Below are 72,089 nucleotides of genomic sequence, written 5' to 3'. Positions count from 1 at the left end.
CGAGAAAATAGTCGCAGATGCGGCCCTTGGGTCTTTGGTTGAAACCGTAGAAGCGGTAGGAAATCCGCATAAGCGGAATCCGCAGGTGCGGTATAAGACCGTAGAAGTGGAGCCTGGCAACTTAAGGAAAAGCCGCAGAAGCGGCGCTTGGTCCGTAGAAGCGGAAATGCCTGTGCAAATATAGATATTTCGAGGGTTAGATTTCATAAGTTAGAAAAATCAATTTGAGCTCGGGGAAGGGCGATTTTCAGAGGGTTTTTAAAAGAAGATTATTGGGTAACGTTTCTTTGATCCCTTCTAGTTATATTTCATCATTTTGTAGTTAAATCCGTCATTAAAATTCGAATTTGGGATCAAAAATTGGAAGAAATTGGGTAAAACTTCATAGGCTAAACCATTGAGTTTTGAGTGAGCATTTGACCTCCGATTTGGGAGATTTTTATATGGTTAGACTCGCGAGAGTACGAGGGTTCTGAAATGTGAAAATTATTCGATTTCGAGGCGTTGGCTTAGAGGGCATTTTGGTCATTTCACCTAATTTCACGCCGTAGCTTGAAATTAAATAGCAAAACCAGTTGTCTGCGATGTTATTTACAATGTGTAATTGAATTGAATAGATTTGGGCCATTTGGAGTCGGATACTCGTGGCAAGGGCGTCGTTTCTAGTTGATATTGAGCCGGTTCGAGGTAAGTGGCTTGTCTAACCTTGTCTGAGGGACCTCTTCCCCTTGGGACACGATATTTGATATTTGAAAACCTCGTACGTGAGGTGACGAGCGCGTACTTGAGCTAATTGTTGGAAATCCATTTTTACTTGAAGTATTAAATTGAGTTTTTCTTGCTTACCTGTTTATTTTGAATTGTAAGTTTGTCCTATGCTAGTTTAGAGAAGCATGTTTAGTTGACTTACTTGCTTAAGTTCTTAAACTGTCTTGTTGTATTCCGTGGAGCATTTTACGCTATGATTTCTATTACTTGTTTTGAGTTAGCATTTATCCAAATGTGGTGGGCTGTTATTGTGTGTTTTAAATTGGGACTACGGGACGGCCTCCCGGGAGATCCCCCTGTACTTGTTATGTTCTGGATTGAGCTGCGGGATACCAAGATATCCCCGGCACATGTAAATGTAAGATTTGAGGATACCAAGAGATCCTCGGGATACTAAGAGATCTCTCGTATGGATGATGAGGATACCAAGAGATCCTCGGGATACCAAGAGATTCCTCGTGTGAATGATGAGGATACCAAGAGATCCTCGGGATACCAAGAGATCCCTAGTGTATATGATGAGGATACCAAGAGATCCTCAGGATACCAAGAGATCCCGGCTATTACTTCCTGTTGTAAGCATTATTCCTTATATTGTTTTGTTTTCTGCTTCCTATTACTGTTTCCCTTATTTATCCTGTTTAGATTCTTGTTGTAGACTTTATCTATACTGTTTCCCTTAACCTATTATATATTGTGTTTTACCTCAGTAGGGTCCTGACCTTTCCTCGTCACTACCCAACCGAGGTTAGGCTTGGCACATACTGAGTACCGTTGTGGTGTACTCATGCCCTTCCTGCGCATGTTTTTCATGTGTAGATCCAGGTACCTCCACTCAGGCGCACTATCCTTGAGGCGAGGAGATACACGGAGACTTCGAGGTATATCTGCTGCGTCCGCAGACCAGGATTATCTATTCTGTTCCCGCTCTAGTACTTAGTTTATTCCTTTTCTCTCAGTTGTTTAGATATTCTGGAGTTAGAGCAGCGTACTATGTTTTTGTTAGCCTGTGGTTCCCGTGAGTTTCCGGGTTTTGGGTTGAGATTTTAGACTTCCGCATTTATTTTTGAGTTGTATATGCCAGGTGGCACTTATATACCATTTTCTTCTAGTTTTGCTTAATTTAATTAAATGTTTCCGCAAGTTATATGAATTTCCGCACTGTTAGGCTTACCTAGTTATAGGAACTAGGTGCCATCACGACATGTTCATGGAGGGTGAAGTGGGGTCGTGACATCCACTCACTATAGTTAGCATGGCTAAGTGGATCAAATTTTACTCCTACTAGCTCTGCTGAAATTGCTAATTTGTTGTATCTGCTCAAAACTTAATCACTATCCTTTTACTAACACCTGCTAGCATCATATTTTCTTTTCCTGCTTTGCATAACTAAAGTGAAACAGAAGATTATTCCTAAAATCCCTCACCATCCGGGGTAATCACTTAGTCACATAACCTAAGGGGGAACTGTCATATCTTTTATCTTACATCAATAGCTGCTTCTTATAGTAGCTTGCTAACATGGTACTTCTAGTTCTTATTTGAATAAATCTAAACAACTTAAAATCATTCTTGAAATTCAATATTGGCTGCTCTTGGTTCTCATTGCATACATCATATTTCCTAGTCATTTGCATGAGTTCTACGAAAAATACATCTTTAATAATAACAATCATTTTTGACTCCTAGGTATTTTACCCTTAGGCTCTTTTCTGTCCAAACTATAGTGAATAGGGCGTGACATCTGAACTATCATCATCCAACTTGTGGCTCCATTCCCAAGAATTACATAAAGTTGTTCTAGGAGGTAAAATACATACAAATACACTACAATACACAAACATATCCTTCAAAGTATACCATCATCTGATAATTCACTTCATGTGCCATCCGGTGAGTCTTGGTCTTAACCCGGTCCTAAAACATGCGAAGATTTCGCTATGATCACTGTTACTTACATTTTCTTTGAGAACCCATATGCATCACTGTATACTCACAAGTTACCAGAAATCTTGATACACTGAAAATTGGATATTTGGTAAACATATAACTGAATACTGGAGTACTGAATAACAACAAACTTTCTAACTGAAAGACTGTATAACTGGTAACTGAGGTAAACCGATAACCATAAGACATCACAATGCTTTTGTACTTTCTGATAAGGTGATGCTTTAATCTGTACTACTATAAATTGCATCCCACTTTTAACGTCCTCTCAAGTCTCATATTTACCAACATGTACTCCATAATTATACCTCAATGGGCAATTATCCTCTCTAGGACTTTAGGTTTCTCCTGCGCGTTGCTTGGGCATCCAATACGTTTGGAATCCGATAGGAAGAGAAGGTTAACTATTGCTCTAGGCTTCATGGCACGATCTAGAGTAGAAAGAAATGAGACAATTCTAGATGACTTGGTAGTTAACCGTTTATATGAGTGGCCGGCACACACATATAAAGGAAACTCCACTAGACACGGCTTCATTGACTCCCTATGACTCCTGAACCTAGTGCTCTGATACCAAGCTTTTTCACGCCCCGAACCTGGGCCTGGGCGTAACACGGCACTCGGTGCCTGACTACATGTGACCGAGCGAACCAATTGGATGGCCAAATCAACATGTGGTATCATAACATACTGAATGCGGAAGATAAATTAACACATGCTGATATACTGAAAGCCTGGATGATATAAATCAAAGTGCGGAAATATTAATACAATTTTGAAACGTATTTGTAGCCAACATAGCTTAATATGAAAAGCCTGCGACTCTATCTAACTGTTACTCTAGTATATGAAGCCTCTAATGAAGTACTAAAAGCACTGACTGCCTGTAAATACTGAAAAACCATAATGTAATGATAATACCCCAAAAAAACTGGGGATCACCAAACAGCTGGTACGAGAATCCTAGCGCTCTGAATCATCAACCTGTAAATCATTACCTGCATTGTGAGATGCAGGCGACGTTAGTACATTTGAATTGTACTGGTATGTAAAGCAACTGAAAGAAAGAATTATAAATACTGAAACTGAAACTAAGCTGATAACTGAAATGATAACTATTGAAACTGAAACTGAAGTGAGAACTGGTAACTGAACTGATAACTACAAAGATAAGTGATAACTGAACTGATAACTAAAAAGATGACTAATAACTAATAACTGAACTGATAACTGAAAAGATAACTGATAACTGATAACTGATAACTGATAACTGATAACTGAACTGAATAAAGGAAGTGAGGATATGAATACTCCCTCTTCTGAATGATGAACAACCTGGTTATCTGAATATTAAACTGCAGCCTCAGGCCCAATATATATATGTTCACAACTGCGGCCTCGGGCCCAAGTATACGTATACATAACTGCGACCTCAGGTCCAAAATGCATAAAGCATAAATTGCGGCCTCAGGCCCAAAGATGCATAAAGCATAAACTGCGGCCTCAGGCCCAAAGATGCATAAAGCATAAATTGCGCCCTCAGGCCCAAAGATGCAAAAAGCATAAACTGCGGCCTCAGGCCCAAATAAAGGTGATCAACATCCAGGAACTGAGAATCATACTGCAATACATGATAGTGAAATACTGAATTACACTGAGTTACATGATACTGGAAAACTGAAAGGGACTAGAGTGAGACATGTATTCTGAACTGATTATGAACACTGAAACTTCAACTGTTTATGGCATACTGAGTAATCTATACTAAGACTCAGGGGCATCAAACCCAAGTCTATATTGAATACGCACTGAGATCACAACATTCAGAACGAAAGTCATGAACGAGTTATGCAGCTAGAGAATAGAAGTTCTACAACTATTCAAGGAACTAGGCTTAACTATATTTCTGAGGCAATTAGTAACGTCATAAAAGAGACGTAGTGTAGGGAGAATCATTAACATTCCCAAACATAGAGAGTTAGCCTCACATACCTTAACTTCCTACTCTTGAGCGTAATACAATGTTTTTCAATCCTTTCACTTTTAATCTATAGCAATACAAGTCAAAGGGATTCCATATTAGCTATAATGCTCATGTTTTGGTCACTTAAACATTTTATCAAACACTTGGTGAAAATAACGCCTCATAGTCCTTATTAATGGTGTCTCTACACCCAACAACCCATTCTCTTGTTCCTAGATAAATTCTAAGGTCTCAAATGATTACACCAACATTATTCTTCATCACCCATTAGGCAAACAACACCCTTAACCAATAATCAACACTCAACACCCCAACCCTTTAATCGTTCATGCTTTTCTATCAAACCAACAACTCATATCTCATGAACTAGGTTTTATAATCATTGAACCAATGCTAGAATCAATTAGAGGGTGAAGACATTACCTTTTTGAAGTTCAAACCCTTTGAATTCGAGTTCTAGGCTTCCGTCTCTCAACAATGATGTTCCAATCGAATATCTAATGATATGGAGGGTTTACCCATGTTAATAAGATGTTGGGAAAATGAAATTAACTTAGAATCACCATTAGAACTTACCTTGGGCGGTGGAAGGACCCTTAAGGAGTTAGGTTTTTGAGGGTTCCCCTTTCTAGAGCAAGTTTTTATGTTTTGGGGCTGTGGTGGACAAAATATAGCTTTAAAACGACTCCCCACAAGCGCGCCCGCGCACCTGGAGACCTGCCCGCGCTACTGACCACGCTAAATGGCAGTAACACTGCCTCAAAATTAGCGCGGTCCCGCTATGTGCACGCTACCGGGTGCGCATATCGCATACTGTTCTGTATAACGCACATAACTTTTTGCAAAGAGATCCGTTCAGGCTCCATAATATTTTGTTGGAAAGCTATTTCAAAGGCCTACAACTTTCTTTCTTTGCATTTTCCCAAATTCCTAATAGATTTTCACTAAATCCTGCTGGAAGACAGACCTTCTGCAAACTTAGTTGATTTTATCAAATCTTATGCACCTCACTTTCCATCTTGATTTTGAAACAACTATTTTCACCCATAATCATCCCGATGAGACTTCACATGTCCAAAATATAACCTTAATACTCCTTTAACTCATTCATACCTAATCCGAATATGCGGGGTGTTACATAGTAAATGTGAGGTCTTCAGCAGATCATGCGTGTACTAAAAGGTGTAAGGATCTTGATAAGGAGCTTTAAGGCAAGAATACATATCCACTCTTACGATAAAAATGAATAACAGAATTGGAAGTTAGACACAAGTTTCAGCAAGTAAAAGAAGCAAGGTGAAGAAGGGTACGAGGTACCAGTTAATAAACATTATCATTATTTACCATTCGGGAAGGGAGATATAAGCATTTTATGTTACCTTCAATAGTATGTCACGACCCTAGTTCACCGACTGTGAACATGTCATGACGGCACCTAGTCCCCACGACCAGGTAAGCCTAATATTGCGGAAATATAATAATTGCGAAAAAATAGAGGAAACAAAATTAAATACTAAAAGAAACTGTACTGAATGCCCCTCGGCATGTACAACTCAATATCACAAGTTCAAAACAATCCCCAAAACCCGGAAACTCACGGGCAACACAGGCTACAGAAGAGAAAAGTAAAGGCTCCAAACTCCAGATTATCTAACAACCGGAAGAAGAAAAACTAAGCACTAGAGATAGAGTAAGAGGGAGACTCGTCGGTCTGCGGACGCAGCAGATCTACCTCGAAGTCTCCGTAGTCCTCCTGCCTCACTAATAGTGCGCTTGAGTAGATGTACCTGGATGATCTGCACATGAAAAACATGCGCAGGAAGGGCATGAGTACACCACAACGGTACTCAGTAAGTGCCAAGCCTAACCTCGGTTGGGCAGTGACGAGGAAGGTCAGGGCCCTACTGAGGCTAAAATATAATAATAAATTAACTGTATGAAAAATAAGCAGTAATAGTGAGTACAACAGTGAGATAAGACAGGTTAAACAAGGCAATAGCAAATACACAAAGAACGGAACAACCACAGAATAAGTACAACTCAATACCAATGGTAACAATGAGGATCTCCCAGGATACCGTCCTGTATTCCTTTTCTCAACTGTCCAGTGGATCTCCAGGGATACCGTCCCGTAGTCCATCATATGTGTATATCCGAAGGATCTCCCGGGATACCGTCCCGTAGTCCAGCTATCAATGTGCAGGGGGATCTATCGGGAATCTAACCCGCAGTCCCAAAGTAAAAGTGTAGGGGGATCTACCGGGAATCGAACCCATAGTCCCAAAGTAAACAAACAAGGGGGGGGGGGGGAAGCTACCGGAATCCCACATCCGTAGTCCCAATGTAAATGCGCAATCACAACCAGAAGATACACAGAAATGAAGTACAAAGACAAGCAACGGGTAGTACTGGCCTAACATGCTTCATGTAGTACAGTCAAGGCAACTTAAGCAAGTAGGCAAGTTAAATCAACTAAACATGCTTTCCTAATCTAGCACAGGTTGTAGTTGCAAGCAGAATAAAGCAAATATGAAAGAAACTCTATCGCAATATCTTAAGTAAAACCGGATTTTCAACAATTGGCTCCAGTACGCGCTCGTCACCTCGCGTGCAAGGCACTCAAAATACCAAATAACAATGTCCTAAGGGGAAAGGTCCCCCACACAAAGTTAGATAAGCCACTTACCTCGAACCGGCTCAATATCAATAGAAACCACGCCTTTGCCACGAGTATCCGACTCCAAATGGCCCAAATCTATTCAATTCAATTACATATCGTAAATAATATTGCAAACAACTGATTCCGCTATTAAAATTAAAGCTAGGGCGCGAAAATAGATAAAATGACCAAAACGCCCCTCAAGCCAACGTCTCGGAATCGGATAATTTTTTTACATTTTTAGAACCCTCGTACTCTCACGAGTCTAACCATATAAAAATCCCCCAAATCGGAGGTCAAATGCCCACTCAAAACTCAATAGTCTAGCCAATGAAGTTTTACCCCAAATTATCCAGTTTTTGGTCCAAAATTCGAACTCCAATGATGTATCTAGCTATATAATGATGAAATATAATGAAAAGGGATCAAGGAAACGTTACCCAATGATTTTCTCTTCAAAACGCACTCAAAATCGCCTTCTCCCGAGCTCTCAATCGATTTTCAAACTTATGAAATTAAAAGGGGCAGGACCGCATCTGCGATAGCTGGGCCGCTTCTGCGGCTTCGCTTCTGCGGAAGTGGCACCGCTTCTGCGGCTCCTGAGGAAGGGGGCACAAGCCGCTTTAGCGAAGTCCAAGGCCGTTTCTACGGCTCCGCTTTTGCGGTTCCCAAGCCGCAGAAGCGAAAATACCAGAAAGAAAAATACCAGCTGCAGCAATTACTTAGAAATTTCTCCGTTAACCACCTGCAATTATCCCGAGGCCCCCGGGACCTCAACCAAAAGCACCAATACCACCTAATACCTTATTCAAACCTGTGCCAATCCTTAAAACACCTATAACAACACCGGAAACCCGATTAAATCAAAGATTCAAGCCTAAGAACTACAAGTTTCTTCCAAATACGTTTTCGATAAAAAACCTAACCAAAACACGCCCGAATGACCTGAAATTTTGCACACACATCCCAAGTGACATGACGGAGCTACTGCAACTTCCGGAATTCCAATCCGACCCTCGGATCAAAAACTCACTATCGAACCGGAAACTTCAAAAATTCAAACTTCGGCATTTCAAGCCTAAATGAGCTACGAGCTCCCAAAATACATTCCGAACACGCTCCCAACCCCGAAATCACCTAACGGAGCTAACGTAACCATCAGATTTCCATTCCGATGTCGTCTTCATACTGTTCCGACTACGGACCACTTTTTAACACTTAAGCTCTCATTTAGGGACTAAGTGTCCCAAAACTCTCCAAAACTTAACACCGAACGTTCCGGCATATGAAAATAGCAGAAATGAACTTTGGGGAAGCAGTTAATGGGGGATCGGGGCGTAAATTCCAAAAACAACCGGCCGGGTCATTACATCCTCCTACACTTAAACATTCGTTCGTCCTCGAACGAGCATAGAGAACATACCTGAGGTAGAGAAAAGATGAGGGTACTGGCTGCGCATATCCTACTCGGTCTCCCAAGTCGCCTCCACGGCCGGCTGACCCCGCCACTGAACCTTCACTGAAGCGATGTTCTTTGACCTCAACTTCCTGATCTGACTGTCCAAAATAGCCACTGGCTCCTCAACATAAGATAGATCCTTGTCCAGCTGGACTGAACTGAAATCCAACACATGCGACGGATCCCCGTGATATCTCCGGAGCATCGAAACATGAAATACCGGATGAACTCCAGCCAAACTGGGAGGTAAGGCAAGCTCATACGCAACCTCCCCTACTCGCCTCAAGATCTCAAAGGGGCCAATAAACCTCGGAATCAACTTTCCTTTCTTCCCAAACCGCATGACGCCTTTCATAGGCGAGACCCGAAGCAGAACCCGCTCACCAACCATATATGAAACATCACGAACCTTCCTGTCCGGGTAACTCTTCTGCCTGGACTGGGCTGTACGGAGTCTATCCTGAATCACCTTAACCTTCTCCAATGCATCGTGAACCATCTCTGTGCCCAATAGCCTGGCCTCACCCGGCTCAAACCAACCCACTGGAGATCTACACCTCCTTCCATATAAGGCCTCATATGGTGCCATCTGAATGCTGGACTGATAACTGTTGTTATAAGCAAACTCCGCCAATGGCAGGAAATGATCCCAAGACCCTCCAAACTCAATCACGCACGCACGGAGCATGTCCTCAAGAATCTGAATAGTGCGCTCGGACTGTCCGTCCGTCTGGGGGTGAAATGCTGTGCTCAACTCCACCCGAGTGCCTAACTCCTGCTGCACGGCTCTCCAGAACCGCGATGTAAACTGAGTACCTCTGTCTGAAATGATAGAAACTGGAATATCATGCAAACGGATGATCTACCTGATATAAATCTCCGCCAACCGCTCCGATGAATAAGTGGTACACACAGGAATGAAATGAGCGGACTTGGTCAGCCGGTCCACAATAATCCAAATGGAATCAAACTTCTTCAGGGTCCGTGGAAGTCCAGATACAAAATCCATGGTGATGCGCTCCCATTTCCACTCTGGAATTTCTATCTGCTGGAGCAACCCACCCGGGTGCTGGTGCTCATACTTCACCTGCTGGCAGTTGAGGCATCTAGACACATAACCAACTATATCCTTCTTCATTCGCCTCCACCAATAGTGCTGCCTCGGGTCCTGATACATCTTCGCGGCACCCGGATGGATGGAATACCGCAAACTATGGGCCTCTGGTAGAATTATCTCTCGAAGACCATCAACATTGGGCACACAAATCCGGCCCTGCATCCTCATTACTCCATCATCTCCAATGGTCACATATCTGGCATCCCCACGCTGGACCCTGTCCTGAAGGACAAGCAAATGAGGGTCATCATACTGCCGCTCCCTGATACAATCAAATAGGGAAGACCGGGAAACCACATAGGCTAGAACCCGACCGGGCTCCGAAAGATCCAATCTCACGAACTGGCTGGCTAAGACTTGAACATCCATCGCCATAGGCCTCTCTGAAGCTGGTAAATATGCCAAACTCCCCAAACTCTCCGCCCGGTGACTCAAGGCATCCGCCACCACATTGGCCTTGCCCGGGTGATATAGGATAGTGATGTCATAATCCTTCAGCAGCTCTAACCACCTCCTCTGACGCATATTGAGATCCTTTTGCTTGAGCAAGTGCTGCAAACTCCGATGATCAATATAGATCTTGCAAGGCACTCCATATAAATAATGACGCCAGATCTTCAAGGCATGATCAATGGCAGCTAACTCAAGGTCGTGGACAGGGTAATTCTTTTCATGTATCTTCAACTGTCTGGACGCGTAGGCAATCACCCTACCGTCCTGTATCAACACTGCTCTGAGGCCAACTCTCGAGGCGTCATAATAGACAGTATAAGACCCCGAACCGGTAGGCAACATCAAAATAGAGGCTGTAGTCAAAGCTGTCTTGAGCTTCTGAAAGCTCGCCTCACACTCCTCTGTCCACTGAAATGGGGCACCCTTCTGGGTCAATCTAGTCATAGCGGCAGCAATCGATGAAAATCCCTCCACAAAACGACGATAGTAACCCGCCAGGCTAAGGAAACTGCGAATCTCTGTAGCTGAGGACGGCCTGGGCCAACTCTGCACGGCCTCTACCTTCCTCGGATCCACCTGAATACCCTCGCTAGAAATCACACGGCCTAGGAATGCCACAGAACTCAGCCAAAACTCACATTTTGAGAACTTTGCATATAATTTCTTCTCCCTCAAGGTCTGAAGCACGGTCCTCAGGTGCTGCTCATGATCTTCCCGACTCCGGGAATACACCAGAATATCATCAATAAAAACAATCACGAACGAGTCAAGATATGGCATGGATACACTGTGCATCAAATGCATGAAAGCTGCAGGGGCATTGGTCAGCCCAAATGACATGACAAGGAACTCGTAATGGCCATATCGAGTCCTGAAGGCAGTCTTCGGGATGTCTGGCTCCCGAATCTTCAACTGATGGTAACCTGAGCGCAAGTCAATCTTAGAAAACACATGTGCGCCCTGAAGCTTGGTCAAATCATCAATACGAGGCAAAGGATAACGGTTCTTCACTGTGACCTTGTTCAACTGACGATAATCAATACACATACGCATAGAACCATCCTTCTTCTTCACAAACAAGATAGGAGCACCCCACGGTGAAACACTAGGTCTAATAAAACCCTTACCAAGCAATTCCTGCAACTGATCCTTCAACTCCTTCAACTCAGGAGGAGCCATACGATACGGAGGAATGGAAATGGACTGAGTGCCCGGCAACAGGTCAATGCCAAAATCAATGTCTCTATTGGGCGACATGCCCGAAAGATCAGCTGGAAACACATCAGGATAATCCCGTACCACTGGAACTGAATCAACAGAAGGGGTATCAACACTGACATCTCTCACATAAGCTAAATACGCGGAACGCCCCTTCTCAACCATACGCTGAGCCTTAAGGAAAGAGATAACTCTACTGGGAGTGTGATCTAAAGTACCACTCCACTCAATACGCGGAATACCTGGCATAGCCAGCGTCACGGTCTTGGCGTGACAATCAAGAATAGTAAAATGGGGCGACAACCAGTCCATGCCCAAAATAATGTCAAAATCCACCATAACGAGTAATAATAAGTCTGCTCTGGTCTCAAAACCAGGAATAGTAACCAAACATGACCGATAAATGCGGTCCACAACAAGAGAATCTCCCACAGGAGTAGAAACATAAACGGGGGCACTCAAAGAATCCCAAGGCACACCCAAATGATGAGCAAAGTAAGAAGACACATAAGAGTAAGTAGAGCCCGGATGGAATAGAACAGATGCCTCTCTGTGACAAACCAGAATAATACATGTAATGACGGAGTCGGAGGCAACAGCCTCAGTACGAGCAGGAATAGCATAATATCTGGCCCGACTCCTCTCTCGAGGGCGACCTCTATCTCCCCGACCTCCGCCCCTAGCCGGCTGGGCAGGTGGGGTAGCTGCTAGAGCTGTGATCATGGCCTGAGAACTCTGAGGAGCACGCTGCGGCTGAGCAGTCTGTGAAGATGCACCCCTACCAAGTCCGGGGCAGTCCCTAACCATGTGGCGTGTATCACCATACTCAAAACAAGCTCTGGGAGGACGCGGTGGCTGTGACTGGCTGGGACTAGGCCTGCTGGACTGACCTCTAGAAGCACCCCGCGCAGGAGGCGCGCTAGAAACTGGAGGTGCATAGTAAGGCTCCTGAGGTGCAGGTGGAGCTGGAGTACTGCCGGCTGCTGGAAGAGCTGAATGAACAGGGCGACCCGCATAACCCCTACCATAACGACCTGCTGATGGGGTACGGGCACCAGAGTAGTGACCCGACTCTCGAGACCTCTTGGCCTCCCTCTCCCCTCGCTCCCTGGCGAGCATACCCTCAATCCTCCTAGCAATGCTCACTACCTGCTGATAAGGAACGTCCGTCTTCAACTCTCGAGCCATGCTAAATCTGATGGGTGGGATAAGACCCTCAATGAACCTACAAACTCTCTCTTGAACTGTAGCAACCAAAGCCGGTGCATGCCTGGCCAACCTAGTATAACGGATAGCATACTCTGAAACGGTCATAGCACCCTGGCGCAAATGCTCAAACTCTGCGCGCAATGCATCTCTGAGACTCTGGGGGACAAACTCTCTCATGAACATATCTGAGAACTGGGTCCAAGTCAGTGAAGCAGCCTCGACTAGACTGTCTATCTCATAAGTGCGCCACCAATCATAGGCAGCTCCCCAAAGCTGAAAAGCAGTGAAAGAAACCCCGCTGGACTCCACTATGCCCATAGTGCGAAGAATACGATGACACTCCTCTAGAAATCCCAAGGCATCGTCTGATGCTAATCCACTGAACACTGGGGGATTATACTTCTTGAACCTCTCAAGTCTGCGCTGCTCGTCCTCTGAAGCAGCTGACCCATCCTCGGGCCGAACTGGCGCTGCAGGCGGTGCCGGAATAATCTCGGGAGCCTGCTCAACCTGCACTCGCTTCTCAGGAGTGCGGACGGCGGGAGTCTGTGCTCCTCCCCTGGCCTGGGATGTGGCTGCAGCAAGGGGAAGCAACCCTGCCCGAGCCAAGGTGGTGTACGTGCTCATGAACTGAGCCAAAGTCTACTGGAGCGCTGGAGTAGTAGTGGCAGTAGTAGGTGTGCCAGGTGCCTGGCTCCGGCTGGATCCGCTGGAGGTACCTCGGCGGCAGCTCGCGCAGGTGCTTTGGCTGCACCACGTGCGCGTCCTCGACCTCTCCCCCGGCCCTGGCCTCTGACGGCTGCAGTAGGGGGCGCGGGTGCCTGATCATCTCGAGTGACACGTGTCCTCACCATCTGTGAGAGAATAGAAGTCAGAAGTTTAGAATTGATGTCAAAATATCGCACAACAAGGAATTCAAATGAAACGAAGATTTTTCCTAAACAGTTACATAGCCCCTCGTAGATAAGTACAAACGTCTCCGTACCGATCAGCGAGACTCTAATAAACCGGCCTGTGTTCCGTGACTCCTATGAACCTAGAATCTGATACCAACTTGTCACGACCCTAGTTCACCGACTGTGAACATGTCATGACGGCACCTAGTCCCCATGACCAGGTAAGCCTAATATTGTGGAAATATAATAATTGCGGAAAATAGAGGAAACCAAATTAAATACTAAAAGAAACTATACTGAATGCCGCTCGGCATGTACAACTCAATATCACAAGTTCAAAACAATCCCCAAAACCCGGAAACTCACGGGCAACACAGGCTACAGAAGCGAAAAGTAAAGGCTCCAAACTCCAGATTATCTAAAAATCGGAAGAAGAAAAACTAAGCACTAGAGATAGAGTAAGAGGGAGACTCGTCGGTCTGCGGACGCAGCAGATCTACCTCGAAGTCTCCGTAGTCCTCCTGCCTCACTGATAGTGCGCCTGAGTAGATGTACCTGGATGATCTGCACATGAAAAACATGCGCAGGAAGGGCATGAGTACACCACAATGGTACTCAGTAAGTGCCAAGCCTAACCTCGGTTGGGTAGTGACGAGGAAGGTCAGGGCCCTACTGAGGCTAAAATATAATAATAAATTAACAGTATGAAAAATAAGCAGTAATAGTGAGTACAGCAGTGAGATAAGATAGGTTAAACAAGGCAATAGCAAATACACATAGAACGGAACAACCACAAAATAAGTACAGCTCAATACCAATGGTAAAAATGAGGATCTCCCAGGATACCGTCCTGTAGTCCTTTTCTCATTTGTCCAGTGGAGCTCCAGGGATACCGTCCCGTAGTCCATCATATGTGTATATCCGAAGGATCTCCCGGGATACCGTCCCGTAGTCCAACTATCAATGTGCAGGGGGATCTATCGGGAATCTAACCCGCAGTCCCAAAGTAAAAGTGCAGGGGGATCTACCGGGAATCGAACCCATAGTCCCAAAGTAACAAACAGGGGGGGGGGGGGTAGCTACCGGAATCCCACATCCGTAGTCCCAATGTAAATGCGCAATCACAACCAGAAGATACACAGAAATGAAGTACAAAGACAAGCAACGGGTAGTACTGGCCTAACATGCTTCATGTAGTACAGTCAAGGAAACTTAAGCAAGTAGGCAAGTTAAATCAACTAAATATGCATTCCTAATCTATCACAGGTTGTAGTTGCAAGCAGAATAAAGCAAATATGAAAGAAACTCAATCGCAATATGAAGGAAAAGATGAGAGGTGACAAGCCTTGAGACAAAAAAAGAATATAGGCCATAAATTCATATCCTCACTTTGAGAAATAAGTTCGTGACTCCAATGCAACTACCGGAAGGAAAAGTTAGACCCCAGAATAATAGAAATCAGTATGGGCTGGTGAACAAGATAAACAAAACGTGAATTAGGGACTGGGTGATTGGATAATAGTCGGCATCATGAGAGTTTAAGATTTTGTTCCGACGATAATAGAATGGATAACAGAAGAAGATTCATGAGAAATTCAGAGAACGGTCATTCAGGAAGACACTTCCCTAAAGCAAGCAATGTGAGCAAAGTTAAGCTTAAGGGACTATGTGTGCCAGTTACACTAAGTGTCACCCTTGTAAGTAAGGAATTTTTTTATCCTTGGTACAGAAATATTACTGCAAGGCGAGTAAGGGTCATCGATGATGCAAAAAGACGCTAAAGAAGAAGAGGTAAAACATCTATATGTAGATCATCGTAGCTCTAAACCTTAGTACTCCCCTAAAGGGGGGAATATGGAGTGATACAGCATTAAGTCAGAATTAAGTGGTTCTAGTATCTAAGGAATGGTAAAGGAAGAATGCGATAAAAATGCGAAAGAAATGAGATTGCACTTATTCAAATCCTACTGAGATGCTATGACTCCAAAACATTATGCAAGCACGACGTCAAGAAAAGGAAATAAGGGTTCCTGCCCGGGATGTTATTGATAAATAAGGAACCAGTGCGAGAGGTAAGTTATGACAAAGGAAATAACTCAAGAAAGATTACACGGAATATTGATATGAGAATGGGCCAACGAGTAGTTAGTAGTTGATTCAGAAAGAGCCTAGTTATGGCTAGATAAGAGGTTACAGACAAAGCAACAGATCGTGCAAGATAAACATAGTAAAACCCAATATAGTGAATTCAGCCTCGTAATTATGACATTGTAATACTTGGGATATATTCAGATAGGAGTTGGGGTAGTTAAAGGTACCGTATGAGTATTACCGAAATAAAAGGGAATGCCACTAGGAAGACAGTCAAAATATCAGTTCAGAAGGAACCCTACAAGCACAAGGGCATGGAGGTAAGTAACTACAGATAATTATAGGCGAGGAAGGACATCAAAAATTTCATTGAGTATACAATGTAATAAGCTCACAGCTTTACAAGAGTCAGAGGGTCCTCCCTAGTTACTAGAATGAAAGACTAGTTAAGGTAATAAGGAAGGAGGCTTCAACCTAAGCACAGTGACCTAAAGAGGAAATGGTTTGCAACACCCCGTAAATTCGGCTTACGTATGAATGAGTTAAAGGAGTAGTAAGGTTATATTTTGGACATGTGAAGTCCCATCGTGATAATTATGGGTAAAATAGTTGTTTCAAAATCAAGATGGAAAGTGAGGTGCATAAGATTTGACAAAATCGACTAAGTTTCTAGAAGGTCTGCCCTTAAGCAGGTCTTAGTGAAACTCTGTACGGTATTTGGGAAAACTCAAAGCATGAAAGTTGTAGTCCTTTGAAATATCTTTCCAACGATATATTATGGAGCCCATACGGAGCTCTGTACAAAATGTTATCCCCGTTTTACAAAACAATGCGTAACCACCACGTTTCGGCCGCGTTTGACCGCAACAGCGGTCGTGAGGCAGTGCTCCAGCTATTTACCGCGGTCGGGACCATGGTCAGGCCTACTGGGATGCGGTGGCCGACTTGTGAAGTTGTTTTTTTAGCCCTATTTTGTCCCCCACAGCCCCAAAACATAAAAACTTGCTCTAGAAAGAAAAGCTCTCAAAAACCTAACTCCTTAAGGGACCCTCCATCACCCAAGGTAAGTTCTAATGGTGATTCTAAGTAATTTTAATTTCCCAACATCTTATTAACATGGGTAAACCCTCCATATCATTAGATATTCGATTGGGACATCATTGTTGAGAGAAGGAACCCTAGAACTCGAACTCAAGGGGATTGAACTTCAAAGAGGTAATGTCTTCACCCTTTAATTGATTCTAGCATTGGTTTAATGATTATAAACCGTAGTTCATGAGATATGAGTTTATGGGTTTGATAGAAAAGCATGAACTATTATAGGTTTGGGGTGTTGATTGTTGATTATTGGTTAAGGGTGTTGTTTAACTTATGGGTGATAAAGAATAATGTTGATTATAACCATTTGAGACTTTAGAATTTATCTAGGAACAAGAGAATGGGTTATTGGGTGTAGAGACACCATTAATAAGGACTATGAAGCTTTATGTCACCAAGTGTTTGAGAAGATGCTTAAGTGACAAAAACATGAGAATTATTGCTAATATGGAATCCCTTTGACTTGTATTGATATAGATTAAAGTTGAAAGGGTTGGCGAATATTGTATTATGCTCAAGAGCAGGAAGTTAAGGTATGTGAGGCTCTCTCTCTATGTTTTGGGAATGTTCATGATTCTTCCTACACTACGTTTCCTTTACGACGTTACTAATTTCCTCAGAAGTATAGTTTAGCCTAGTTCCTTGAATAGTTGTAGAACTTCTATTCTTTAGCTTCATAACTCGTTCATGACTTTCATTTTGAACGTTGTGAGCTCAGTGCGTATTCAATATAGACTTGGGTTTGATGCCCCCGAGTCTTAGTATAGATTACTCAGTATGTCATAAACAGTTGAAGTTTCAGTATTCATAATCAGTTCAAGAATACATGTCTCAGTCTAGTCCTATTCAGTATTCCAATATTATATAACTTAGTGTGATCCAGTATTCCAGTATTATGCAACTCAGTGTGATTCAGTATTTCACTATCATGTATTGTAGTTTAATTCTCAGTTCCTGAATGTTAAACACCTGTATTTGGGCCTGAGGCCGTAGTTTATGCTTTATGCATGTTTGGGCTTGAGGCCGTAGTTTATGCTTTATGCATTTTTAGGCCTGAGGTCGTAGTTTATGCTTTATGCATTTTTTGGGCCTGAGGCCGTAGTTATGTATACGTATACTTGGGCCTGAGGCCGTTGCCTGTGCACATATATATTGAGCTCGAGGCCGTAGCTTATTCAGATAAACAGGTTGATCATCATTCAGAAGAGAGAGTATTCATATCCTTACTTCCTTTGTTCAGTTCAGTTATCACTTATCATTTCAATTATTATTCCAGATATCATTTCAGTTATCAGTTATCAGTTATCAGTTATCATTTCAGTTATCAGTTGTTAGTTATCATTTTAGTTCAGTTTCAATAGTTACCATTTTAGTTATCAATTATCAATTATCAATTCTCAATTATCAGCTCAGTTTCAGTTTCAGCATTTATTATTCTTTCTTTCAGTTGCTTTACATACCAGTGCAATTCAAATGTACTGACGTCCCTTTTGCCCGGGGCCTGCATCTCACGATGCAGGTAATAATTTACAGGTTGATGATTCAGAGCGTTAGGATTCTCGTACCAGCTATTTGGTGATCCCCAGTTCTTTCGGAGCATTATCATTACTTTACAGTATTCAGTATTTTCAGACAGTCAGTGTTTTCAGTACTTCATTAGAGGCTTCATAGACTAGAGTAACACTTACACAGAGTCTCGGGCTTTTCATGTTAAGCTATGTTGGCAGCAAATATGTTTCAGAATTGTATTAGTATTTCCGCACTTTGACTTTTTATCATTCAGACTTTTAGTATAGCAGCATGTGTTAGTTTATCTTCCGCATTTAGTATGTTATGAAATCACATGTTGATTCAGCCAGCCAGTTGGTTCGCTTGGTCACATGTAGTCAGGCACCGAGTGTCGTGTTACGTCCAGGCACAGGTTCGGGGCGTGACATGGTTGTGTACCAACAATCTCACTACAAAATTGTATGCACTCCAAAAGAAAGTGGCACCTCCCATGGCTAATGAGTGGGGAGTAAAATCAAAAGTAATATTCGAGACCATATGAGCTGCTCAAAAATTTCGGCATGCGTGAGAACTTAGATAAACTAAGTATGCACGCAACAAGGGGGCAAAAAGACAAGGAAAAGCAATTGCTTACGTTTTAATAAAGATCAAATGGAGCAAAAGGAATTATTCGATTAATGATCAGCCGTAGAAGACTCTAGTATAAGTTAAAAGAAGGAATTGGGTCCAGGTCATAGATAAAGGATTGATTCATTAGAAGATTGTATTATCGTTTTCCACAGCGTCCATGAAAGGCTAAAGTAATAACTAAATGCCATGAGCCGGAGATCGGAAGATAGCTTAAGCCTACATAAAGGCTGATCAGAAGGAAGTGGAAACTAAGGAGTTACATCTACCATATAAGTTATGAATCTGATTATTAGACAGAGAAAATTATAGAAGTCATGATTGAGAACATAGCAGAATCACTCCTAATATCATAGGTGTATGAGAGATAGTACAACAACCACATTCTATAACGACTCTACATGAAAGCCAGTTAGGAGAATACCAGCCTCATAGAAAGTCAGTATGGAGCTACCACCAGATTGTGTATGCACCAGAGGTGCAAGTATTATAAGAAAGCTTCAAGTTGTGGATGTGAACTATACCTATATGGAAGGGAGTTATGAAAGAGATAGAAGATATGATGTGAGACTTTAAGATGAGTAAGGTAAAGGTGGACAACATACAAGACACTCAAATGCAGAAGGTTGTGAATAGTCCTTACTTCGGATAGAAGGCTAGAAGTGCGGGGATTCAGTATCCAGGAACAATAGCAACATCGTTATTGGCATGTCTTCCAGCCTATGGTTTCTAGGTATCGAGAAGCCTGATTAAGAGAGTAAAGAAGAGTTAGAGACAATGTGATATCTCGCGTGATGTTCCAGAATGGCATAAGGAAATCTATGATGCAAGCAAGTTGAAAGGTTGCGAGTAATATAAATAGATATGTGTAGGTCACAAGCTATTGTATGGTGAAGCGACAAGGTTCTAAAAGATAGGAGTAAGGATAAGAAAGGGCGAATGAGAAGGTGACAAGAATGGATAAGTCCTCAGGATTAAGCCCATGAAAATAAGAGAACTAATGACTTCTCTAAGTTATAGAAAGTTTAGTATAGCCTGAATGAACTCAAAGTAGTCTAAGACTAATAGCATCTAGAAGAAATAGAATGCTACCCCGGTAGAGGAATGAGGGTGTGATTGTGATAGATAAAGGATGACGTTTGGGCCTTCCATTGAGTAATGACTTAAAGAGGATCTCATGAATTGTACAAGATTAAAATACCCATATAAGGTGAGTCATATTGGGATGCTATAAAATATGATTATGGAAGTATAGTATCGCCCCTAAGTGGATCAATCTAATTACTCCAGATATCCCCGATGAGACGTAAGCCCTAGTGGCAAGGTATTACGTAAGAAGTTTTAGGTTATCAATAGAAGATTGTAAATCAACTTTGAGGTGAATCAACGATGGATGGATAGAAGTTACAAAGTTCTAGATGAGATTAGGCCATCAGTCTTAAGATGAACAACAATGAAGAAGCGTTAAAGGACTTAGCTTTATGCATATAGGATAAGCATTGAGAGTAACTTGGAGTTTGGTAGCAGACCATAGTAAGGATAAATCGAAGTAAGAGCGATGGTATACTGACCTACTTAGATGCAATAAAGTTACGAATGGATAAAGGAGTGTATGAAATAAGATATAGCAATATCCGTAATTTCAACAAAGTACCAAGCAAAGAACTTCTATATACCTATAGATGCCCAAAGAGACATCTTATCAAGTTCTGTATAAGTTTACAAAGTAAGGCCTAGAGATTGGCTAAAAGCTAGAGGAAAAAGGCGAAAAGAGTCACATAGGTGTACTTACAAGGTCAGAATCGTACAGGCTGCATGATAGAAGGTAGCACCAGTCATGAGATTTGAAGGATTCCGACCACAAGTCGTGGTGTGAGAAGAGGCCTAAAAGGGGGAATGCCCTAGCCTTTGGATATTCACAGAACAGTTGCCTAGATGGCAAGAAGAGTACTAAAGTATTCGGAAGACATAAGTTATGAAAATGATAAGTGCATCAGTCAACATTTGAGGATGAATGTTCCAAAGGTGGGAATGACGTTACGCCCCATGTTTTCATACGTGGAAGTACGCCATACGTAAATTGATATAAGCTCAGAAATGAGATTTTACATTCCGTATTTTCGTACGTTAAAGTTTCGTCGTAAGTTAATCAACGTAAGTTCTAGAATGAGATTTGCTTTTGGATTATAAGTATTACGCTATTTCAAACAAGTGATAAGTTAATTCGCGAAGGTGAGAGGGTAAGAGAATCGAAGAAAATGAGTTCCGTCGAAGATTGGCAATTCGGGAATAAAAACAATCCAAGCTACAATATCCCGTATTTATGGACTAGTACCATACAAGGTATCACATGACGATGATAGTGAGGTTTATAAGGTATGCTAAAAATGAGCAATATTTTAAGTAATTTGAGATAATTCTTAATTATGCAGATAATTGGTAATTATTAATTGTTAGTGGGAGATTAATTAATAAATTAGAATCTTTGGATAAAGTTTCATGAAACCCCAACGTGGCAGCAAAATGGAGTCTTAATCAAAGCCAAGTTATTACTCTTATGTCATGTAATTAGGTGGCTCAATTAGGGGATATTTGGGCAAAAACTAAGCCCCCAAAGTGGGGCCCACAATCTCCAATTTAAAGAGATCTTCTTATCTAATTAAAGGGTGATGCTAGGCTTGCCTACTACGGATGGAGTTCAACCAATTCATTTGAAACTTCATAGTACGATAAAGCGTGAGTTTGCGATTCTAAGGGAGTACAGTGCAATCTTTCTCAAGAATATCATACGGATTTTCCCCCTACTTCGATTTGCCATTACATGTTTTGTCGAAATTAACGTGTGTTAGAGAGATTGTCAAAAGAATCGGCTTAGGTATGTTCAGGCTATCCCTTCTTTCTTTTTGGCATGATCCATACGATACAAACAAAACGAGCAAATGCACAATTTCCATTAATGACTCTATTCATAGAAATACTAGAGATGCTTATGTTCTTGATTCCCCATGTGTCATATTATTCTATCATCTTTTTATGGGTCTTAGAAAATATGTAAGTTGATAAGGGTTATTTCATGATATTAATAAAAAGCATAATGGTCTTATGACACTCCGAAAGATTTTATTGATATTCTTCTCATGCATTGCATTCATTTACATTGACCCATGACCAGATGGCATTATATACGCGTATATATGTATATTATATGTATATGGGATATGGGAAAAGGTTACAGCATTATATACGTACCACCACCTGATCAGCTGGTATACGTTGATGATTTATCCACAGTGGTCGAGATGATATGATGGGATGCCCTTGGAGGCTTGATTATGTTATGAACGCATATACCCATGCATGGTATGACAATTATACACATATGCATGACATTATAATATTAAATGATTCACATAGCTATTCACATATACACGTTGAGTCTTGTACTCCATGTTTCTCTCATGTCTATTGTTTACTGATTGTTATTCCTTACATACTCGGTACATTGTTTGTACTGATGTCCCTTTTGCCTGGGGATACTGTGTTTCATGCCCGCAGGTCTCGATAGACAGGTTGAGAGTCCTCCAAGTAGGCTATCAGCTGAGCGAAAGATGTTGGTGCGCTCCATTTGCTCCGGAGTTGCTTATTTGGTTAGTATTATTTAGACATGTATTGATTGGTATGTCGGGGCCCTGTCCCAGCCTTATGAAGTTTATGTACTCTTAGAGGGTTGTAGACATATGTCATGTATATGAAAGATTGTATGGCCTTGTCGGCTTATGTTCAGTGTACGAGTGATTATTTTGGCCTTATAGGCCTGTACGTCATATGAATGAGTCGGTATATCAGTTTGGGTCGTTTTATGTTGAGTGTTCTCTCATGTTTAATTCTTGTTACCTGATACGGCCCTTCTGGCCCATTTACCCAAGTTGATGTAATGTGAAAGATACGTTATATTGGTAGTCGGATGGGTAAGGGCACCGGGTGCCCGTCGCAGCCCATCGGTTTGGGTCGTGACATGATTCAACCCAAAGATACATCAGATACATACCCTAACCCTGACAGAGAATTCTTTTGGAATATACAAAGCATCATGGAAGAACATGACTGGTGCCAACACTTTGACAAACATGGTAACCAAGTTTTGTGGTTCAAATGCCCCTTCACAGGACACTGCCCATGGGATCTTGGTTGCGATCGCCAAGACTGTTTTGAAGACCAATTGGAGAATATGATGAACACCACCTGCAGAATTGGGAAAGATTTGGCCTCAACGAGACCAAACCAAAATCCTAGAAAAAAAAAATGGTAAACCCACTGAAAAGCAATTTTGAGCCAAATATGAAAACAAAGATCCTTCAATTGGCTCATTAAGGCGTCCAGGTAAATATGAATTTCTTGTCAGTTATAAACCCCAAGAATGGCAAAAATTACAAGAAAAGTTCACTCCAAGTTGGGGAGATAGTGAAATAACACCCAAATCCAAACCACCATCAATTCATACCCCGAAGTTCATACCCCGAAGTCCAAATATTCATGTTAAGCCCTTCAAGTTCCAGTCATACCCAAAATTTTCCTTCACTTCAACCTTTTGAAAAAGAGGGTATCAGCCATTTTCCAAAAATCCCCAAGAAAAACATAGTACTACCTACTGGAGAAAACTCGCAACAAGTGTTATTCCATGATGAGCAAAGTGGAAACAATTGAGAAAAAGATGGAGCAGATATCGTCTCACCATGCAGGACTAATCAAAGCCTTGGAGCTAAGATTGGCAAATTTACAATATGAGATTTGTCCGCCAGGAACTTCACTTTTCTATTTCTTTCAACAACAGCAAAAGGAGACGATTTCCATCAAGGAACAAATTCAAGTAGAAATGACCGCTTTGAGTCACAAAAAACCCCCCACTTTTCCCTTCAATATCTACCTTCTACCCTATGTCTCCACAAGCATATTCCCTACAAAAATTGGACTACACCTTTTCTACTTTTCCTATAACCTCACAAAATCCTATCTTTTTCACCCAACCCTTGAAAGAAGAACCTGAATTTGATATCGCGAAAATGGTTTGGGAAAGGAAAGATACTCTTGCATCCCAAAAACAAACCAAGAAAAGGCAAGATCATGGAGAAAGTTCAAAAGGATCCAACCCCAAAAATCTGTTGATTTCTGATCAGAAAGCTCCAAACCTCTATGTCTCCCAGCCAAGAGACATATGAGAAAAAGATAACACATGGTCGAAATCTCTAAATTCATCAGACGATGATACAATGGAAGATAGCTCTCAATCAAACAATGAATCCACAGCAAACTCTTCCGAAGAAGACGATCGCCCAATATTTGTGAGCCACCAAAGGGACCCAGAAATATCTGAAGTAGATAAGCATCAAGAAGGCATGACCGGATGAACCAATCCTAGAAAGAAGACATGAACCCATGGCGTCAAAACTAGTTGGAATTGACTTCTACACTTTCACTTAGATGACGTCAAGGTTTCAAAATGGCCTCAAAGGATCCAAGACTTCTATAATTGGATGGTGACCAAAAATTTGGTGGAACAAGAAAAGTATATAATCCTGTCAGAACTAACTTTGCAGTTCTCAGCAATCCTCAAAGATTGGTGGAACACACTTGGAATTCAAGACAAAAAATACTTTTCTTACTTCCCAGGATTTTGCTTTCTACATCAGAATCCTACATGAAGTTTTCTGCGGATGTACTGGCTAAAGAAAAGAGAAAATACAAAGACAACTCTTTGAGATGAAGTGTGTGTCATGCGACAGAAATGACATGACAGGAATTTTTAAAAAATGGAAAAGACATACTTTGAAATCGGCGGAGACATCAACCTGAAGCAAGCCTTTGTCTCTTCCCTTCCAAAGTTGTTGGAGAGCCGAAACATGAATATCATTGAAGAAAAGTTTCAGTCAATAATAATCCTAGAAGTCGGCTACATTAGGCAACCTACTTTCATCATATTGGAGGACATTTGTACAAAGCGCTCTTTCCTAAAACAAATTATCCAACACAGTCCAGCGTTTGAGAAAACATTCGCAGATCCGATCTGATCATTGGATCAGGATGTTCCTGCCACACATCTAGGCGACGGAAAGGATTCAGGAAGTTCAGATGGCCAAAAATTCCAGATGGGAGATCGAGGTCCAGGAGACGCACGAAATATTTCAGACGAAGGAGGCCAGGAAATTTTTATAAAAAGAACAGATGCTTTATTTCCCACAAAATCGGACATTTTGCAAGAAACTGTCCCCAATCGAGGAAATCTGTCAAACTCCTACAATACATTGAAGATCACACTGGCATACATCTGGGAAAAGAAGAAGACCTCGAGTCCATATTCTCTATGGGATGAACCTACTGAAGAAACTTTATTCTCTCTTGATATACACGAAGATCAAGATGATGACCACAACAAAATTACAGAACCGGTGGCCAAGCCCGAGAGAAGATCAATGCTCTCGTAGTCATCCCTCAAGTAGAACTCAAGGTTTATTCATCAAAATGGGATAATCCAACTCGGGTTATTGCTTTCATTGACACTGGAGCTTCTTGTTCACTCATGAATCTTTCTGTTCTCCCTAAAGATCAATAGGTGCCGCACTTTAAGGATTTTAACACTGCATCAAGTGGAATCCTGACAACCACCGTCATCACAAATCACCCAGGCACAATTGAGTTCTTTCCAGCATTTAAGTATAGAACCATGCTGATAGGGTCTGGTGTACCAGGAAAAGATCTTATTGTTGGATTCAACATTTTCAGACAACTAAAAGATCAACTCCAGATCAGGGCTAATGGGATAACCATTAAGAAGCAGTTCACACATTATTTTGAAATTCCAAGGCTATTCCGAATCACCAACGTCGAACAAGTCAAAGAGATTGAACAAAATCTCATTGAGCATTCATGTGCTAAATCCCACAAGGATTTTATGAAGAAAGGTAAAAGCCCGTTATGGAAGAACGAAGAGTTTTTTATCAAGCTCCCTTTCAAGAAGAATGAAAACATCCATCCATCAAAAGCCAGTCATTCAGGCATGAATCTAGATCATCTTCAGGTTGCAAAGAAAGAATGCGAAGAACTCTTGGAATTTGATCTGATAGAGCCGTCAGATTCATAATAGGCATGCGAAGCATTTTATGTCAAAAAAAGAGCTGAGAAGAGAAGAGGAAAACTCAAGAAACAAGCTGAAGCAGGTAGGGAAATAAAAGAGATATCTAAAAATGTCAAGTCCCTCTATATCCCTTCAGAAGGTAAGAAGATACTACAAACTGATGCCAGCAACGAATATTGGTGTGCCGTTCTATTTGAAGAAAAAGATGGCTAGAGGAAAATATGCGGATATGATGGCGGAATGTTCAAAGATGCCGAGCAACATTATCGCTCCACTTTCAAAGAAATTCTTGCAGTAAAGAATGGAATCAAGAAATTCAATTTTTTCCTGATTCATACAGAATTTCTGATAGAAAGATATGAAGGCCTTCCCAAGATGATCTAGATATATGCAAAAATTATTCCCAATCCTCATATTCTCAGATGGGCCCAATTGCAACGACCCGACCGGTCGTTTTTAGAATTCACACCCCGATCCCCTATTAACTGCTTCCTCTAAGTTCATTTCTTCTATTTTGGTTTCCCGGGACATTCGGTGTTGAGTTCAGAGAGTTTTGGGGCACTTAGTCCCTAAATGAGAGCTTAAGTGTTGAAAAGTGGTCCGTAGTCAGAACTGTGTGAAGACGGCCTCGGAATGGAAATCCGACGGTTCTGTTAGCTCCGTTAGGTGATTTCGGGGTTGGGCGAATGTTCGGAATGTATTTTGGAGGTTCCAAGCTAATTTAGGCTTGAAATGTCGAAGTTTGAATTTTTGAAGTTTTCAGTCCGATAGTGAGTTTTTGATCCGAGGGCCGGAATGGAATTTCGGAAGTTGCAGTAGCTCCGTCATGCCATTTGGGACGTGTGTGCAAAATTTCAGGTCATTCGGACTTGTTTTGGTTAGGTTTTTTATCGAAAGCGTGTTTTGATGAAATTTGAAGTTCTTAGGCTCAAATCCTTGTTGAATTCGAGTTTCCGGCGTCGTTTTAGGTGGTTTAAGGATTGGTACAAGTTTGAATAGTGTTATACGATATGTCCGTACGTTTGGTTGAGGTCCTGGGGGCCTCGGGTGTGTTTCGGATGGGCTACGGGTCATTTCCACTTGCTTTTGAACTGCTGTTGCTGCTTCTGGTACTCCTTCTTCGCGTTCGCGATATGGCCTTCGCGTTCGCGAGACTTATCTTGGCCACCTGGAAAATCCTTCTTCGCGTTCGCGTTTAGATCCTCGCGTTCACGAAGCTCTGCCTCTCCCTTCATCGCGTTCGCGTCTACCATCCCGCGTTCGCGTAGTTATGCTGTCTCACCCTTCGCGTTCGCGTACAGATTCACGCGTTCGCGAAGGGCAGTCCTAGGGCCTTCAAATTCTTCTTCTTCGCGTTCGCGGACGCGTTGTCGCGTTCGCGATGAGTAACTGAACACCTTCAATTTTCCTTCTTCGCGAACGCGATGCTTCTTCCGCGTTCGCGATGACCAATTTTCTGGGCAGACAGATTAAATTCCAATTTCGAGGGTTTCACCATTGTTATCACATTTTTGACTTCTAGAGCTCGGTTCTTGGCGATTTTTGAAGGGATTTTCACCTGGGTGACTTGGGTAAGTGCTTCTCACTCGATTTAGACCAATTTCCATGAATCTCCTCTTAATTTTCTCCTTTAATTTCAGATTTTTAATGAAAAATGGGTACAACTTCATAGACCGAATTATTGAGTTTTGAGGGGGTGTTTGACCTCCAATTTGGGAGATTTTTATATGGTTAGACTCGTGAGAGCACGAGGGTTCTGAAAATGTAAAAATTATCCGATTCCGCGACGTTGGCCTGAGGGGCGTTTTGGTCATTTTGCCTAATTTCACGCTTTAGCTTTGAATTAAATAGTATAATCAGTTGCTTGAGATGTTATATACAATGTGTGATTTGATTGAATAGATTTGGGCCATTTGGAGTCGAGTACTCGTGGCAAGAACGTGGTTGCTAGTTGATTTTAGCCGGTTCGAGGTAAGTATCTTGCCTAATCTTGTGTGGGGGACTTCCCCTTAGGATTTGAGTCTTCCTTGTTGATTGTATTCCTTGTATGCGAGGTGACAAGTGCGTGCTCAGATTTATTTGTGGAAAATTGCCGTTTTTAGGCTCTTAGACCCTTGTAATCACCGAGTATGAAGTTGTTCTTGATATGATTGGGTGTCCTGTTATTAGTTTCACCTCTACATGACTTAGTTGGAATTTATCTGCCCTTTTTGGTTATTCTTGTTGCCTAATTGACTGTTACTTGTTTAATTGTAGACAATTACCCTTCTGTAGTCATATTAGCATTCCTAACTGCTTGTCTTTATCTGAAAATCATTATTCTACCTCTCGCGTGATTAATTTTAATAGGAAAGAAGTTAGATATCCCATGTTTAGTTGAAATTTCCTTAATTTTAATTATTTGATTCATGTTAACTTCCTTGTTGTTGAACTTAGTGTTATGGAATCGTTGTTTTATATTATTTCTCCCTTGTTAAGTTGTTCTTATTACGCGTAGTATTTCTCTGTCACGGTTATTCCTTGTGAGTTAGTTGTACCGTCTTTTGGTGAACGGACGCCTTGGGGTTTCTTGATGAGTGTTACTGTATTCTCCGTACTATGGGTATCTCTGGATCGAGTGGGGTTTCTTTCACTACTTTTCAACTTCGAGGAGCCGCCTATGATTGGTGGCCCACCTATGAGTTAGACAGCCCAGACGAGGCAGCTTCACTGACTTGGACCCAGTTTTCAGATATGTTCCTGAGAGAGTTTGTTCCTCAGAGCCTCAGGGATGCATGGCGCGTGGAGTTTGAGCATTTGCGTCAGGGTGCTATGACCGTCTCGGAGTATGCTGTCTGTTATACCAGTTTGGCTAGACATGCCTCAGCCTTGGTTTCTACTGTTCGCGAGAAGGTTCGCCGGTTCATTGAGGGGCTTATTCCTAGCATCAGGTCCAACATGGCCCGTGTGTTGGAGATGGATATTTTGTATCAGCAGGTGGTGAACATTGCTAGGAGGATAGAGGGTATGCATGCTAGAGAGAGAGAGGGCAGGCAGGGTCATGAGAGAGAGAGCAGACGAGATCAGGAGAGAGAGTTTGAGGAGGCGAGGAGTCCTCGTAGACCGAGGAGATATACTAGTCCTTATTTTGGAGGCGGGGTGCGTCATGGTAGAGGTTTTGCGAGTCAGCCAGTTCAGTTCGCGTTTCAGGCTTTGCATGGTGACTCAGGTGTTCATGGGTCTCAAAGTACCCGTATCGCACAGTTTCCACCGCCTCGTCAGTAGAGAGGGTGCTTTGAGTGTGGAGATTCTAGCCACATGGTGAGAGATTGTCCCAGACTTCGGACCGATGTGTCACAGCGAGGTATTCAGGACGGTAGAGAGCGCCCAAGAGGGGGAGGCCCGGCTCGTTGATGGGTATCATATAGTAGGTTTGAGGCCGGTGCGCCAGCTAATGTCACTCAGGTACGAATTCAGTTTATTATAGAGGGGCACTATCTGTAGTTCTTCACAGTTCTGCTTATTGGAGCGAGTCTCCTTGTTTGTTGTTCCATTTATGGGAGCGTTTCATGATTTGTACTCTGTTACGTGATTATTCTGTTGGGAGGTTCTATGAGTTATAGTCGCGTCTATCGTCCGTTTCTAGCTGTTGTCGAGAGTTATGAGGCTAGCTGGTAGGTTTGATGTGGTCTCTAAGTATTCTTTGTTACGAGCTATGATTTCTATGCTCCACTGGTGTGGGAGCCAGCCTGTGTTGTAATTTGTAGATGGAATTGATCTAGTGAAAGTCTTTGGATGGGGGTCGATGGGTGCCCTACTTGTGATTCAGTAATGAGGGCGGGACCCTCGTGATTTCAGGTGTTTTGATATGTTGATACCGGGCTGTGTACTGCGGTGAGAGTTATATCAGTATAAGATCCTTGTGAGTCTTTTATATGCTTTCATTCTTTCTTGTTAGATGTTTTTGTCGATTTGTGTTTTAGAAGAATTTGTGCTAGTTTGATTTGCTTGTTAGTTCCCATATGTGTTTCCTCTCTCATATTCAGTCATTTCCATTCTATGCTTCTTGAGTTTTAGCTTGTGGGGTGTGTACCCGTTGGTGTTGGCTGAGATTTGATTATTCGGGTGTTTTGTTATGCGGTTTTCGTGGTTATTGTATCATCGCCAGTGTTGTGGAGGTTTGAAAAGAGTTCCTATTGAATATGAGGCTTATGGCCGGTACGGATTTGATCTCAGGCAAGTATTGTTATCAGAAATGTTATTGTGGGCCTATGTGTGATGTGGCATGTTGTGTTTGTACCCTGTGTGTGTTGGCTGGTATTGAAGTAGCTGGTTGAGACAGATACCGGATATGAATGTAGGATTGGGTCTTTTGGAAATGGATGGAAGGTAAGAATTCTGGCTTGTAAGCTTAGTGGTGTTGCTAGGAAGGCTAAATTTCAGTTGAGATGGTGTCGTCATGCTTAAGTGGATTGGGGTGACGTGGGATCACCCGCGGGTGTATGTTGGAAGTGTGCACTCAGTGACTTGAAGACTTCAGGTGTGTTCTCTATGCTCGTTCGAGGACGAACGAATGTTTAAGTGTGGGAGGATGTAACGACCCGACCGGTCGTTTTTAGAATTCACGCCCTAATCCCCTATTAACTGCTTCCTCTAAGTTCATTTCTGCTATTTTAGTTTGCTGGGACGTTCGGTGTTGAGTTTCGTAGAGTTTTGGGGCACTTAGTCCCTAAATGAGAGCTTAAGTGTTGAAAAGTGGTCCGTAGTCAGAACTGTGTGAAGACGGCCTCGAAATGGAAATCCGACGGTTCTGTTAGCTCTGTTAGGTTATTTCGGGGTTGGGTGTGTGTTCGGAATGTATTTTGGAGGTTCCTAGCTAATTTAGGCTTGAAATGCCGAAGTTTGAATTTTTGAAGTTTTCGATCCGATAGTGAGTTTTTGATCCGAGGGCCGGAATGGAATTCCGGAAGTTGCAGTAGCTCCGTCATGCCATTTGGGACGTGTGTGCAAAATTTCAGGTCATTCGGACGTGTTTTGGTTAGATTTTTTATCGAAAGCGTGTTTTGATGAAATTTGAAGTTCTTAGGCTCAAATCCTTATTGAATTCGAGTTTCCGGCGTCGTTTTAGGTGGTTTAAGGATTGGTACAAGTTTGAATGCTGTTATAGGATATGTCCGTAGGTTTGGTTGAGGTCCCGGGGGCCTCGGGTGTGTTTCGGATGGGCTACGGGTCATTTCCCCTTGCTTTTGAACTGCTGTTGCTGCTTCTGGTACTCCTTCTTCGACGCGAAGGCTTATCTTGGCCACCTAGAAAATCCTTCTTCGCGTTCGCGTTTAGAGCCTCATGTTCGTGAAGCTCTGCCTCTCCCTTCACCGCGTTCGCGTCTACCATCCCGCGTTCGCGTAGTTATGCTGTCTCACCCTTCGCGTTCGCGTACAGATTCACGCGTTCGCGAAGGGCAGTCCTAGGGCCTTCAAATTCTTCTTCTTCGCGTTCACGGACGCGTTGTCGCGTTCGCGATGAGTAACTGAACACCTTCACTTTTCCTTCTTCGCGAACGCGATGCTTCTTCCGCGTTCGCGATGACCAGTTTTCTCGGCAGACAGATTAAATTCCAATTTCGAGGGTTTCACCATTGTTATCACATTTTTGACCTCTAGAGCTCGGTTTTGGCAATTTTTGAAGGGATTTTCACCTGGGCGACTTGGGCAAGTGCTTCTCACTCGATTTAGACCAATTTCCATGAATCTCCTCTTAATTTCTCCTTTAATTTAAAATTTTTAATGAAAAATGGGTAAAACTTCATAAACCGAATTATTGAGTTTTGAGGGGGTGTTTGACCTCCAATTTGGGAGATTTTTATATGGTTAGACTCGTGAGAGGACGAGGGTTCTGAGAATGTAAAAATTATCCGATTCCGAGACGTTGGCCTGAGGGGCATTTTGGTCATTTTGCCTAATTTCACGCTTTAGCTTTGAATTAAATAGTATAATCAGTTGCTTGAGATGTTATTTACAATGTGTGATTTAATTGTATAGATTTGGGTCATTGGAGTCGAGTACTCGTGGCAAGAACGTGGTTGCTAGTTGATTTTAGCCGGTTCGAGGTAAGTATCTTGCCTAACCTTGTGTGGGGGACATCCCCTTAGGATTTGAGTCTTCCTTGTTGATTGTATTCCTTGTAGGCGAGGTGACGAGTGCATGCTCGGATTTATTTGTGGAAAATTGCCCCTTTTAGGCTCTTAGACCCTTGTAATCACCGAATATGAAGTTGTTCTTGATATGATTGAGTTTCCTGTTATTAGTTTCACCTCTACATGACTTACTTGGAATTTATCTGCCCTTTTTGGTTATTCTTATTGCCTAATTGACTGTTACTTGTTTAATTGTAGACAATTACCCTTCTGTAGTCACATTAGCATTCCTAACTGCTTGTCTTTATCTGGAAAGCATTATTCTACCTCTCGCGTGATTAATTGGTCTTAATAGGAAAGAAGTTAGATATGCCATGTTTAGTTGAAATTTCCTTAACTGTAATTATTTGATTCATGTTAACTTCCTTGTTGTTGAACTTAGTGTTATGGAATCGTTGTTTCATAATATTTCTCCCTTGTTGAGTTGTTCTTATTGCGCTAGTATTTCTCTGTCACGGTTATTCCTTGCGAGTTAGTTGTACCGTCTTTTGGTGAACGGAGTTGATCCTCTTGCTTTGTTCCTGCATATATTGTCATTTGTTGTGTTGCATTGATATCATGATGCACGAGGTTTCTGCCGTGCGATTGTTGATATTGTGATGCACGAGGTTTCTGCCGTGCGGTTGTTGATATTGTGATACACGAGGTTTCTGCCATGCGATTGTTGATACTGTGATGCACGAGGTTTCTGCCGTGCGATTGTTGATACTGTGATGCACGAGGTTTCTGCCGTGCGACTGTTGGTACTGTGATGCACGAGGTCTCTGCCGTGCAGTTGTTGTTGAAGGGTTGCACGAGGTCTTTGCCGTGCTATTGTTGCTATTGATGTGTTGCACAAGCGGCGTAATAAGGCGGGATATGTTATATGCTTATGTGTGGGTTGCGCGTGTGGAGAAATAAGGTGGGAACATTGTGATGCACGTGTGGCGAAATAAGGCGGTGCTTATTATGTTATTAATTGCACACGTGGCGTAATAAGGTGGGCTATGTCAGGGGTTGATTGTAAAGAATTGTGACGGCCTGTGGATGCATTCCTATTTGTTTTATATTGTGATTCTGGGTTGCTTACCTGTATGAGCGTTACCACTTGGAAGTTGTGAGGAAACATTCGTACGTGCGGTCCGTTCCCCTTTTTATGTTTTCTAATTGGTAGAATTCTTGTTAAAAACACTTGCACAAGCATACACGTAGCCGAACACTCCTAATAGAGATGAATTCCTCCTGATTTTTGCTAAGGGTGGAGGTACGCCCTCGTTATCCACTATATTTGGGAGAGTGGCCCTAGTTAGCCAGTTAGTTGTCAGCATGACCATGAGATTGATGGGGCACAGGATGCCAATTGTTAGATTTTCCGATACCGGGTCTTCGCGAGTTGTGGTTTGTCCGAGACTTGATGAAATTGTGGAAAGAGTTGAGTAAGACCTTTGTGAACATCATTGTAGGATATGAGTTATTGACTTGTTTTCCCCCTTGCTGTGTTTTGACTTTAGGATTTGGATTTGTGATTCTGCCGTCATTTCGTATCATCATTTACTATATTCTCGTTGTTACTTGTTGTATTTTTCCTTATTGTGAATTGTAGCATTTTTGGTCAGTCATGCAGTCTTTACATAGTTATATGTCGTTTCCATTATTCCTATGATTATACTGTTTATTGACCGGTAGGTGCCTCGTCTATTCCTCGTCACTACTCCACAGAGGTTAGTCTTGATACTTACCGGGCACCGCCGTGGTGTGCTCATGCTACTCTTCTGCACATTTTTGTTGTGCAGATACAGGTACTTCCACTCAGTTCTGTCAGCCTTGGAAGGAGGCGAACCGGTAGAGACTTCAAGGTATATCTGCTACGTCCGCAGACCGAGGAGTCCCTTTCCAGCTTTCTGTAATAAGTATAGCTTTTCCAGTATTTCTCATTTGTATAGATATTCCTGAGTCAGAACCTCTTATGTATCCTCTTAGCTTCTGTTTGTGAGTTTCCGGGTTTTGGGAATGTTGTTAGCTTCGAGAATTGTTGTGGTATGTGCCGAGCGGCACCTTAAACACCATTTTATTTTTTTCCTAGTTCGGTTTTATTTACTTTCTTCCGCAATTATGGTTTATCTTCCGCATTGTTAGGCTTACCTAGTGTAGGGACTAGGTGCCGTCACGACATATCACGGAGGGCGAACTGGGGTCGTGACACCAATGGTTCTCCCCATACAATTTTTAAGTCAAGCACCTGAAAGGAAAGGATAATATCCTCGCAGATTTTCTGTCTCAGCCGGAAGAATTCTCAAAGAGATTTTCCCCGGCGAAGATGATGTCAAAGCAAAAGTTAATCAGCCATATCTTCATATTTTCAAATATACCAGGAACAAGTTCATTGAAGCCAACGGATCATCCGCCAGAGTTGTTCAACCTTATGGATCCCTTTGATCCATCAATTATAATGGAAAGAAGAACTTATTATGAGATCCATATTTTCTGGCAACATGGAGGATCCATTCTTAAGCCTTATGGGGTCAATCCAGAATATCCATTCTGTCGTATATTCATAGCACAAGCCAAGGATTTTCCACAAGAAGTATTATGGTTTTTCTTGTACCTATGCCATCAGTATTACATTTTCATGGAATTCAAGTGCAACGGCTTTAAAGATTTTGATAACATTAAACATGATCTCAAAGTATTTTTATTATGGTTCAAGCCTAGAAAATATTGGATAAAATATTTCAACGATTCCTACAAAGCAAAAGTATTTATGTTCCATAGGCCAATGAAGATTATTAATGGAAAAGTCTAGGAGCAAGCAGAGGCATCATTCAGGTGGAAATTTCCCGTGTCCATTTTATCCATGGAAGAAGAATATAGTGAAGCACAAAGAATTATCTTCCAGCAAAATAGGTGCATCCCAAGAGAGATATGGCCAAAACATTGGGTGAGCTGGAATTATACTAGCACTCATCCTCACTGGGAAAAGGTCTCAGAAGCAGCAAAGTAATATCAAACTCCATACAAATTTTGAAGGTCGTTTCTGCGGTCCGTTATGCGATTGCATATCCATTTTGCGGTCCACACTTCCGTTGCAGATTTTGTATGAAGAATTTTGTTGGGTGATTCTATTGTCCATTCTACGGTCGAATAACCGGTCTGCAGACTGCAGACCTGGCTGCATACTGGTACAGGCATCCGAGTTTTTAAAATAACTTTCGCGGTCCATTTTGCGGGGCGCATATCTATTCTACAGTCAATTTTGCAACCGCAGAGTTGAGTTCGGAGGGTCCATTTTCTGTTTTTTATAACTCGACCCCATTTCTTATGTGACGACTTTGGGGTTATTTTGGCCTAGTTAAACACATATTTTAGAGATAAGGGAGTGCTTTAAATATAGAGGAAGGATCCCTAAGTTAATTGTTCATCGATCTCTGCCCCAATCTTGAAGATTCAAGGGAATCATTTACTAGATCATCATCTACCCGGTTATGGGTTTAGTTAGGTTATGGAGTTGGAGATAGGCTATGCATGTGACATTAGGTGGTAGTATGTTGGATTGTTGAACTATTTTGGGTAGTTTCTTGTTGAAATTGGTTGAGGGAAGAAAGGATGACCATTGTAGAGATTCATGGTAAATTTTTCATAATAGGTGTTTGACAAAATTCCCCAAGAGTGTTATATCATGTGAATCCATCTAATTATTATCCAAATCTTGCTATCTTCCTATATATTGATATTGCTAGAAGTGTTGGGATGTTGTAGTAATCTAAGGAAAGCTCAAGAAATGTATGTCGACTAAACTTCTCTCTTAGAATTAAATTCCATGATGTTCCCATGAGTTTCAGGTATGGTTGGCCTAGGTTCCTAATTCCCATGTTCCGAGTGGTTCCTAATAAATTCAAATATCCAAAGTAAGTGTTGTTTTGAAAGGTTTACAAACTCAAAACGTGTTTCAATTGCTCCTAAATCACCATGATATCCTTCATGAATGTGTTTGGGTATAGTTTACGTATTAAAATGTTATGACTTCGATTCATGTTTCATATGAAAGTTTATTCAGCTTAACTGGGAAAGAAAACTCAATGTTCTTAAGACTCATATTGCTCATATATATATTTGAGGTCTTGATTCCAAATGCCCTTAGTTGTTGGTAACCTACGATGATGTTTGGAAGTGAAAGAAATGAGAGTGAGATGTAAAACATGGCCATGGTCGTTGTAACTAGTGCATTTGATTTTTATTCGTGTTTCAATCGTAAATAACCATGCTCTCCTTTTTGAATAAGTGGTGTATCACTCATTTATGATTTTAACTCGTGCTTCAATTCCTAGTCATTTTGCTTCATTCTTTGGTAAAGAATCTTTTGTGTTTAAAGCCTTCATTACTAATTAACCTAAAGTTGTGATTTTTGGAATATTCTATATGTTGATGTTTATTATGATGATCCTTGAAAGTAAAGAAATAAAAGTGTGTAATATGAAATACAGCCAACGTGCCATGTATGAAAAATTATATGTATGGCCAAGAAAGCCAAGAAAATAATGATGTTGTGAATGTTTGAAAGTACTAATGAAGCTATATATATATATATATATATATATATATATATATATATATAGGTTATGAGGTGAATGTATTTTCATTTCTATTTCCTTTGCGTGCAAAATAAAAATATTTTTTGGAGTATCATTAGCGAACCGAGGAAGGGTGGGTTGTAACGGCTCACACCCGAAACTACACGTGCCGGTGTAGGAGTGGATTGTGATTATTCCCCTTATTTGGGATGATATTGAAATATTGATGTGATGAGATTATTCCCCTTAATTGGGATGAGATTGATGATAGCTGTGAATTGGAAGTGATGATGTTGACCCACACAGCATATGTGGGAAGGCGGCCTAGCCGAGAGATCGGACACTATGTCGCATGAATGGTGGTTCCTACTTTGGTAACACCTTTTATTTCGTATCACCATGTCAATCCACATTGTTCGTGGAGAGATGGCCTAGCCGATCGGGCATGATAGAACTCCATGCTAAAAACACGGTGGTATATCGATGCTAATGATCTCCAACCAAAAATAATATTATCTTTGTATTTTTAAAATTGTTATGTTTTGACTTGGCATTTGGATATCATCGATTGTTACTTGCTGCTTCTATGGGTTTACCTTCTTATATTGGCATTATATATCGAAAGAGGACATTTGGCTTTAAATACTATTACTATTCCACATGTGCAACGTCCCTTTTGCCGGACGTGCTGCATCTTCAATGGATGCAGGTGGTTCGTTAGTAGGCAGCCTTAATCCTTATTAGCAGCTTCTCTCTATTCAGTAGGTTTTGGTGAGCCCTACCTGCTCTAGGCCTTATGTCATTGACGTTGTATTTTGTATTTTGAGGGATAGCCAGGGCCTTGTAACTGGCACTTCCATACTAATCTTATGTTGTACTTAGAAGCTCCGTAGACAATTTGTGGGTGGTGTTCGATGTCGGGTATTGAACTAGAAGTGTTGGTATTTTTGGAAAATATTACTTTCTTCGTATCTATGAACTTGTGCTATTTTGGAAATCATAAATGAATATCCTTTGAGTAATGAAAAAAGAATGTGGAACATTTTACTCTTCTCATGCTTATCACTTGTTATTGGTTCTTATATTATTATTGGATAAGGTTGGGTAGAAGGCATCAAGGAGACTTTCTTGATCGGGGTATCTCGATTGAGCGCCGATTGCTTTCCGCGAGGTCGGGGCATGACAAACTTGGTATCAGAGCCTAAGGTTTTAAAGTGTCCTAGGATGTCTTTGGGTCGTGTCTAGTAGAGTCCTTCCTATCGGTGTGTTGTCGACAACATCCATAATTAGGAGCCTACTTGAACATTTAGGAATGTCACCCTTATTTGATACTCTAGATCGTGCGATAGAGCTCAAGATACGAAGCTAATTTCCTTGTCATGTCTCATTTTCTAGATGAGTAATCAACGAGTTCGAAGTAGCGAAGAGGGATTGACCCTACCGCTGAATATGGGGCAGATTGCACGAGAGTTCATTGCGAGATTGGATCAAGCTGTAGAGGGATTGGAGGAACTAGTTACTAGGGGAGGTGTTCCTATTAATGTTACCGCGCTAACGGATCATGTGGTGAGAGCACCTAAGAAATGAAAGAGGATTGTTGGAACCAATAAGTCGGAATGTTTGGTTTGTAAGAAGCGCCACTTGGGTTTATGTTGGATGACCCTCGAAATATATTATGGTTTTGGAAAGTGGGGCACAAGAAGAAAAAATGCCCTAGGTTAGGTAAACCCATCCCGATCTGCCCGATATGCGGAAAGGAGCATTTGACGTAGTGTTGTGAGTATGATCAGGAGCGTGTTAGGGGTGGTAGGCTTGGGAAATTCCAAAGGCCCATACAATAAACCGGTACAGAGATTGTTAATCCCATCATGGGGGCCTGGAGGAAGGATAGGGGAATGCTTATGATGTATGCAAAAAGGGTAGATATCAGGTCAATGGGGCGAGTCAGTTCAGTGGACCTCATCCCCTTCATGAAGTGTAGGAGATTTCATTCGGGGGTACGTCACTATAGTACCAAGGTTTGTTATGTATGCAGAGTCGAGGGGCATTAGTTAAGGTACTACCCTGTCAACCTAAAATCACCAAGTAAGTCACTCCTTGCTATATCATTATGAACACCGCATGATTTTCCTTGTTTTATATGTACAGAAAGCCTGCATAAATATGGTCTTAACAAGAAACGGAATCACAAAACATTGCATGTATCTATTCCTTGAACGAGACGCATTATTCGTGAAGCCTCTTTACCACAATTATCTTACTTACAACCTCTTGAGGAATTGAGTTCTATAATGATTTGCTTGAAATGAGTTATAACCCTAGGTTAATACTTCCCACTTGCTTCCCCAAATTCTCAACAAAGGACTATACCTGATGAATTTCATATAAGACCTTCTGATTCAAATAGTTAACACCTGCTCACTTGTGATTGTGCATGCACTATCATAATATTTACCTACATGGCATCAGATCTAATGTAAGACAATCTAGTGTTGAGATCCTTCTTGAGCCTCTCTCTCTCTCTCTCTCTCTCTCTCTCTCTCTCTCTCTCTCTCTCTCTGGTGTATTTGGCTCCTATGGTTTGTACAGGCACTTTACTCCCTTTGTGAACATTATCATGAACTATTTTCTAGTAACATAAGAGCATGTCTCAGCACCTACCATATATATATATATATATATATATATATATATATATATATATGTGTGTGTGTGTGTGTGTGTGTGTGTGTGTGTGTGTGTGTCAATTGAAATGGTCACTTCTCTGCACAAAGTCTCTCTGAAATTTAAAATCCTCACACATCCGTCATAGGAAGATCTTTTGTTTGCCTATCTTAGTATATCTTTCATGTCCACTTAGATCATTTCGCGGTAAGTAGCTCACTTTTTTCCTGGTATTGTAGTTTCCCATGACGTGGCCTAGTATTGCAGCTTGAGAGTTATTATAGCAGAAACATGTCCAACTCATAACAAGTGTTCATTTTATCATTACGCCTCTACAACTTGTTCTGACTGTGTTCCTCAGTAAATTCATTGTGCTAGTTTCGCGACACTTGTTAGATAACCATGAGAGATCGCATCCTTCCATATGTTATTTTAACATTTATATTCTCATAAGGATCCTTAATAAGCTCTCCGTCGAGACCGAATGCACTTTTGGGGGTTATCATAACATCATGTCTGCTTCTCATGTTTTCCCATTCTTCATTAGCATCTGAGTACTTTTCAAGTCATAAAATGCATGGTGAGCTCATTATTAACATCCGCAAACCTTATTCTATAGAGCCTCCTTGGGTTCCGTTATCTTTAAACACTCGGCTTCTAGAATCATTTACTATGCCATTGTGCAAGAATCTTCTCATTTCGAGTTAAAACTATTTTTCCTACACATAAGTAGGCTACTGGTGTCACGTACTTGGCTATTTTTCCTTAGGTCTTAATATTGCCGAACAAGGCACATATGGAATAAAACAATTCATATTGTCCCTTCCATAACTCATAGTCTTCCAAGAATAACTTATGCTAACATATTTATCCTCCCGATCATGCCTCCCATATATCACATGTCCAAAATGACTCACTTCTTTCACATCTCAGGATCATGTACATGGTTCCCATATTATCAACGTGAATAGTTAAATTTATGCCTAATTTGTCGAGTCAAGGATGTCATCATGTCAAACTCGAACCTTGTTGTCCCTATTTGTTGTAGGTCTCTAGAGAGTTGAAGGTTCAAACATGTCAAAGAAGAAGCATAATTCCATTATTGGGTAGGAAACTCTATCGCGCCCCATTTTCTTGCAAAAGCGGGTTTCGATGTGTGACAACTTTTTAAAGGAAGGTATTAAAAGAGAAGAGTCGCCACCTAACGATTTTAAGGTGCATTAGGGAACCTATTTGCAAATAACTCTATTTGACTAGTCAACGCCACCAAAGATCAGGCAAGGGCTTAGATTACCTCAAAGAGAAGGTGTTAGGCACTCTTCGAGGTCCACAACTGTGGGTCTTAGCCGAACTTTAGACTATGTGGATTATGTAATTAGGCTAGGTGATCAAATAAATAAAAGGGAAATTTAGAAGTCGTAGAGTCTTATTATAACACATGAGAATCAGTACAAATCTTAATGACTACAAGGATACAACTACATTGGTCTATGTTAAATGACTAAGTGTAAATAATAAGTATATAAAGAAAAGGGGGATCCTAAGTTTTTTAGCCTAAAGATCATCACGTGCAACATAAATAATATTTTGCAACACTCTTAAGGTAGGGGTTACTCATATTATTCAGCGGGCACAAACTATCATCTCATGCTACCCAATTACTATATTAAATTGTTTACCTAAAGCACTCTAATTAGGTTATAAATCTTACCCAATGCGTGCACTACCCATGCCATGCTTATGGTCTAAGAGGCTTTGGACCTACTACTTTGGTAGTTCCAGACTTGCCTTAAGCTGCTCAAAATGCGAAAACTAGGTGTGCATTCAAAACAAATAGGACTACACATAATCAACACTAAAGGCTTAAAATCACCTCCTCATATAGACACGAATGCAGGCTGTCAATTAGGCAGACAATTATAGCTTATACTAGAGATGTTCTGATTATGTAAACGGACAGCTATAGATAGGCAGGTTTGGAGTAAGGCATATTAAATTATTTAAAACCTATAGGCATAGTTTCGATGTGATTTGAACCACTCAGCAGTTAGTGCGAATTCTTATAGGAAGGATTTCTAAATGACTAGTTTTGACAAAGAGGCTATTTTTAATACATAGCTCTATTGAGGTATCCTATAGTCATGCTTTTTAGGCGAGTAGTAGCGTCCTATAGGCATGATCTCTAAATGAGTTGTGTGTGGGCAGTGAAGTAGTTGAGAATGCAGAATTATTCATTTATCCCTATAGACATACTTTCTAGGCGAGTTGTGTAATAAGAAGAGAGTAACAACGATAACAACTTTAGTTACTTAAGCAGAGAGCCTATTATCATGGCATCTAGATGAGTATTAGCGAAGGCGCGTATTATTGTAATCATATAGGCATGCTATCTAATAATCATATAGAAGTAAACATGGGAGCAAATAAAGTGTTTACTCCAACAAACATGGGCATCATGAAAATTAAGTGACGTGCGTGGTTCCTTATAGACATGATTTCTATTAGTGTGTAGAAATAAAGCATGCCAAACGACAAGCAAAGCAAATAAGCCCTATAGATAGGTTTTCTACCCATTTAGGAAAATTATAGTATACCCGCTTCCCCATTTTACTAACTCCCTAGCTGTTTGTTTATAATTTGTTACAAGCCAAGATAATAAATATAAGTGTAAGTATTAAAAAAGGCCCAACAGCAGGCCCAAATGAAAATAACCCAGTACTGTTTGGGCCTTGAACATGCTCACTTTCTTCTCACCAACAGAAGACTGAAATTCTAGGCTCACCCAAGGCATCAAACAACTATAAGGTGTAATTCCAACAACGCGCATGGATGAAGATATTCCCCAAGTGGATAGATACATGCCAGACTTAACAATACAAATAACAAACTACACACACGATTAATTAAACCACATTTTGAAATGCACATACTGAACTCTCAGAGCTGTATCAAATAGCAATTTTGACAAGTTTATAGTGCATACATAAGGCAGTTCTTGCTTGCTTTCACAGGTTTAGGGGGACATGTTGGATCATCATAATATAATAGACTACTTCTAAAGGAGTTTCAAATATTAGCATGGTCAAAAAACAACTTATGGAAACTTCAAGTGGGGGATCCAATTATGAAAGCTGAAGGATCGAACAACGAACAACCTCAATAGAGTAGTTTTAGCATAAAGGATGATAATATAGGTTCATAACAAGTGAAAGAGTATAGCATGTTCAATATTAGCAGAGCTGAGGAGGCCTATCACTTAGATCAACATGGTAAGCACACATGCTTAGTTTTAACAATAACAAGATTGTAGTAAGCATGAGTTAGCCTAAAAGAGACTCAAAACTAGGAATTTAAGGCATGAAGGTCTAAAAAAGTCATAATCAAAGAATGACATGTAATCAAGCAAGTAGGCATGGTTTATAACAGTCGAGAAGAATCCTAACCCAAATATTTCTAAGTCCAAAGATCATGGTAGGAAGATATGTCAATCTTAAGGTCAAAGAATAGACAAACTTCAGCACTTAAGCCAGTTATAATGATAAACCAAGTGTGTTGGGGTGTAACTAGAAACCTGGGCAACACTGAAGAATGCATAATTGACAAAATACCAAATTAGAAATATGTTAGGCTAGAGCATAGGGAGTGCAATGGGCGCATGAGGTTCATGTAATCAGAAGAGCACTAGGACATGCATAAAGGATTCATTAGAAAGAAATTCACTCAAATAATTCTAGGCAGGAGATAACATCCTTAAAAATGCAAGAATCCAAAGCAAGACATGAGGAAAGGCTTTTGGAGAGTAGCTAGTAACAAGAATAGCATAACAGGCTGAGAATAATCATAAATCATTCAATTGCACACATACAACATGCATGAAACTCATAATCCAAGTAGGTTCAGACACTAAAAGGAAAAAACAGGGGTGCAGGATAATGGTAAGGCAAACATAAATATGAACAGAGACAAGCTATATTATACAAAATATTGGTTAACATGGATTCAAGCAACAACAACAAGAACATCAGCCCAGTAATAATCCCTCTAGTGACATGGATTCAAGCAGAAAAGAATAAATTAACAAGCGTCTCATTACTCACCAGTTTGCAAAATTAACGAGCTAGTAAGGTAGAGATTCAAAACTAATGGCTTGCTTATCAGTAACACGAAAAGAACAGCAAAAACCCATATGATTCTCAGTGCGTCATAGTTCCCAAGGGCTTCAGGTGGACCCCGGACAGTGCTCGCATTGAGAGAGGTCGAATAATTGAATTTTGATGGCCTTGGCTTCCAACCGGCCAAGAGTTCGAATTTCAGAATGGTATAAGACTTAGTAAGAGTAAGAGTATATTTATTAAGGTCTCTCTAAAGGGGAAATTGGGGAGGGGTTATATAGTGGTGGAAATCGAAGAAGCAAACATTGAAAACAATTAATCAATCACAAAATAAGGAAAGGATATCACATGCAATCAGTAATAGAATCGGTAAAGGGAAAATCGAAATTTCAAACCCTAGTTGAGTCCAATGACCATGAATCTGGTCGGAAATGCGAGAATCGTTCATAGTAGAGTATATATAAATGAAATATCGCCAGATCATCAAAAAATTAGAGTCAATCAGGCCTGCTCTTGAAAGGAGTTCTTTTCCAAAAATAGAGCAAGAACTAAGTAACACCACAAATGCATATACAATTGCGAAGTACCACAAAACAGATAAGTAAATCACAGATTGATCTCATCTTTAGGTTGGAATCGGAGAGAAATCAGGAGGCGGCCGCTAGGGTTTCTCAGAAGAGGAAAGGGGTTGGGAGGTTTTGAGGGCGGCTGATAGGGAAAATTAGATTAGGGTTTGGGTAAGGGGATATATGGAAAGGGGTTAGTTTATTAGGGGCCGTTGATCATTTGAGATCAACGGCCAAGATAAAAAGGGGAGCGGGGCGGGTCTTTAAGGCGGGTCACAACCGGGTTGGTCACAGGGGTCGTTGGTATTGGGTTGGGGTGTTGGGCTAATGACTTGGGCCAAATTTGATCCGAAATTAGCCCTATGTTGGGGCTATAAATTAAATATGCGAAATTGTTTTAAAAAATAATTTATAAAGGAAATTAATAAATAATAAAAATATCACTTATTCATTAAAATGACTTAGAATACTAGATTGACATTATAAAAATATAAAAATATTATTTTAGCACAAATGATTCAATAAAATATAATTATGCATAGAGTACAGGCTATTATTGCAAAAAATATGTAAATAGCTTAAAAATACAAACATAATTATATGAAATGAAGTAAAATATTATGAAACATATATGTGGATGCAAATAACAAATTTGAACGATCATGTCATCATAAAATAATTTAAATGGGTAATTAATAAATATTTGAACAATTTAAATACAAGAAATCAATTTTAAAGCTTTAAAAATTATGAAAACTTATATAAAATACTTGTATGAATCTTGTAAGTTGGTGATGATAAAGGAAAGATATTTCAAAAGCATTTATGACATGTATAAAAATATGAGGGAAAAATTGGGTATTAACAGCTGCCACTCTTTATCCGGGAATGATGAAAAAGTTGTGGGATAAAGAAAATAATGACCAATTTTGTCCGAAGTGAGGAATGATGTGTTTCGGAAAAAATGGGGCCGAACCCTGGTTCTTGAGTTGCCTACATATCCTTGGTGTTACGGGAATCAGGCCGTATGTAGCTATGGATCTAACGGCGAACGAAACCGATGGAGTTGTTGTAAGAGTGGTCGTACGTTTCAAAAAAGATCTATTGGGTAAGATAGTGTCGTAAGAAACGGATAATTTTAGGTGGAGCCATGAATGCAAAATGAACGTTACAAATGTACGAGGCAGATATTCGAATGGTTATAGAATAAACGGTAATCGATTGCTGATCATCGGTTACGTTTGACGTGATTGAAGGATGTGAATGTTGTGAACGGAAACCGGAGCGAGAATTTCTCCTGTTTGTAGAATGGTTTCCTCCCGAGTTAACTGCAAAACTTAAAACACGGTGCATGCGAATATATATGGGTTATTGCAAAAATTTAAACATGATGCAAATTCCCTTTGGACCATGAGAGTTGTCCTCGGACGATGAGGATGATGTCCTTAGACTATGATGTCCTGGGCCATGAAGTGTATGATAAGGGATTTGCTGGCCAAGGAATAGTGTCCTAGGGCCATGAGGATGGTTCCTCCGGACTATGACGCCTTTGAATAATGATATGCAAATTCGAGAGATCCTCAGGCCATGGTATGGTGTCTTCAGGCTATGAGGATGGTGCCTTTGGATTATGACGCCTTCGGACAATGTGGCGATGTTTCAGCCTATGAAATGCAAGTATGTGGTAATATCGATCTCTTGATAAAGAAAACATGTAATACTTAGTCATATGTGAGGACGAGACGAGATAAGGATTAGTCTCGTATAAGATGAGGGCAATGCTTAGCCCAACGTAGAGAGTGGAGACAATGCTTAGTCTCATGCAAGGAAAGGAAGTGCTTAGCCTTATACAATGGTGAGGCAGTGCTTAGCCTTATGCAAGGAATCGAGATAGTGCATAGTGTCATGCAGGGAAAGGCAATGCTTATCCTTATGCAATAGTGGAGGCAGTGCTTAGCCTCATGCAAGGGATGGAGACAGTTCTTAGTCTCATGCAAGAAAAGGCAATGCTTAGCCTTATGCAATCATGGAGGAAGTGCTTAGCCTCATGCAAGGAATAGAGACAATGCTTAGTCTCATGCAGGGAAAGGTAATGCTTAGCCTTATGCAATAACGGAGGCAGTGCTTAGACTCATGCAAGGGATGGAGACAATGCTTAGTCTCATGCAAGAAAAGGTAATGCTTAGCCTTATGCAATAATGGAGGAAGTGCTTAGCCTCATGCAAGGAATGGAGACAATGCTTAGTCTAATGCAAGGAAAGACAGTTTTTATCCTTATGCAATGACGAGGGTAGTGTTTAGCACTATGCAAGGAGTGGAGACAATGCTTAGTCTCATGCAAGGAAAGGCAATGTTTAGCCTTATGCAATATGGAGGAAATGCTTAGCCTCATGCAAGGAATGGAGACAATGCTTAGTCTCATGCAAGGAAAAGAAGTGTTTAGCCTTATGCAATGATGAGGGTAGCTCTTAGCCATGTGCAAGTGGAGCGAAGATTGCGAGAGGGCAAAGCATTTCTTAGCTTGGCGTGTTTGCGTTTGGCGACTTCTGTCATTGTGAAGATAGCGATCTTGTTGTATGTATACATTTGCGGACATTATTGTTATGTCCATCACTCCTGCATCCGAAGAAAGATTGTGAATTTTGGAGAGGGGGAAGGTTGGTTCGTGCTCTCGATTCCTTGGTTTTGCCTTTGCTCTTGTCTCGAGGTCCTGTTTGAGTCACCCCGAGTAACGTTTAGCTACTATAAGAAAAATGGCATTTCCAAAAACATGCATATGTGGTAAATTGTTTATATAAAATGTAGTCGTTTGAAATATGTGATAATGCATGAGAGCAAATAATTTTGTCGAATTGGCGACTGTGATACGCTTTTGAGACATTACAACCTCCTTAACTCAGAATTTTCAGGATCCTCCTGCCCCAGTTTAAATGCATACTTCTAGCAATACATTCCTTGGCGGTTCCAAACATGATGAGATCACGCAAACTCGAGATCTTGCCCCAGTTTCTGACCATAGGGAGAATGAAGATTATGATGTGACCGAACCCACAGGGCTGCCTACATATCCCCTCTTAAATGGGAATCGTGTCAAGCGTAGTTCAGTTACATCAAATAGAAAGTGCAAACGTAATCTTAAACGTATTATCTCTTGACTACGCCCAAATTGATGGGTTTTGGCCAAATCTCTCCATCCATTTTTGCAAGTATAAGTGATTCTCCTGTTAATACCCGGTGAACCATATAAGGGCCTTGCCAGTTGGCTGAGAATTTCCCCTTTACTTCATCCTGATGTGGGAAGATCCATTTTAGTACAAATTTCCCCTGTGTGAATTGCCTTGACCTAACCTTTTTGTTGAAAGCTCTTGCCATTCTATTCCTGTAGAGTTGGCCATGACACACTGCGTTCATTCCTTTTCCATCAATGAGAGCTAGTTGTTCATACCGGCTCCGTACTCATTCTGTGTCGCTGATCTCAGCTTCTTGTATGATTCTTAAGGAAGGGATTTCTCCTTCGGCGGGAATAACGGCTTCAATACCGTAAACCAGTAGATCGGGAGTTGCACCAGTGGATCTACGAACTGTGGTGCGATACCCGAGTAAAGCAAATGGTAGCTTCTCGTGCCATTGTTTGTAATTGTCTATCATTTTCCTCAATATCTTCTTGATCTTCTTGTTGGCGGCTTCTACAGCTCCATTCATCTGTGACGTGTATGCTGTAGAATTTCGATGCTTGATCTTGAATGTTTCACACGCAGCTTTCATCGTCACTGTTGAGATTGGCGGCATTGTCAGTAATGATTGGGTCAGGTACTCCAAATAAACAAACAATGCAGTCCCAAACAAAATCTACTACGACCTTCTTAGTTACAGCCTCATAGGATGCGGCTTCAACCCATTTTGTGAAGTAGTCTATAGCCACCAAAATGAACCTATGTCCGTTTGAAGTAGCAGGTTCGATTAGTTCGATGACATCCATACCCCAATCGGAGAAAGGCTAGCGCAAACTCATTGCATTGAGTTCGCTGGCCGACACTCGTATCATATCAGCTTGTATCTGGCATTTGTGACACTTTTGAACATATTTGATGTAATCTGTTTCCATAGTCATCCAGAAATACCTGCTCTTAATATCTTCTTGGCCAAAATGAAACCATTCATGTGACGTCTGCAAGTTCCGGCATATATTTCCTTGAGCAATCTAGATGCCTCCTTGGAATCGACGCATTGCAACAATCCCAAATCAGGAGTCCTTCTTTACAAAATTCCTCCACTTTGAAAGAAATGATTGCCAATCTTCGAAGCGTGCGCTTTTGAGTATGGGTAGCATTCTCTGGATATTCTCCCTTTTCGAAATATTTTTTAACATCATGGAACCATGGATTTTCGTCAAACTCTACTTAAACATGAGCACAATAAATTGGCTGCTTATGAATTCCTATTGGGATAGGATCAATGAAATTCTTGTTTGGGTGTTGTATCATGGAAGACAAAGTGGCTAATGCATCTACAAACTCATTCTGAATCGTTGGAACATGTTTGAACTCTATCTTCGTGAACCTCTTGATCAGCTCTTGTACACAATGCAAGCATGGCAATATTTTGGTGTTCATCATAGCCCATTATCCTAGAAGTTGGTGAACCAATAGATTTGAATCTTCGATTACAAGCAACTACTGAATGTTCATGTCAATGGCCAACCTGAGTCCCAGGATGCAAGCCTCATATTCCGCCATATTGTTGGTGCACGAAAACCTGAGTTTTGCGGATACCGGATAGTGTTGACCAGTTTCTGATACTAAGACAGCTCCGATGCCCACTCATTTGAAGTTTGCTGCTCCGCCGAAGAACATCATCCAACCATCATACGCCTCGATAATAACTTTTCCTACAAACGACACCTCCTCGTCGGGAATATATGTTTTCAATGATTCGTATTCTCCATCTAGGGAATTTTCTGCCAAGTGATCCGCTAATGCTTGCCCTTTGACTGCCTTCTAAGCTACAAAGATGATGTCGAACTCACTCAGCAATATCTGCAACTCTGCTAACTTACCCGTAGGCATGGGTTTCTGAAAGATGTATTTTAGCGGATCCATTCTTGATATGAGATATGTAGTATATGCAAAGAAATACTGTCTCAACTTCTGGGCTATCCATGACAAAGAATAGCATGTGTGTTCCAAAAAATAGTACCGGGCTTCGTAAGGCGTCAACTTTTTTCTCAGATAATATATTGCCTGCTCCTTCCTTCCTGTTTCATCATGTTGTCCTAGAACGCAACCAAAAGCCCCATCTAACACAGACATATAAAGCATCAAGGTCTTCCCGATTTTGGTGGGACCAACACGGGTAATTTAGATCAATACTCCTTGATATTGTCGAAGGCTAGCTGACATTCTTCAACCCAGCTTGTTGCAACATCTTTCCTCAACATTCTGAAGATTGGCTTGCATATCACAGTTGATTGTGCTATAACGCGGCTGATGTAATTGAGGCGCCCTAGGAAACTCATCACATCTTTCTTATTCTTTGGAGGCGGAAAGTCCTAGATAGCTTTGATTTTTGACGGGTCTAGCTCAATACCTTGGCGGGTGACGATGAAACCTAACAATTTTTTGGCGGGAACTCCGAAGGCACACTTTTCAGGGTTCAACTTATAGTTGTATTTTTGAAGCCGATCGAAAAATTTCTCCAGGCCTGCTATGTGATCCGAACTCTTTTTGGATTTTACGATAGCATCATCCACGTACACCTCTTTTTCCTTGTGTATCATGTCGTGTAGATAGTCTTCGTGGCCCTCATGTAGGTGGCCCCAACATTATTCAAACCAAACGACATCATTTTGTAACAATATATTCCCCATGGTGTGATAAAGGCAGTTTTTCTGACATCCTCTTCATACATCCAAATCTGATAGTATCTTGCGAAGCAATCCACAAAAGATTGGAGTTCATGCTTGGCACAGTTGTCAATCAATATGTTTATCTTGGCAACGTGAAATCATCCTTAGGACTTGCTTTGTTCAGATCTCGGTAATCGACACATACCCTAACTTTCCCATCTTTCTTTTGAACTAGCACAATGTTGGCTAACCAGGTTGGGTATTCGACCACTCGGAGAACCTTGGCTTTGATTTGCTAGGTGACTTCCTCTTTTATCTTCAAACTCATATCTAGCTTGAATATTTTGAGCTTTTGCTTTACCGGTGGACACATGTGATTGATGGGTAGCTTGTGAGCTACTATGGATGTGCTTAACCCAGTCGTATTGTCGTAGGACCATGCAAAGACGTCCTCATACTCCTTTAGGAATCTGATATACTCTTCTTTCTCTAACGGTGATATATGAATGCTTATACGAGTTTCCTTGACTGTCTCAAATCTCCTAAGTTGACGGCCTCAATTTCCTCCAAATTAGACTTCGGTTTGTTTTCAAAATTCTCTACTTCTTTGACAATTTCCTCAAGGTATTATATCATCTTCCAGATCTTCCAAATAACTATCCTTATGTTGTGTTGTCTCATTACACGTCACAGTAGTATATTCATCAGGATATGTAATAATTATGCTGAAAAAAGTGTAGCAAAACAGTAATAAATGTGGAAAGCAGTAATGCATTAATAAAACTTTTAAAATGTCAACAAGTACGACACGATGAGTAGAGTAATTATTTCAAAAAAAAATAATGAAAAACGTCTTACATGCTCAAAACTATTTTGAAAATAATTCATGCTAATTTGCCAGGCTACCCAAGAACTTGGCGATCCCGAGATGGTGCAGCGCTCCAGTTCTTGAGAACAACTCCTTTTTCCATTGTTTGAATGGTAAGGTCTTCATCCTCCTCCTCCTCAACAAATTGCACTGCAGTCCATGTCTTCTTCATCTAGAAACAGCTTCCCCATGCCGGCCAAAATCTCATCTTCCTCAGATCCCCACATCATGTCAACCTGATAGAATGTCTGGTGCAGAGGTGGTATGGGCTGTTCTAGCGGATAATAAGGGGCACGCCCTGGCTGTGTCCAATCCTGATATTCTTGCCATGTATATTCACATCCGAGTCCAAAGGTCGTGCCATGATACTGTGGTTGTATGGGTTTAGTGATCCCCTAAAGCTTTTTGCAGAGACCCTTGCTTGGTTAATATCCCATCCACAGCAATATGCTTTCTATCTTGATGCTCCACCATCGGTCCTTTTCAATTGCGTTAACCCGTTCAATGCCATGATATATCTCTCCATCTAACTTCCTCTTGTTTTCGATGACTGGAACGGTATGAGTGGTGTAAATGGGGTTGCTTCCATCTCCATGAATGATCACCTCCCGATGATTCCACTCGAACTTCACATCCCAGTGCAGAGTTGAAGCCACTGCCCCGGCTGCATGTATCCATGGTCGTCCTAACAATAAATTGTAATTTGCAGATATATCTAGCACTTGGAACTCAACATCAAATCGAGTCAGACCCATCTATAGATCGAGGTTGATTTCTCCAATAATGGCTCTCTGAGATCCATCGAACGCCTTCATATTCATGCTTCCTAGTCGTATCTTGTGTAGGCCTTTACCCAATCTCTTTAGAGTGGTTAGTGGCATATGTTTAAACTCGAACCTCCATCTATCAAGACCCTGGCATTGAATTTATCCTCGAATTGTACTGTGATGGAAAGTGACTCAATCTTTCTGGCAACGACCTGTTGTGACTCAATCCTTCTGGTGGTAACTCATCTTCATGGAAAGTGATTTTGTGGCTCTCCAATACCTGTCCGACCATGTTAGCCATCTCTCCACTAGTGATGTCAGCGGGTACGTAAGCTTCTTCTTATTTTCACAATATAATCCCACGTGACAGCATTAGACTTGTAAGATGGTGTGCGAGCTACCATTACAGAGAAGGGTGTAATTACCTCAACTTTAGATAGCGCATGGGTATGTACCACCCTTCTTGATCCCATTCTTTGTCAGTTTCTATCATGTTCACTCCCTCACCTCTGTGATCCGGGAGAGGGTTGTTGCGAACATTTGGTGCAGCTTCCTTTGCTTGTATAACCTTTGTGTCTGAATCTTATCTTTCAACATGTGACATTCCTCGGTGGTATGACCCGTTATGCCTGAATGATAAGCACATGTTTTGTTGGGGTTGATCCATTGGGAGGGATTTTCCACAACAACAGCAGGAATAGGGGTGACATAACCAGCAGCCTTCAGTCTCTCATATAGTTGGGCTATGGGTTCTGTAATTGGGGTGTATTGTCTAGGAGGTCTGCAGTCAAAATTAAGACGTGGCTTTCTGTTGTTTTGGCGGACGGGTGGAGGTGAATGGTAATATGTTGGTTGAGTGTTGTAGGTGTGGTAGGTGGTGGCAGGGTATTGGTATTTTGGGGATGAGGGTTGATATGTGGGTGGAGGTGTTTGGTATGTGAGGGGATAGTTAGGGCCCTAGGCTACCATCACGGCACCTACTTCTTTCTTCCTTGAGATACCTCCTGATTGCAAGGCTTTATTCGTGTCTTGCAGCGCCTCAAAATTAGTCACCATCCCTCTCTTGATTCCTTCTTCTATCCTCTCTCCTAACTTGATGATGTCCGAGAACTTGTGATTCTCAATGACCATCAACCTTTCATAATACTGCGGATCTTGAGCTCTAACAAAGAACTTTTTCATTTGTTCTTCTTCAAGTGCTGGATTACCTTTGAGGCCTCTGATCTCGAACGAGTAGCATACTCACGGAAGGTTTCTATCGACTTCTTCTTAAGGTTTTGAATGTAGAAAATCTCTAGTGCGTTCTCTGTATTGAATCAAATCTGTCCATGAAGTCTGCTGCCATACTCACTCAATTTGCCCGCTTATTTGGGTTTTGACTGATATACCAAGACAAAGCGTCTCCTCTAAGGCTTCGCATGAACACTTTCATGCGGATTTGTTCATTCTTATCCACTCCTACAAGCTTGTCGTAGTATGTTCTCCGATGCACCTTCGGATCACCAGTACCATCAAATATTTCAAACTTGGGAGGTTTGTAACCTTTGTAGTTCCACATCCGGCTGAATACATAGGTCCTCGTAATTTAGATCTTCAATACTATGGACTCTCTCTGTGAGCTTCTTGAGTTCCTCTTCCATGTTTCTAATGAGCATGCCCTTCTTTGTTGGTTCGGGTATCCATAGGGTTTGCTTCGGGGTGTGGGGTAAGTTTTCCACATATATCGGATTGCTTTGATGACTTCCTAAAACTTGGGTTTACGGGTGGTTGTTGGTCGAGTTTTGGGGATTGGGATTTGGTTGTGGTGCATTTTGGAGGGTGTGATAAGTAGCAGTTTGCGGGTATTGAGTAGGAATGGTGGTGTTGTTGAGGGGTCGACACTGGTGGCGGGTTAAGGTTCTGGGGAGGTGCGGGATTATGATACCGGTGTGGTGCGGGAGGATTTTGAACTATGGGTGGTGGATTCTGGTTTTGTGTGTTTTCTGGCGGTGTTTGGTTCTAGGTATTCGAGTTTTGCTGGTTGATGTCGGGAACATTGAGAGTAAGGGAGAGGGTTGCCAGATTTTGGACCTGCTCGAGTTCGCTCTATAGTTCCAGGATTTTCTGCTCCAAACGTAAGACCAACTCAATCTTCCCTGGAGTTCTTCTTTCATCTGAAGTTTCAACGTTTTCCGCCATAGTAGCATTGTCTTTCCTAATACCACGTAAATCATCCATCTTCCCTTTTCCCTTGTTTTTGTCTTTTGAGTCGCTACGTGGAGGAGGAGGTGGAGGACCTCTGGATCTGGTATGGTATGCTGATGATGCCAGTATGCACGAACCAACGTTTGGTAATGGGAGTAATCAAAAGAAAAGAAAAGCAAAAGATAACCACGTCAGTAAGGTGAAATAAAAGACTGTTTGCAATATTTAAACATGTTTCACAAAGTCATGCAATAATTCACGTCCTAATTTGGGGACCTTATTGTGCCTGAGGTAGGCCTAAGCGACACAAACATGGAGAAAATTGATGCAAACATTTGCTTCATTTTATTAATGCGAAAATGAGCCAAAATTTTACTAAATCGACAATAATATAATAAAGTTACAAATGACATTTAGCCTTATTACATCGAAATCTAATCTAAGATAGAAAGCAATAAAGAACATCATTTCCTAAACCTATTGGGTCCCTGAAGGACCTTCTCCATGCTTGGCTCTTTTGACCCCATCAATCAGGTTTCCCAGATCGCGCATATCCAACAGCAAGTAAGCTTTTGCCAGATTTCCTCCTTCACCGTCTTCCATGCCTTGACAATCCAAGAGTCTTTTCCTCATCTTCCCTTCTAGCTCCATCAGTCCTTGTTCTAAGTATTCCAATCTTTCTGTTGACTTAGTGGAAATCTCATTCCATTGCCTTATCGCCTCCATGTTCACTTTGTGTAGCTCCGAATGTTTAGCTTCGAACTCGAATACCCTTTTGCGTAGCCTCTTGTACTTAACATGTGCCTCAGCCACTTCATCTATGATCCTATCCTTCAGATTGACTCCTGGCTTGACATCCCCCGCTACATTGTCTTCCAGCCATGACATATAGTAGTACATATGACCAGCGTGGTACCTGTCTGGCTAAATAGTTTCTCCTTCCACAATGATCTTTTGGTTCCACATGTGTTGCGTTTCAAATTGAACGGAATGACATCTCCCTTGAAATCTTCCTTGTACTAGACCATATTGGAAACCTGAGGTATGACTTGTTTTCTTCCAGCTTGTCTCATTACCCTTATAGGAAAATATGGGTAGATGCCTCGCATCCTGTTAGTACCAAATAAGTAGCCACCCTTGACCTGATTATGAACTTACTACTGGGAAACCATTCAAACATCCGATGTACCTGCTTGTCTGTCAGATTGCTGAAGAAACGCACCCAACCTACAGCACTTCCAGGCTTTGCAAACCTGTCTTGAATAAACGTCATTTTCTTTGGGTGATGGTTAACTATGTAGTCATTCAATGGCCTTCGTAGAAGCTCTTGACGGTACTCTCTTCTCTAGAAGTGTTCTACTAGCTAGACTTGTGGCAATGGTTTACGTCCCTCAAAGTGTCTGAATCCCGGCTTGCACCGATCTAGAGCGCGGTACATCTCAACTAAGATCATGGGGATGATAGTGTAAGTTTGCCCCTTGATGCCATCCATTAATGTCCTGGCAACCATGGCTAAGCGGCTATGAATCGTTCCTCCTTTCATTGAAAATATCAACAACCCCAAGAGGCAAACAACAAACACATAAACCCGGCGGTGCACCCATCCAAAGGAAGTAATGGCTAGTTCATCACGGTGAAGACAATATGACTTGCTATGCCCATAACACTCGTAAAGAAACTCGAAAGGGATGTATGATTTCTTTAGACAGAGCAGTTCGTCATTCTTCTTAAAACCTAACATTTTCAGGAAACCGTGGGGAGTGCGATTCTCTGGTGGCAGTAATCCTCGACTATCCCATGGCAACTTGGCGAAACCTCCTACTTCTAGGAGAGGAGTCTATATTGCCAAATCTGAAAACAGCTCTTTTGCTCGTCCTAGAACATGGTGGTAACCTCGATCAACTCCCTATTTGGTCGAATGTTCATCAAAGATGGCAGGTCACCAAGTACTCTCCTCACATGATTTTTGTCACAAGATGCAAGGTCTTTCCACTAGTCAAGTAGCAAAGGTGGGATGCTTTCTTACCATACCGAACCTGGGGATTTCGTGCTTCATTTTCTGCAAATTTAGCCCTTTCCCCCTCTAGATTTGACTACATACGCAATAATGATCAACACGTTGGCACATATTCTCCAAGTAATGCACATAATATGATAGTGTCCATTGGGATTGTGGAAATGCCATCAGACTTTGGACAAGGTTTATCTAAGCAGGTTGTTATGTGAATAAAACTTTAGCCCGTATGAGGTTAGCATGATGCATGTACATTTCAAATTGGAGTGGGGTTTCTTAGAAGTGTCTAGACTAGTACTACCAAGTGGACAACTTGAGAGGAAAAGGCACGGGACCGTCGAATACACCGCTGATCGACTAGTCTGTCGTAAATAAGCCTTTTCGATTTATAAAAGGGTAATTTCAGGAAAGTGCAGAGACTCATCAAGTGCCGCTATGTTGATAATTGGCACGAGTGGAGTATGATGTGGAGCATACTTTATGTAGAAATAACAATACATTGCCAAGTATTTGCATGATAAAAGTACGTAAAGCAGTAAATAGCATAACAAAGGTGAATATGAAAAGAAGAGAAAGAAAAGAAAGACAAAAGAGAGAAGTCAGATTGGCTCATAAACATGTGCGAGAACGTAATGAAGCAGGAAGGAAAATAGGGATGAGAGAGTCATAATATAGGAGTCTTAGGCAATATGAAGGAGAAGGAGAGAGGTCATACATGTCATAGAAAATAATGGAGAATAAGGGAAGGGATGTGCATTTCATAGCAGTTTCAAATAAATAAAAGTGAATAAGGAAAGGGATGTGCATGTCATAGTAGTATAAAACAAATGAAGAAAAAAAAAGAAAATAATCCACATAAGTCAAGTTCGTTATGGTAAAAGCCTAAGTATTTCACCAGCAGAGTCGCCATGCTGTCGCGCCCCATTTTCTCGCGAAAGTGGGTTTCGACGGGTGACAATTCTTTAAAGGAAAATACTAAAAGAGAAGAGTCTCCACCTAACAATTTTAAGGTGTGTTAGGGCACCTATTTGCAAATAATTCTGTTTGACTAGTCAACGCCACCAAAGATCGGGCAAGGGATTAGATTACCTCAAAAAGAAGGTGTTAGGCACTCTTCGAGGTCCACAACAATCGGGTCCCGACCGAACTTTAGACTATGTGGATTATGTAAGTAGGATAGGTGATCAAATAAATAAAAGGGAAATATAGAAGTCAAAGAGTCTTACTATAACACATGAGAATCAGTACAAATCTTAATGACTACAAGGATACAACTACATTAGTCTATGTTAAATGACTAAGTGTAAATAACAAGTATATAAAGAAAAAGGGGGGGCGGTCCTAGGTTTTTAGCCTAAATACCATCCCGTGGAACATAAATAACACTTCCCAACTCCCTTAAGGTAGGGGTTGCTCATATTATTCAGCGGGCACAAACTATCATCTCCTGCTACCAAATTACTATGTTAAACTGTTTACCTAAAGCGCTCAAATTCAATTCTAAATCGTACCATATGTGTGCACTACCCGTCCCATGCTTATGGTCCAGGAGGCTTTGGACTTCTACTTTTGTAGTTCTAGACTTCCTGCTCACAATGAGAAAACTAGGTGCACATGCAAAACAAATAGGACCACACAAAATCAACACCAAAGGCTCAAATTCACCTCCTCATATAGACATGAATGCACACTGTCAATTAGGTACACAGATATAGCTTATACTTGCGATGTTCAGATTATTTAAACGGACAACTATAGATAGGCAGGTTTGGAGTTAAGGCATGTTAAATTATTTAAGACCTATAGGCATGGTTTCTATGTGATTTGAACCACTCAACTATTAGTGTGAATTCTTATAGACATGATTTCTAAATAACTAGTTTTGACAAAGGGGTTATTTTTAATACATAGCTCCATTGAGGAACCCTATAGTCATGCATTTTAGGCGAGTGGTAGCGTCCTATAGGCATGATCTCTAAATGATTGGTGTATGGGCAGTGAAGTAGTTGAGAATGCAGAATTATTCATTTATACCTATTGGCGTGCTTTCTAGGCGAGTTGTGTAATAAGAAGAGAGTAACAGCGATAGCAACTTTGGTTACTTAGGTAGAGAGCCTATAATCATGGCACCTAGATGAATTTAGCGAAGGCACGTATTATTCCAATCCTATAGGCATGCTATCTAATAATCATATAGAAGTAAACATGGGAGCAGGTAAAGTATTTACTCCAACAAACATGGGCATGCAAATTGAGTAAGCGACGTGTGTGATTCCTTATAGTCATGATTTCTATTGGTGTATAAAATTAAAGCATGCCAAACGGCAAGCAAAGCAAATAAGCCCTATGGACAGGTTTTCTTCCCATTTAGGAAAAATCATAGTATACCAGCTTCCCCATTTTACTGACTCCCCAGTTGTTTGTTTATAAATTATTGCAGGCCAAGATAATGAATATAAGTATAAATATTACACAAGGAACAACAGCAGGCCCAACAACAGGCCCAAATGAAAATAACCCTGTACTGCCTGGGCCTTGGCCATGCTCACTTTCTTCTCACCAACAGCAAACTGAAATCCCAGGATTACCCAAGGCATCAGACAAATATTAAGTGTAGTTCCAACAACACGCATGGATGAAGATAGTCCCCAAGTGGGTGACTTACATGGTAGACTTAGCCATACAAATAACAAACTACACACATGATTAATTAATCAACATTTTTGAAATGCACATACTAAAGTCTTAGAGTTATATCTAATAGCAGTTTTGACAAGTTTATAGTGCATAAATAAGGCAGTTCTTGCTTGCATTTCACAGGTTTAGGGGGACATGATGGATCATCATAAGATAATTGACTACTTCTAAAGGAGTTTCAAACATTAGCATGGTCAAAAAATAGCTTAAGACAACTTCAAGCAGGGGATCTAATTATGAAAGCTGAAGGATCGAACAGAGAACAACCTTAATAGAGTAGTTTTAGAATAAAGGCTGACAATATAGGTTCATAACAAATGAAATAGTATAGCGTGTGCAACATTAGTAGAGTTGAGGAGGCCTATCACTTAGATCAACATGGTAATCACACACGCTTAGGTTTTAGAATAACAAGATTGTAGTAAGCATGAGTTACCTAAAAGAGACTCAAAACTAGAAATTTAAGGCATAAAGGTCTAACAAAGTCATAGTGAGAGAATGGCAAGTAATCAAGCAAGTAGGCATGGTTTATAATAGTCGATAAGAATCCTAATCACAAAGATTTCTAAGTCCAAAGATCATGGTAGGTAGATATGTCAATCTTAAGGTCAAAGGATAGACAAACTTCAGCACTTAACCCATTCATAATGATAAACCAAGTGTGTTGAGGTGTAACTAGAAACCTGGGCAACACTTAAGAATGCAGGATTAACAAAATACCAAATTAGCAATATGTTAGGCTAGAACATAGGGAGTGTAATGGGCACATAAGGTTCATGTATGCAGAAGAGCAGTAGAACATGCATGAAGGATTCATTAGAAAGAAATTCACTCAAACAAATTCTGGGCAGGAGATAACATCCTCAAGAATTCAAGAATCCAAAGCAAGACATGAGGAAAGGCTTTTGAAGAGCAGCTAGTAATTAGACTAGCATAACAAGCTGAGAATAATCATAAATGATTCAATTGCGCACATACAACAGGCATGAAACTCATAAAAGAAAAACAAAAGGGTGCAGGATAATGGTAAGGCGAACATAAATATGAATAGAGACAAGCTATATCATTCAAAGGACTGATTGACATGGATTCAATCAAAAGAGAATAAAATAACAAGAGTCTCATTGCTCACCAGTTTGTAGAATTAACGAGCTAGTAGGTAGAGATTAAGAACCAACAGCTTGCTTATTAGTAACACGGAAAGAACAACAAATACCCCCAAGATTCTCAGTGCGTCAGAGTTCCCAAAGGCTTCAGGTGAACCCTGGTAGTGCTCCCACTGAGAGAGGTCGAATAATTGAATTCTGGTGGCCTTGGCTTCCAGCTGGCCAAGAGTTCGAATTTCAGAATAGTATAACACTTAGTAAGAGTAAGAGTATATTGATTAAGGTCTGTCTAAAGGGGGAAATTAGGGAGGGGTTATATAGTAGTTGAAATCGAATAAGCAAACATGGAATAAAATTAATCAATCATAAAATAAGGAAAGAATATCACATGGAATCAGTAATAGAACCGGTAAAGGGGAAATACAAATTTCGAACCCTAGTTGAGTCCATTCTTGGTAGAGTATATACAAATGAAATTTCTCCAGATCTTTACAAAATCAGAGTCAATCTGTCCTGCTCTAGAAAGGAGTTCTTTGCCAAAAATAGAGCAAGAACTAAGTAACACCACAGATACGTATACAATAGCAAAGTATCACAAAATAGGTATGTAAATCACAGATTGATTCCATTTTTAGGTTGGAATCGGAGAGAAATCAGGAGGTAGCCACTGGGGTTTCTCAGAAGAGGAAAGGGGTTGGGAGGTTTTGAGGGCAGCTGATATGGGAAAATGGGATTAGGGTTTGGGTCAGGGGATATAAGGAAAGGGTTAGTTTATTAGGGGGGCGTTGATCATTTGTGATCAATGGCCAAGATAAAATGGGGAGCGAAGCGGGTCGTTTAGGCGGGTCACGGCTGGGTTGGTCACAGGGGTCGTTGGGATTGGGCTGGGGTGTTGGGCTAATGACTTGGGCCAAATTTGGTCCGAAATTAGCCCTATGTTAGGGCTATAAATTAAATATGCGAAATTGTTTTCAAAAATAATTTATAAAAATAAATTAATAAATAATAAAAACATCACTTATGCAGTAAAATAATTTAGAATACTAGCTTGACATTATAAAAATATTATTTTAGCAAAATGATGCAACAAAATATATTTATGCATAGAGTATAGGCTATTATTGCAAAAAATGTGTAAATAGCTTAAAAATACAAACATAATTATATGAAATAAAGTAAAATATATGTTGATGCAAATAATAAATTTTGATGATTAAGTCATCATAAAATAATTTAAATGGGTAATTAATAAATATTTGGACAATTTAAATGCAAGAAATCAATTTTAAAGCTTTAAAATTATGAAAAGAATTATAGAAAATACTTGTATGACTCTTGTAAATTGGTAATGATGCATGAATGATATTTCAAAAGCATATATGACATTTATGAAAACATAAGGGTAAAATTGCGTATCAACAAACTCCATGGTCATATCTGTTCTAGCACCTCATAGCATAATTTTTTATCCCCAAAGGTATAATTTAGGTGTTCGCCATAGAGATTTAGAGTTGAAGAAAGTGAACGGGTTATTCTCAAGATTTTCTCCATGAAGATATTAGGTGAAATTTTAAGGAAGGTGAAGTAGGTGTAGTTCACATTGGGCCTTATGGAATCTTGAAGGAATAGGCCTAGTAGCCCATGAGTATGATGTCCCCCATCGTTGTTCTCCATTCACCCGGTGCTTCATGTGTCTATATCAATGAAGGTAGTTGGGGATCCCTTGTCTGTCGCTCCGATGGAAGCTATTAAAGGTGAAGTTAATGGGTAATTGTCTTATGAGAGGTGCCTAATTGTCAACCTTTTAAGATAAGTCCGGAAGTTGAGATTGCCTCCGTCAAGTGCTATGGCAAAGTTCGTGAGTCGAGGAAGTCACCTCAAAGGCCGAAAGTATTGTGGAAAGAAAATATTTTCACCTGTCTTTATAGCAAATGGTTGTTATTCGAAAGGTACTTTCTATGTGTTATGATTAAAATATGTACAATTCATGTCTAGATTCCACTTTTGATAATGTAATGCTGGTAATGTTGAAATTTGAGTTATTGGTATAGTGTGATGCTTTCTTGAGTTGTGGATGCGTTGTTAGGAGTGGTCTTGGTGTTTCGCTGGCAGGTGGATAGGCTCAAATACAGGGGAAACTCTGCCAAAATCTTTGAAAATTTGGGAGTTAGTCAACACCTAGGAGCTTGAGATGTGTGAAAGAAGAGATGAGTTATGTTAGGTGTTTGGGGAGGACTCTCCTCCTCATTCAAGGACGAACGATCCTAAACGGGGGAGGATGTAAGGCCCCATTAAATGTTGCCAAGGAATTTGAGCTTTTATGGTGCCGGGGTAGACTAATGTGTACGAAGGTAGTAGTTGATGGAGATTTTTGGCAGAAGAAGGCGATTCTGCAGTCAATTTCAAGACCACAACACCATTCCGCGGTCGTGGAGTTTAGCAAAAAATTTATTGAATTTTGAAGGTTGTTTCAACGGTCCATTATGCGACCGCATATCCATTTCACAATCTGCACTTCCGTTGCATATTTTGCATGAAGAATTTTGTTGCGTGATTCTGCGATCGCATAACTGGTCTGCAGACTGCATACTGGTCCAGGCCATCCCAGTTTTTGGCATCACTTTCGCGGTCCATTTTACGGACCACATATCTATTCTGCGGTCGATTCTGCGATGACATAATTGAGTTCGGAGGGTCCATTTTCTATTTTTATAACCCGACCCCATTTCTTATAAAACGAATTTGGGGTTATTTTGGCAGGGTTAAACACATATTTTAGAGAGAGGGGAGTGATTTACAGAGAGAGGAAGGATCCCCGAGTGCATTGATCATCAATACCTGCCCCAATCTTGAAGATTCAGGGGAATCATTCACTAGACCATCATCTACCTAGGTAAGATCTTGTCCTAAAACCTTCATGCAATTGTTATGGGTTTAATTAGGTAATGCAGTTGGAGATAGGCCATGCATGTGATATTAGGTGGTAGTATGTGGGATTGTTGAACTATTTTGGGTAGTTTCTTGTCGTAATTGGTTGAGGGAGGAAGGGATTACCATTGTAGAGCTTCGTAGTCGATTTTGCGTAATAGGTGTTTGACAAAATTCCCAAGAAAGTTATATCATGAGAATCCTTCTAATTATTATCCGACTATTGCCTATAGATTGATATTGCTAGAAGTGTTGGACGTTGTAGTAATCTAAGGAAAGCTCAAGAAAGGTATGTTGGCTAAACTTCTCTCTTTGAATCGAATTCCATGATATTCCCGTAAGTTTAAAGTATTGTTGGTCCAAGTTCCTAACTCCCATGTTCCGAGTGGTTCCTAATAAATTCGAATATCCCAAGTAAGCGTTGTGTTGAAGGTGCTATAAGGCCCCGTAAAAAAGTTTGCTAATGATTTAAACATTAAAATGCACCAAAAATAATGGGAATAATGTTTTTGAGTTCTAAAGGAGAGCTATGGGGCAGAAACATATTATTTTGACTTGAAAGTTCATATAGGGAGTGTTTTGAGACAAATTAAGAAGGTTTGTAAGTGAGGAAGAAGTTGTTTGGAAGGAGTTGGAAATATTAACCGGAATAGGTGTCAAAATTTGCACAACACTTGAATTTGAACGGGTATAACTCTGTTAATATAAAGTTATTTTCCATGAATTTTTCCCCTAGAGTGTAGCCCATTGAGTCTAGTTTCTAACGCATCAAGCTGTTCATCGTTTCGACTTTCCTACTAAAAGTTATGACCAAATTACCAAAGTCAGACCGCTAGTTATTTTGGCGGACAGCAAAGCGAGGCTCGCTTCACCAGACCGGACGCGGATCCTGTCTTCCCTTGCATGCAGTGGACGGTGAAATGAGGCACACTTTCCTACACTAGAATGCCCCCGCTTAAGGTCTTTTTAAGTCAATTCGGGGGTTCATTTTTCCCATTTCACTTGGACGAGTTTTGGAGCTTTCCTCCACTCTCTCAAGACCCCCCAACTCCTCTCATCTTCAAGGTAATAAATCCCCATTATCTTGGTGTAAATTCTATCATTTCGTCACTAGAACTAACTCAATCCACCATGAAATCCTTAGAACTTCAAGAACTCAAGGGAGGATTTTGCAAGATTTCTTCCAAAACGTAATCTTACACCCTTAGACTTACATGCATGGATTTATTATGGGAATATGAGTATGAATTGAGTATTGGAACTTATGGGATGGTGATTGGGAGACATAAGTTCTTAACCTAGATTATCGGGTATTGTAGAGATTTTGTAATGAGTTACTTAGTAAAATTTGGTGGATGTTAATTCGTTGATGTTTATAATGGTGCTAAGAAGGTAGTTTGTCACGACCTCAATTTCCCACCTTCGTGAATCGTGATGGCCTACTCGTGAAAGCTAGGCAAGCCGACAGTTACAGTTTTACCACGATTATTATTAATCAAACAGAAACAGATAATAGCTTAAACCAACTAATATGAAATGCGGAAGTGATATAACAGTTCAACAACTCTAGTACATAACTACCCAGTGATCTGGTGTTACAATCTACGAACGTCTAAGATTTTCTACAATATAAGTTTGAAAGAAGTACATCTGTTCTCAAATAGAAAGAAACAGGAAAAACAAAAATAGGAAAAGGGGACTTCAGGCTCTGCGAACGCCCCGCAGATCTAACTTAGGTCTCCCTGGACTGAAGGCAGCAACCTCAAATCTACTCACAAGGTCCGGCACCGAAATCTGCACGAAAAGTGCAGAGTGCAGTATCAGTACAACCGACCCCATGTACTGGTAAGTATCGAGCCTAACCTCGGCGAAGTAGTGACGAGGCTAGGACACGACAACCATATAAACATGTGCAGTTAAATCATATACGAGCAGAACAATAATAACAGAAAAGTAACAAATAAAGATGGGAAAGGGAAACATGCTGCGGGGAGTATCGAATTCTGACAGTAATTCAGCAAAGAAGCATAATAAACACCATATTTGAATCAACAGGAATAATGAAATAGTAACACGTGCACGGCATCACCCTTCGTGCTTTTACTCTCGTCCTCACCATAAGAAACAATAGAAACGGCAAGGCATCACCCTTCGTGCATTAACTCTCATAATCATGGCACGACATCACCCTTCGTGCATCAACACTCAAATCATGGCACGAAATCACCCTTCGTGCATTAACACTCACAATATCGGAACGGCATCACCCTACGTGCATTAACACTCACAATATCGGCACGGCAACACCATTCGTGCATTAACACTCACTCACAATATCATGCACGGCATCACCCTTCGTGCTTTACACTCTTCCTCACCCAAACAAGAGAAACAATATTATCCCGGCAAGGGAATCAACAATAACCAATTTTATTTCAAAAGTTAACTTCACAAAGTAAATCTCAACTTGAGTCAATTCTCAACAATGATCAAATACCCAACAATATCATAAAACTTTCTCAACATAGAGAAACATCAATTTAAGCATGAACAGTACGTGATAAGAGACACAACGGTCACAATATAAGACTCGCTTGCATGCTCAACATCAACGTATAGATACTCGTCACCACACCTATACGTCGAACTCAATACTAACACGTAGCAAATAAGACAACAACACATATTTCCTCAAGCTAAGGTCAGACCAAACACTTACCTCGATTCCACGGCCAAACTAAAGCCTCAAATACCGCTTTTCCTTTGAATTCCACTTCCAAACCACCCGAATCTATGCATAATTAACTAATTAACATCAATTAACGCTAAACAAACCAAATTCTAATGCATGAGTATAGATTTCCAATGTTTTCCCCAAAAAGTCAAAAACCAACCCCGGGCCCACTTGCTCAAAACTCGAAATTCGAACAAAAACCCGATTACCCATTCACCCACGAACCCAAATAGGCAATTGGTTTTGAAACCCGACCTCAATTTGAGGTCCAAATCCCCAAAGTTCGAAATTCCTAAATTCTACCTAAGAATACCCAATTTCCCATGAAAACCCTACATTTTGAGATGAAATCATGTAAAAAGATGAAATATTGAAGGAAATGAGTTAGAAGTTGTTTACCTATGATTTGGGGAAGAACTCTTCTTTGGAAAATCGCCTATGGGAGCTTAGGGTTTGAAATTTGAGAAGTGAAGTGAAAATCCCGTCAAAACTTGTTTTTGAACAGTTGCAAATATCGCATTTGCGATCACAGGTTAGCAAATGCAAACTCGTAAATGCGACCAAGGCTTCGCAAATGCAAAACTTGGCCTGACCTGCTGCCTTCTCAAATGCGAACAAATGTTCGCAATTGCGGCCACTGTTCATGTCGCATTTGCGACGATGAACATCGCAAATGCGAAGGTCCCCTGCCCAGCCCAATCATCACAAATGCGATGATTCTTCGCAATTGCGGTGCTCGTATTTGCGAGCCAGATTTTGCAAATGCGAAGTCTACAGACCTGCAATACCAGAAAATTTTCCTTAAGGTTCAAAATACTTTGTGGCCTATCCAAAACTCACCCGAGCCCTCGGGGCTCCAAACCAAACATGCACACAAGTCTAAAAATATCATACGAACTTGCTCGTGCGATCAAATCGCCAAAATAACATCTTAACCAACGAATTTAACAGCAAAACTCATGAAATTCTCAAGATAGTTCAAAATTTCTATTTTCTCAACCAAGGGTCCGAATTACATCAAATCTCTTCCATTTTTCACCAAATTTCACAGATAAGGTCTAAATACCATAACGGACCTGTACCTGGCTCCGAAACCAAAATACAGGTCCGATACCAACGAGATCACACACTATTACATTTCTAAAAATCTTTATATTTTCCAGCAAATAATTTTCTTTAAAAATTCTTTTCTCGAGCTAGGGACCTCGGAACTCGATTCCGGGTATACGCCCAAGTCCCACATTTTACCACGCACCATACGGGACCGTCAAATTACGGGTCCGGGTCCGTTTACCAAAAACGTTGACCGAAGTCAACTTTAATTAATTTTAAAGGTAAAATTAAATATTCTTCTTAAATTTCACCTATAGGCTTTCCGGAAAGGCGCTCGGACTACGCACGCAAATCGAGGAGAAAGAAAATGAGGTTTTCACGGCCTCGAAACCCGGATTCAGGTTCTAAAAAAAGATGACCCTTTGGGTAATCACATTCTCCACCTCTAAAACAACCGTTCATCCTTGAACGGACATTGAATAGTACTTGAGTCGCTGAAATGATGGGGATATTAGCTCTGCATATCGGACTCGGACTCCCAGGTAGCTGCCTCAACAGGCTGACCTCTCCACTGCACACGAACTGAAGGGAAGTTCTTCGATCTCAACTGACGAACCTACCGATCTAGAATAGCTACCGGCTCCTCCTCATAGGCCAAGTCATTGTCCAATCGGACAGTGCTGAAATCTAACACGTGGGATCGATCGACGTGATACTTCTGAAGCATGGACACATGAAACACAGGATGCACAGCTGATAAACTCGGCGGCAACGCAAGTTTGTAAGCCACATCTACCACTCGATCAAGGATCTCAAAAGGCCCGATGAACCTAGGGCTTAGCTTGCCCTTCTTCCCAAATCTTATCACGCCCTTCATGGGTGACACCCGGAGCAACACTCGCTCTCCGACCATGAATGCCACATCACGAACCTTATGGTCGGCATAACTCTTTTGCATGGACTCAGCTATACGAAGTCTATCCTGAATGATCTTAGCCTTGTACAAAGCATCCTGTACCAAGTCTGTACCCAACAACCGAGCCTCCCCCGGCTCAAACCACCCAACTGGCGATCGATAACGCCTACCATATAATGCCTCATAAGGAGCCATCTGGATGCTCGACCGATAGCTGTTGTTGTAGGCAAACTCCGCTAACGGCAAGAACTGATCCCAAGAACCTCCAAAGTCACTAACACAGGCGCGGAGCATATCCTCCAATATCTGAATAGTGCGCTCGGATTGTCCGTCCGTCTGAGGATGAAATATTATGCTCAACTCGACCCGTGTACCCAACTCACGCTGAACTGCCCTCCAGAAATGCGAGGTAAACTGCGTACCTCGGTTAGAAATGATAGACACGAGCACACCATGAAGACAAACAATCTCCCGGATATAGATCTCTGCCAACCGCGCCAAAGAATAGGAAACTGCCACAGGAATGAAATGCGCTGACTTAGTCAGCCTATCAACAATAACCCATACCGCATTGAACTTCCTCTAAGTCCGTGAGAGTCCAACAATGAAGTCCATGGTGATACGCTCCCACTTCCACTCAGGAATCTCAATCTTTTGAAATAAACCACCAGGTCTCTGATGCTCGTACTTTACCTGCTGACAATTCAAACACCAAGCTACATACGCAACAATATCCTTATTCATCCTTCTCCACCAGTAATGCTGGCGTAGATCCTGATATATCTTGGCGGCACCCGGATGAATAGACTACCGGGAACTATGGTCCTCCTCTAGAATCAACTCACGAAGACCATCCACATTAGGCACACAAACTTGACCCTGCATCCTTAGAACTCCGTCATCTCCAACTGTAACCTTCTTGGCACCACCGTGCCGCACCGTGTCCCTGATACGCTCAAATAATAAGGACCGAGCGACTGTACAAGATAAAACATGGCTGGGCTCTGAGACATCCAACCTCAAGAACTGATTGGCCAAAGCCCGAACATCCAAGGCAAGCGTTCTCTCACCGACTGGAATATATGCAAGGCTACCCATACTAGCCGACTTCCTACTCAAAGCATCGGCCACCACATTGGCCTTCCTCGGATGGTACAAGATGGTAATATCATAGTCTTTCAATAGCTCCAACCACCTCCTCTACCTCAAATTTAGCTCCTGCTTGAACAAATACTGTGGACTCTTGTGATCCGTCAACACCTCACATGACACGCCATATAAATAATGCCTCCAAATCTTCAGCGCGTGAACAATGGCTGCTAGCTCCAAATCATGAACTGGATAATTAATCTCGTGAATCTTCAACTGTCGCGAAGCATAAGCAATAACCTTGCCATTCTGCATCAACACCGCACCAAGTCCAATACGAGATGAGCCATAATATACTGTATATGTGTAACGACCCGGCCGGTCGTTTATAGAATTTACGCCCCGATCCCCTATTAAATGCTTTCCCCAAGTCTAATTCTGCTATTTTGAATTGCCGGGATGGTCGGTTTTGAATTTCGGAGAGTTTTGGGACACTTAGTCCCTAAATGAAAGCTTAAGTGTTGGAAAGTTGACAGTAGTCGGAACAGTGTGAAGACGACCTCGGAATGGAAATCCAATGGTTTCGTTAGCTTTGTTAGGTTATTTCGGGTTTAGGGGCGTGGTCGGATTGTGTTTTGGAGGTCCATAGCTAATTTAGGCTTGAAATGCCGAAAGGTCGAATTTTAATGTTTCCGGTTCGATAGTGAGATTCTGATCCGAGAGTCGGAATGGAATTCCGAGAGTTGCAGTAGCTTCATGGTGTCATTTGGGATGTGTGTGCAAAATTTCAGGTTATTCAGACGTGGTTTGGTTGGGTTTTTTTATCAAAAACGGAATTCAGAAGATTTTAGAAACTTAGGCTTGAATCCGAGGTGTTTTGGTTGATTTGATGTTGTTTCATGTGTTTTGATGATTGGAACAAGTTTGAATAAGGTATTAGGATATGTTTGTGCTTTTGGTTGAGTTCCCGGGGGCCTCGGGGTGATTTCGGGTGGTTAACGGAGAAGTTGAGATGTTATTGCAGCTGCTGAAATTGCTGCTTCAGGAAATTTCGCACCAACGATTTGGGGACCCCAGGTGCAGCGCCGCACGTGCGGGGGATCTATCGCAGAAGCGAAAAAGAGTCAGGTGAGCAGAGACCGCAGAAGCGGTAAGTTGACCGCATCTGCGATGTCGCAGATGTGGAAGTTTGGTCGCAGATGCGATTTAGGCTGGATAAGTGAATTCCGCAGAAGCGTAGGATTTAACCGCAAATGCGGTACTGCAGAAGCGGGTATTGTACCGCAGATGCGAAAAGGTCTGGGCAGAGCATATAAGTTATTTCATTTCGCAGATTTGAGCTATTTCACTATTTTTTACTTCGGCTTGGGAGCTTTTTGGACGATTTGGAAGAGGGATTTCAAGGGAACTTCGTTGAGGTATGGATTTTGGACCTAACACTCATTCCTATGCTATTATCTCATGGATTAGAGCTAGAATTTGTGGGAATTAAGAGTGAAAATTGGGGAAAGCTAGGGTTTAGGATTGGAGACTTATGATTGAGGTTTTGATGGGCCATATGAGGTCCGATTACAGTGTTCTTGGTATGTATGAACTCGTGAGAGTGTGAGGATTCCGGAAATATAGATTTCACTAGTTTCTGAGATGTGGGCCCGAGGGGCATTTTGGTCATTTTACCTAGTTTCGCATATTAGCTTAGAATTTAATTGTAGAATCAGTTACTTGAAGTGTTATTTACAGTATGAAATTTAATTGAATAGATTTGGGCCATTTGGAGTCGGATACTCGTGGCAAGAACGTGGTTTCGGGTTGACATTTGAGCCGGTTCGAGGTAAGTGGTTTGTCTAACCTTGTGTGGGGGACCTCTCCCCTTGGGATTGATACTGTGATGATTGAAATGCCTTGTACGTGAGGTGACGAGCGCGTACTTGTGCTAATTGTCGGAAATCCGGTTTTTATTTCATTAAAAATAGCCTGGAATTGTGTTCTTCTTTTCTTGCTTACACTACTTGGAAATTTAGCCTGCCGTTAGTCTAGAGAAGCATGTCTACTTGACTAAATTGCTCTACTTGCCTTAACTGCCTTATTTGTATTACGTGAAGCATGCTAGGCTAGAATTATTTGCTTTACCTTGGTATGAAATTGGTTGAATTGAGTTCTTGTTGCTGCTGTGTGTTTACTTTAGGACTACGGGATGGTATCCCAGGAGCTCCCCTGTATTTTTACTTTGGGACTACGGAATTGCATTCCGGGAGATCCCCCTGCACTTTTACATTGGAACTACGGGATTGCACCCGGTAGATTCCCCAGTACTAAGTATTTATATTTGGGACTACGGATGTGGTATTCCGGTAGATCCCCGCGTATTTATGAGTTGGACTATGGGACTGCACCCGGGAGATCCACTGGATATGGTATTTATATTTGGGGACTACAGGACGGTATCCTAGGAGATCCCCGGTTGTTATCTCAGAGCTGAGTTGTATTCTCTTTCTATGTTTTACTTGCCTTTGTAATAGTTGTTGTTGTCCTTCATATTCTGTGTTACTTATTTACACTGTTTATTTCGCACTGTTAAACTTTATATTCTATTTAACCTCAGTAGGGCCCTGACCTTCCTCATCACTATCCAACCGAGGTTAGTCTTGGCACTTACTGAGTACCGCTGTGGTGTACTCATGCCCTTCCTGCGCGTGTTTTTCATGTGCAGATCCAGGTACTTCGACTCAGTCCTACCACCCCTGAGGCGAGGCGACTGCTCTAGCGACTTCGAGGTATATCTTCTGCGTCCGCGGACCGAGGAGTCTCTTTCTATTCTTGCTGTTTAGTATTAGCCCTTCTGTATTTCAGTTCTTGTTAGACATTCTGGAGTTAGAGCTATGTAGTACTTTTTAGCTTGTTATTCATGGGTTTTCGGGTCTTGGATTTATATGTTGGTTTTGAGAATTAAATATGGTGTATACCGAGCGGCACATTTAAACGTTGTTTATTCCTTTTTTTCTGTTTTAACTTGTTTTTCTTCCGCAAATTTGGTTTATTTTCCGCATTTTAGGCTTACCTAGTCGTAGAGACTAGGTGCCATCACGATGGTTCACGGAGGGAGAACCGGGGTCGTGACAATATGGCCCACAACCTGTGGGCAAAACCAACACCGGCATCGTAGTCAAGGCTGACTTAAGCTTCTGAAAGCTCGCCTCACACTCGTCCAACCACCTGAACGAGGCACCCTTTTGGGTCAACCTGGTCTTCGGGGCTGCTATAGATGAAAGCCCCTCCACGAACCGACAGTAATTACCTGCCAAACCCATGAAACTCCGGATCTCAGTAGCTGATGTGGGTCTAGGCTAGTCCTTGACTGCCTCTGTCTTCTTTAGATCCACCTGAATACCCTCTGCTGATACAACGTGACCCAAGAAGGCAACTGAACTAAACCAAAATTCACATTTCGAAATCTTAGCATACAACTGACTGTCTCTCAGAGTTTGAAGAACGACTCGAAGATGCTGCTCATGCTCCTCTCGGCTGCGGGAGTAGATCAAAATATCATCAATGAATACAATCACGACGGAATCCAGATACGGCCTGAACACTCAGTTCATCAAATCCATGAATGTTGATGGGGCATTTGTCAACCCAAATGACATTACCAGGAACTCATAA

The sequence above is a fragment of the Nicotiana attenuata genome, chromosome 5, assembly GCF_001879085.1.
Source record: "Nicotiana attenuata strain UT chromosome 5, NIATTr2, whole genome shotgun sequence".
Taxonomy (NCBI): Eukaryota; Viridiplantae; Streptophyta; class Magnoliopsida; order Solanales; family Solanaceae; genus Nicotiana; species Nicotiana attenuata.
The sequence above is the reverse complement of the archived record's forward strand: the minus strand, read 5'-3'. Positions refer to the sequence as shown.